General features: G+C 43.7%; 1 long non-coding RNA gene across 1 annotated transcript; it reads right to left on the reverse strand.

Moving 5' to 3' along the window:
* Nucleotides 1-17,794: 17,794 nt before the first annotated feature.
* On the reverse strand, nt 17,795-45,324 carry LOC146768090 (uncharacterized). The gene is made up of 4 exons (XR_014950232.1): nt 38,441-45,324; nt 29,779-29,891; nt 29,633-29,693; nt 17,795-27,056 (listed from the first exon to the last, which is right to left on the reverse strand). It is a non-coding gene; the product is annotated as an uncharacterized LOC146768090 (long non-coding RNA).
* Between the last annotated feature and the right edge of the window lie 26,765 nt (nt 45,325-72,089).

Genomic DNA, 72,089 nt, shown 5'->3' on the forward strand with positions numbered 1-72,089 from the left:
GGAAGTGGCTGCCAGAAAACACAGAAAATTCCTTGGGAAGCCAAACTTTCTACTCCAAAGTGCTTCCAAACATGGAATGTGTGTGAGGGTGTCTATTTACGCACTGAGAGAGACATGCACACATAAATACACCTCTTTTAAAAGGAGACACACCTCCCCTCCCAAAATCCATTCCCAATGGGAATTTCATTGGCATCAAGGTGCTGATATCTGGGACAAATTCAGGCTTCTGTCTTAACCGACAGATAAAATACCTCATGCTGCATTTGAAGTTAAAAAATCGGGGTTTTTTTACACGAGCATTTTATGTCGGATAAAAGAGGAACCAAAATTTGGAAGAAGTGGATCATCATCCCAACAAAACTTTGGTTCCTCTCTCAGCGGCTCAGCTGCTGAGATTCCCTGTTGTCAGCAAATTAATTGGGATGCTGCAGGTTAGGAGCTCTGCGGGGCGCTGGGAATGTCGCTCCTCCCGCTCCCTCTCCTTCCCTTCCTTCCCATGGATGGTGGTGGAAGCCCAGGCAGGGAAAAGCTCCTCGGGGAGTATCCAAAGCATGGAAGGTGTCTGATCCCATCCCAAACGGGCAACCAGAGCCAGTGAAAAATGGCCAAGCTGATGTCGTGAGCAATTTCAGTATTGGCACCTAATTACCACCTCTGAGTGCTGAAAGTCAATTCCCTTTCTCCAATGAACTATTTCCTAATATCTTTCCTATTAAAATTCTCATTCCCATATTTTTCTTAAAACTGGTGTAGTTTTTTTCTCTTTGCTACTGAAACTCATTTTTTATACTACTTAGAATGTAGATTTTAAATAAGCCAAAAATTTTGATAACTTCCAAAGTGATTTTGAACAGAAAATTCTTTATGAGGTATTTTTTCATTAAAAACCATAATATTTTTATGTGAGTGTAAGAACAGAAAGCTCCATAGTGATTACATTTTTGGGTATTTTTTGAGTTAATCTTTTGTTGAAAAAATAAAAATATTGATTCAAAATGACATTAAAAAATTTAAATATATTATAAAGCAGTAACTTTCCACATTAAAGAGCACAGACCACCAGTAATTCATAAAGACCATTGTGGTGGTCCACAAAACAAACATTTGGGAAAGAAAGCAGTGGGAGATCCTAGGAATTTTATGGAAAATGGTCCAACAGAAGTTTTTTTTCCTGCTATTCAACTCTTCATCAAAAGGAAAAGTGCAGTGGACCACGGCTTTGGGGGAAATGTTCCAGAGTGTTGGGAAATTTTTGCTTCTGAAAGAATCCCAAAATCTCTGCAGCTGCCTCAGAGCAATAGGATGACTCTCAGGGAATTTCCTGAGGTTGCCACAGGGGTTTTTCAGTCTCTTCTAAGCTGGAAATTTCAACAATTGCCTCAGAATTAATTAATTTTCAATTGTACCATGAAGTGGTCAAGAACTTGAAAGGAAATCAGATTTTGGGCTTAAAGTCTTGGCATCTCCCGAGTTCACCAAACATTCCCCGTTCCGTTCTGGGCTCTATTTAATGGCTTTAAACTATCAGAGGCAGGATGGACGGGATATTGGGAAGGAATTCCTGGCTGGGAGGGTGAGGAGGCCCTGGAATGGAATTCCCAAGGAAGCTGAGGCTGCCCCTGGATGTCTGGAAGTGTCCAAGGTGAGGCTGGACAGTGCCTGGAGCAGCCTGGGACAGTGGGAGGTGTCCCTGCCATGGCAGGGGGTGGAATGAGATGAACTTGAAGGTCCCTGGCCACCCAAACACGGGTGGAATTCCATGATTCTATAAAGACATGTAGATTCTACAAAGCATGTATGTGGCCTGCATGCTCATCAATACATCGATCAGAATGAAATCAGAGTTGATATTTGTCTGCCAGATTATTCAAGAACACCAAAAACCCTAAAATGTGTAACGCAGACTGACAGCAAAGAAATGGAGGGAACTAAAGCCTGAAATTACAGGAAGAGTGTGGAGCAGCAGGGAGAGGGCGAGAAATTATTTAGTGTTATTGTAGGGGGATAATTCCAATGGATGGGATGAGACATGGAAAATTTGGATGGAGAATTGGGAACCTGAGGAGAAGTTTCCAACAAGAGCAATGGAACTCCTGGGATCCCAAAAGGAGAATGGATGTTACAGCCGGATCCTTGGTGGTAAAATGGGAAATCTCCTGGGATCCCAAAAGGAGACTGGATGTTACAGCGGGATCCTTGGTGGTAAAATGGGAAATCTCCTGGGATCCCAAAAGGAGACTAGATGTTACAGCCGGATCCTTGGTGGAAAAATGGGAAATCTCTTGGGATCCCAAAAGGAGAATGGATGTTACAGGGGGATCCTTGGTGGTAAAATGGGAAATCTCCTGGGATCCCAAAAGGAGACTGGATATTACAGCTGAATTCTTACTGGTGAGCTGGGAAATCTGGAATCCTGGAAGGAGCTTGGAAGTTACAGCTGGATCCTTGGTGGTGAACTGGACAATCTCCTGGGATCCCAAAAGGAGCCTGGATGTTACAGCTGGATCCTTGGTGGTGAATTGAACACAATCAGGGGCTAAGACGAGTCAGAGTTCGCATCCATAGGGTGGGATTGTCTTCCTCCCTGGATCAGCCTGACAGAATCCATCCTGGTGGCTGAGAAAGCCAAAACTGATTCCTGCATCCCGCAGGAGGTGATGCCAAAGCCGGGGCTCGAAGCCAGGAGTGGATTAACCCTTTCCATTGGGGAGCTATTTCAGCTGTGCCCAAAAATAGCTGCTGGAGGCCACCTCAATCCCTGTCCTGGCTGTATCCCAGCTCTTGGATCAGGGAGCTCCCTTGGATTTAAGCCGGGGCCTTATCAAGAAGTCAGTGCGGGGCCATTTATCTCGGCGCTGTCACTCAGGGCAGAGCTCCTTATCTCGGGACGGGCTGATAAGGCTTCTTCTCGCCCCAGGGGAGGTGATAGCGGGGCTATCTCGGAGCTTTACACCCAGCTCTGGCCTCGGGTGACATCCCCGCCTTGACTGGGGACACGGGAAGGGCCATGCTGGAGCACGGCCTCTGGAGCTGGATTTAGATGGGCAGGGATGAAGGGGAAGATCCAAGGTGGCGTTGTGGTTCTCACGGGAAGGGCTGTTTGTGGGAAAAATTGGGCAAGAATGGGGAAGAATGGGGATAAATGGGGGGAAAATGGGGAAGAAATGGGAAAAATGAGGGTAAAAAAGAAATGGGGAAAATGGGTGAAAATGTGAAAAATGGGGGGACGTGGCAAAAATGGGGGGAAATGTGAAAAATGGGAGAAGGCATGAAAAATGGGGAAAAGGGGGGAAAATATTGTATCTGTGATGTGTCTCACTCCCAGAAAGAGATATCCACAGCCAGGTTGCTCCAAGCCCCATCCAGCCTGGCCTTGGACAATTCCAGGGATCCAGGGGCAGTCGCAGCTGCTCTGGGCACCCTCCCAGCCAGGAATTCCTTCCCAAAATCCATCTAACCCTGACCTCTGGCAGTGGGAAACCGTTAAGCAGAGCCCAGAACTGACCTGGGAATGTTAATCTGCTCCTGGAAAAACACAAGGGGCTGGGAGAGGGAATAAGGTTCATGGGACAAAGGGTGATGTTAAGGAAGGACAAAGTGTGGACTACCTGATACTGATCAATCTGATAAATCTGATAAATCTGACACCTTTTATGGCCCAGCTGTGCTGTTCACATCTGGTTTGCACCTGCAGACCCCAGACCGGGCTATTGGTTTGTGTGTGACTGATTTAACTCGTGCCAGAATTCCCAGGAAAAGTTTGGAAAACATCATCTCCTTCAGTGCGAGCCAAACCCATCCCATCTCAGCTCTCCCAGTGAGAGCCAAGGCCTTTCTTCCTGGCTGGATCCCAAATGTTCCCAATGCAGACACTTGCAGACATTCCAAATGTTGGGAATGCTGGAGCACAATCCACTGGCTCCACTCCTGCCTCCCTTCTCCTCCCCTTGTTTCCTGCATTAAATCCAGAGGACAGAAAGATTTCAATTGTAGGATCCTCCTAACACCCAGTGGAAACCAGGATTTTCTCCCAAACCACATTTATCATGTAAGGAAGAGTTGGAAAATACACATTTTCATTAAAATACACATTTTAATTTTAATTTTCCCAAGGCCCACTTTAAGATTAAAAGAACAATTATTTGCCTGATCTTCTGAAAATTCAACAACTTAAAAATGTCTGAATTTTGTTGAAATGACTGTTTAAATTTTAGAAGTAATTTCATGTTTGTGTTTTCCAAGGAAATTTTCAAAATGTTTATGAGCAAGCAGGATATGAGACAGAAGAAAGAGGAATTTTAAAAAGTAAGGAAATTTTATTGTCCTTAGTTAAAACCAGTTTCAGAAATGAAATGGAAAATAAATTAATGAGAATTTTTAAAATAATGAAATGGGATTAGCTTTAGGATGAGTAGAGGTTCTGAAGCAAAAATGAGAAGCAAAAATGAGGAGAATAAAGAGAGGAAGAGTCAGAACCCAAAAAAGAAGAGGCAATTTTTGTGTCTGTGTGTGCGTGCAAAACTCTTCCACTAGAGGAGAGCTGGAATCCCAGCCCCAAGGAACACTCCCATAAATTAACTCGGTTTTGTTTTCTCAACCATCCCTCAGCCCCACCACAAGGTCTCGGGGCTGTGCCATTTCCAAACCACGTTGGGACTGCCAGCCATAAATCCTGGGCTGTGGAAGCTGTGGAGCACAGAGTTATGAGCTGGGCACAAGGTGCAAATTGCTCGGAGTTAGCACCAGAATCCTTTTTTTCCCCTCCTTTTTTTGTCCTCCCCCCGTTTTTACCACATGGATCTTTTATTGTTGTTCCCTTTTCTTGTTCTTTTGATTCCTCTATGTCTTGCAGTCTCTTCCCCAATGTCTGTTTCTTAAAAATTAATATTTTTCTTTCTTTTTTTAAAATGTCTTTTTTTAAAATTATTTTTTCTTCTCCCTTTTAATTGTTAACAGGAAGAATAAACAAGAATAAATTAGGGAATAATTTCCTTGATAAAACCTGTATTGGGGTGCTGCTCCCAGGGCATTCACAGAAAGCTTCCAACTTGTCAAGGGAGTTTTTTCCTTTCTTTTCCTTCTTTCTTCCCTCCCTTTCCCAGCTTTATGTCCTCTCTAACAATGAAGGTAGTCTCAGATGCACAAAACTCACAGCAATTTCAAGAATAATTGAAATTTCTATTTTAATAACAATTATTCCTTGCTGGAACATAAAACTCAGAGAATCTGTGTCACATTGATGCTCCCAGTGGATATTTTTGGTGGGAAAAAACCCTGGATTATCAGAAGAGTTCTCTGTATGAGCAGAAATTTGGGTGTTGGACAGCTCAAAACGAAAGACAACAAAACAAGAGAAGCAACGGGTGAAAAGAAAGCCTATGACTGAATTTGTGCTTCTTTGTCTCTCCAGGGATGATGCTGGATAATTATGAGGAGTTTTAAACAGATATTTTTGGATACTAAAGATATATTGTGGAAATTAAAGCTCATAAAACTTCCTGCAATCATCAGTTCCTGACTTCATCTCTGCTGGATCTCTCTTCCTGTGGAAAATGGCGACTGTGGGGAAGGAGAAATGAGGATCCTGCTTCTCCTCTGTCCACCATCGCCTTCACTCACTGGCAGCACCCACTGCTGTGATCCAGTCAGAAGATTTTGGATGCTTGAGAACCAACCCTGAGGTTGTTATTTTTAAGGAGTTGGAGTTGGCCGTGTTGTGGGCAGCAAACACATTGTGTGAGAACCTTCACAGGACCTGTGTGAGAACATTCCCTGGATCCGTGTGAGAACATTCCCTAGATGTGTGTGAGAACCTTCCCTGGATCTGTGTGAGGACCTTCCCTGGATCCATGTGAAAACCTTCCCTGGATCCATGTGAGGACCTTCCCTGGATCTGTGTGAGAACATTCCCTGGATCCATGTGAGAACCTTCCCTGGATCCATGTGAGGACCTTCCCTGGATGTATGTGAGAACCTTCCCTGGATCCATGTGAGAACCTTCCCTGGATCTGTGTGAGAACATTCCCTGGATCCATGTGAGAACATTCCCTGGATCCATGTGAGAACCTTCCCTGGATCTGTGTGAGAACATTCCCTGGATCCATGTGAGAACCTTCCCTGGATCCATGTGAGGACCTTCCCTGGATGTATGTGAGAACCTTCCCTGGATCCATGTGAGAACCTTCCCTGGATCCATGTGAGGACCTTCCCTGGATGTATGTGAGAACATTCCCTGGATCCATGTGAGGACCTTCCCTGGATGTATGTGAGAACATTCCCTGGATCCATGTGAGGACCTTCCCTGGATGTATGTGAGAACATTCCCTGGATCCATGTGAGGACCTTCCCTGGATGTATGTGAGAACCTTCCCTGGATGTGTGTGAGAACCTTCCCTGGGTCTGTGTGAGAACATTCCCTGGATGTGTGTGAGAACCTTCCCTGAATCCATCTGAGGACCTTCCCTGGATCCCTGTGAGAACATTCCCTGGATGTATGTGAGAACCTTCCCTGGGTCTGTGTGAGAACCTTCCCTGGATCCATGTGAGAACCTTCCCTGGATCCATGTGAGGACCTTCCCTGGATCCATGTGAGGACCTTCCCTGGATCCATGTGAGAACCTTCCCTGGATGTGTGTGAGAACCTTCCCTGGATCCATATGAGGACCTTCGCTGGATCCATGTGGGAACCTTCCCAGCCCCGGAGCTGCTTCAAGGGCTGCAGTCCCTCTGCTCTGGAGCCAAGCTGGGAGAGCTGGGAATGTTCACCTGGAGAAGCTCCAGGGAGAGCTCAGAGCCCTTCCAGGGCCTGAAGGGGCTCCAGGAGAGCTGGAGAGGGACTGGGGACAAGGGATGGAGGGACAGGACACAGGGAATGGCTCCCACTGCCAGAGGGCAGGGATGGATGGGAGATTGGGAATTAGGAATTCCTGGCTGGGATGGAATTCCCAGAGCAGCCGTGGCTGCCCCTGGATTATCCCTGGCAGTGCCCAAGGCCAGGTTGGATGGGGCTTGGATCACCCTGGGATAGTGGGAGGTGTCCTGGCCCATGGCAGGGGTGGAAAGAGATTATCTTTAAGGTCCCTTCCAACCAAAATCATTCCATGATTCCATGATCCAGGTGGCCACATGAGCTGCAGTGGATAAACCTCATCACAGTGGGAGAGAGAAAATATAAAATCTTGATGTCGGAGCAAATTTTGGCCGTCAAGGACACACAGAGTGTGAGGGGGGCTGTTGCAAAAGGAACCATTGTCGATGGTGTGTGGGGATTTCTCCTCCTAATAAAAGGTGATCCAATAAAACCTGCCAGCCTGTTTGCATTCCCACTCCAGCGGCCCACGTGGAGAAATGGATCAAGCTGGAACTGCATGGAGCAAAGCATAAACAGCATTCTTCAGGAAGAGGCTCGGCTGCTTTAAGAGCATTTGGAGGTCTCCAAAGGAAAATATAAGGAGGGATTTGAACATAGCAGATGGAATGTTGGATTTTTCATGGCAGCTCTAAAAGTCCCACTTCGAGGAGGGCTGAGCCGTGGAATTCAGATCCAGACTATCCATATCTACACATTCAGGAGCTTGGAGCTGGGTGTTTGCCTTGGTCCCTTGCAGAGACATTGGATCCCGCTTAAAAATAAAGCCTGGTGTTTTCCTTTGGATCTCCTGTCCTGCTGGGAAAGCTCTGAGGTTTGGCATCAAACTGGGGGAGGTGCTGCCGTGAAAATTCATCCTTTGTGCCCCAAGTCAACAGGATGAGGGAATCTCTGGAAATGCTGTCACGGAAGGTGAAGATGATCAGAGGGAACGGCGCATCCATGAGGAAAGGCTGGGAGAGCTGGGAATGTTCAGCCTGGAGAAAAGAAGACTCAGGGTGAACTTAGGGTGACCAAAGGAGCTCCAGGAGAGGGACTGGGACAAGGGATGGAGGGACAGGACCCAGGGAATGGCTCCCACTGCCAGAGGGCTGGATGGATGGGATATTGGGAATTGGGAATTGCTGGCTGGGAGGGTGGGGAGGGGCTGGGCTGGAATTCCCAGAACAGCTGTGGCTGCCCCTGGATCCCTGAGGTGTCCAAGGCCAGGCTGGGGCTTGGAGCTGGGACAGTGGGAGGTGTCCCCATGCCTGGATGATCCTTAAATTCCCTTCCAAACGAAACCATTCTGGGAGTCTCCAAGGGAAAAAGGACAGGAGCTGCTGTTCCTAAGTCGTTCCTAAGAGATATTGGTCCACACATTCCCAGATGTTCTTTTCCTTTGGCCACAGGCAGAGGAAGTTGGTTTTCACTCCGTTCCAACCCACCAGAATGCCCAAAATCTTCCCTGCAGGAGTTCAGGGGAGCTGATTTCTGAGCATCTCATATTTTGTAGAGATTTGTATCCTCACTTCCCCACACCCTCTTCTATTGGTCCTTCCTGACTATTATCCTATTTTTTTTTCTGGACAAACAATCAGATCATGGAAATTTTGTGTTGATCCATGCTTTTTTTTTACTACTACCAAAAATCGGAACTCTTTTCCTTTCTCCTACACTCTGAATCCTCAACAATGATGATGATGATGATGATGACAATGAAGACGATGATGATGATGGTTCCTCACCTCCCCTTATTCATTGTCAGACATTTCCCTCGCAGAGCTCACTCACTATAAATTTCCGTGTGTACCTATTTTCCCACCAGGCTTTCCAGCATTTTTTTTGCCTCCAACCCATGGTATTTAATCCATTCTATGTTTATTTCTGGGAATGTCATGTGAGACAGTGTTAAAAGCTCCAATAAAATCGATGTGTGCATTGGCAGCTCCTGCTGTAGCTACAAACTTGCTACTGTCTGTAGTGAGACATTTAATTGGTTTTATGTCAGTTTTGGTTATTTTATCTTTTTTTTTTTCCTTGGTCTTTCTGGGTATCTGGGCTTTTTTTGGTCTGAATTCCCCTTATTTCTTTTTGAAACAAATAAATAGTCCATGATTTACCCACTTTTCTCCCTCTTTAAACATCTTAACTTTTTTCTTCCATAGCATAATTTGTTTTTTAGTCTTGTCTCATTAAGGAATGGTTTTCTTTTATTCCCTTTGCTCATAGACCACCTCAAAGATGATTTTATTTCCAAACTCTCCGAGTGTCTTCACAGGTATTTATAAAAATCATCTGACACCACTCTGGAAGAACTCAGGGATAGCTGAAAAAATGGAGGAAAACTCCAGGAATGTTGTTCCCATCTGATCTTTGGGAAACCTGGCCATTTATTAATAATCTGAAAAGGCATTGGCAGGTTGGGAATTCTTTCTCCTGTCATCTGGTAAGGAAAATGAGAGACTTCAAGAAATTAAAATAGAACAAAAATCATGAGCAGAGAGAGGGAAAAAGAGAAAAGAGAAAATAAGGGATACTAAAGAGCCAGGGGATTTTGACACTCATAGGAATTGGAGCTCAGGCTCAAATCCTTGGTTTTCCTGAAGAAGATTCAGGATTTTTTTTTCAAGGAATTAACATCTTCTCAAATAAATGAACAAAATATATTTGAGAATACCTTTAATCCCTTGACCTTTTAATTCAAGATCTGTTTAAGAGTGATAAAGTTTTATTTCTTGCATCATTCTTCTCTCTGGTCCTGAAAACTCTCCTGGGTAAAAAAAATCTTTCCTATGTCTTTCCTGAATTTCCAGCCTCTGTAATTCTTCTCAGAGCTTGATTTTTTAGTAATGAAAAGCTTCTAAGGAAATCATGCAGGGTACAACCAAGTCATATTTTGATTATTCTTTTCAAAAATTAAAAAAAATTCAATAATCAAAATAAAAGCTTGTAATGAAATTATGCAGGGTACAACCAAGTCATATTTTGATTATTAATTTCAAAGATTGAAATAATTTCAAAAATTAAAATAGTTTCTTTTATTCCTCAGTTCATTCTGACAAATCCCTTCCCCTCCTGTAAATGGTCTGAATGTCAGATCAGTTCAGTCATTGGGTTTTGTCATTATTCCACTTTTTAAATTCAGTTTTTAATGTTGAAGGCCCGGTATATAAATTTAACACCAGAATGACTCCTGGAGCCCAAGTTTACTTTCCTCTCTGAAGCGTTCCAATAAATAATCTGATTTTTATCCCACTGATACCTTTTTATTTCTCCCAACACTACAGATGGAATTCTCCCATGAAGTCCACACGCCTCGAGTTCTCTTCAAATCCTGTTTTCCAAGAACTCACAGTCCCGGGTCTTTCTGGAACTTAAAGAAACCGCATTATCCTGAAAAATTTGCTTTCTTTTCCACGCCAATGATTTATAAGTGGTTGATTGACAGGAGACTATAAATATATATAAATTATGTAGCCATGGATAGCACCTGGGGGTTTTGAAGGAAATGGAATAACGGGTTGACATTGGATATAGGTGGGGTTTAGGCTCATGCTTTTCTAGGATTAATGGAAAATCTCTCCATAATTCTGCAGGTCCAGTGGGTGGGATTTTCACAAGAACCTGTGGAAGTCACAAAGCCAAAGAGAGGAGCTGAAGTCTTCTCACATCTATTAAAAACATTTCAGAGACATTTCTTCAGGGCTCCTTGCAAAAATAATTTTCCTTCCTTGTGCCTCCTTTATTTTGGAATTGTAGAATTGGTTGGAAGGTACCAGTGGAGTTCTCCAGTCTGAACTTCAATTCCTTGGAGCATCCAAGTGATGAGCAGTGCTGGAGCAGGTCAGGCTTTATGATTTGGGTAAAAATAATAATTAAGATAATAATAAAAGAAAAAACACACAAACACAACATTTTTCACTGAAATATGATATTGAACTAAGAAAAAATAAATTAAATTCAGGGTTGAGCATCAATTTTTCACCAGAAAATGTTTTCAGAAAGGGAAAGAAACACTGAGTTCTTTATTTTTATGTTTTCCTTAAGAAATCTGTTCTCCTTTTTCCAGCAGCTCTTCCCAGCTGGTTTAATGACAACAAATGTCAGGGGTTTCCAGTTAGGTCACCACCAGGATTATCCACGAGAAAGAGATATAAAGGGAGAAGCATGGAATAAATCCCAGAGGAGTGATTGTATCAGCTAAACCACCTTAAACACTGTATTTTTCCTCATCCTGGCAAGATTCCACTCCGAGGCCAGAAGGGAATATTTGGATAATTGGCTTTTGTCTCCTGGAGCAAGTCCTTCCTTTCAGCTCCTCTTCTCGCCGCTCCCGTTCCCAGCCCGTCTCTCCTTCTGTGACATTCCCTGGAAAGACACGCCCCAGATTAGTTAATCTCCATCAAAACTCCATTATTCAGGAAAAATCCCACACACATCCCGTGTCAGGATCCATGGAAAGTCTGACCGAGGCGGCCGTGACCACCCACGAGCCTCCAGGGCTCGCTCAAAAACACCTCCAGGCGTATTTTTGTTGTTATCTTGGAAACCAATCCCAAACTTCTTTCTGGGACACCTTTCGTTGTCTTTTCCCACTCAGGGGAGCCCGGGATTGACGCTGGGGAGGGATTTATCCCACCTGGCTGGTCCTCATGGCATCTTCCCAGGAAAAACCCAACGGCATCGTTCCATCACTCCTCCTCTGGGCTGCAATGGGACCTGAGGGTTTAAGCAGGAGAAGGGGCTCCTTTTGGATAGGTGTTAAACAAAACAAAACAAAACAAAATTATTCCTGTTGGGAATAATTTACAGTTTAAAAAATAAATGCTGGGAATGGGGTTTAACATCACAAACCTTTCCAAGTCTTTTTCATCGAAACTATTTATTGCAGAACTGATTAAAGTTTGGGAACTGCTTCCCTCATTTTTAGCTGGTTTGTGGCAGCAAATCACAATTTTTATCCCTTTCCTAAAATAATGAGTTTGTGTTGTGCGTCTTTTGCATATGTTTGAGTATGAAAATATTAAATATGTAACCACTGTGTCAAATGTGCCTTGTGGAGTTTTTTATTTCATGGAATTGTCCAGGATAACCTGGACAAAATTCTGGGAAAAATATTTCAGGTGATACTTTAAATTACTCTCAGGAATATTGATTATTTTTTAAATTTAAATGAATCATTTTAGGGATAAATGAGGCATCAGACAGATTAAGATAAGCTCAAGTGCCTGATTCAAGCCCACACTATATGTGGCAACGGGTAAAATGATAATTTTTCAAATATCCAGTCAGAAATTTGGGATAATGATAGATTTTTTTTAATCTGTTTTGCCTATTTGCAATGATGGTTTTCTGAAAAAAATTCAGTGACTGAGTTAAATCATTTGGCCTTATTTTTATCAAGGTGATAAATTTGAAAATATTCCACTGGCCTCTGAAAAGAAGAAATTTATAATTTTTTTTTCCGTGTAATTTGAGAATATATAAATAAAAATATTCCGAGAAACTTTGGGACGAATCCCATGAATATTTTGTCTACTGGTATTTCTTCGGTGCCATTCCATGAACCTGTTGGGATGAAAACCACAGGAAAGGCAGCCAAAGGAACAGGGATTATTTATGATGGATTATAAATCCTGCTGCTTTCTGCCCTTCAGGCAGGGAGAGTTCTGTGGATGGAGCAGCTCCATGAATTTCATGGAAAAGCGGAATGCTTGGGCAGAGGAACTTCTTGATTTTCAATGTGGCGAGGAAGAAAAAGAAATCCCAGAATCCCAGAATGGTTTGGGACCCTCAAGATGATGATGTTCCAACCATTGACAGGGACAGGGATGTCATTCTCTGGATCAGTTGTTCCATGTCCTGTCCAGCCTGGTCCTGAGAACTTCCAGGGACGGGGCTTCCACAGCCTCTTTGGAACCTCCCCGCTGCCTTCCAGCAGCTCTGGGAGAAGACCTTCCCAAAATTTTGCTACAGAGGTGGAATATTCATGGGATAATCACTATAATTCCACCTCCATAAATCCCTAATTTTCCCTAGCAATCCCCGCTGTCCAAGCACAAGATGCCTGGCTCAGCTCTGGATTCCAGGAATTTTCCAGTGGAATCCGAGCTGAGCCATCCATTTCCTTGGATAAGCAGGGACAGAAGGAGGCAACCAGGAGGGCTGGAATGACCAAATTCCGAAGGGTTCCTGCTGTGTGGTCCGGGTCAGCTAAAAGGGTGAAGCTGCAGGGTTGTGTCCTTAAAATCCATGGAATTGCTGGATCCTGATGGAGCAGTGACATAACGTAATGCCATCCCACCAAAAAGTCATGGGAATAAGGCTCCAGTCTTTGGCTCCTCAGCTGAAAAAGCAACGGCTCCTCACCAAATATTTATGGTGGGAAATCTGAAAATTTCCCTCTCCAGGCAACATCTTGAAACTGAACAGAAGTTTTTACTCTAATTACAAATATTTGCCTCTTTTAGAAGTTCCTTTATAAAAGGAAATCAAGGAAAATATTCCTTAAAAATAAAACGTTGCTATGAAATATTATTTCCCACCCAACTTCTTAAGTCAAAGTGAAAGAAAGTCCATTCTTCAGCTTCAAAATCCAATTTTTTTAGGGATAATTTTAGCTTGGATTAAGGAAAACGGACTCTAACACTCTTCCAGGCCATGGTGAATGGCCAGATGTTGTCACTCATTTTTCCTTCCTCAGTGACATTTTTCCCAACTAAATGTTGGTTAAAAAGATGTCTGGGAATCAAATAGGAATTCTGAACACTGCCAGCTGCAGGAAAAGCTTGGGATTTGTTGGACAGATGGTGATGTAACATTTGGTGTGTGGATAAATTAATTTTATGGATAAAAATATACAACTAAATAAAAAAAACTTCAATTCTGTCAATGAGTTTTATTTTGAAAAAGCCCAGTGCTACCCTGACTTGGAAAAAAGGATTGCTTTGCCTTATTCCCATTCTGGAAGTTATTCCCATAATTTATTCACTAACTTTCCAAAATGTGTAATGAATATTATACAATGGTAGAGCCATCCCAGGTCCCATTTTTAAGCTTAAAAAACATTTTAAAAACATTTTCAAAGCACTTTATTTTTAATCAGAAAATGTTGCTGTCAGTCTGTTTTAAAAAGCTTTCAATGGCCACTAAGGAACATGAAATTCTTGGGAACAGGGGGAATGCATGGAATGGCAAATATTTCATATACAGAGATATATATTTTAAAAATTGTGAAATTTTTTGATTTAAATACTCCTTAAAATCTGTAGAATGGATACAAGAAGCCTTGGGAAAGAAAAATCGAGGTGAGCTCATCCTAAACTTGTTCCACCTTTATCAATATTAAATATTTTGTGTTCCTGACTTGGAAAAAAGCATTGCCTTGCCTTATTCCCATTCTGAGAATCATTCCCATAATTCCTTGTGGGAATTATGCAGAGTGGATGCAACAAGCCTTGGGAATGACAGAAAAAAATGGATGATTTCAATGGTCAAAAAAAGGTTTCAACGGTCAGTAAAGAACATGAAATCTTTGGGAACAGGAGCAGTGCATGGAACGGCAAATATTTCATGCATAGAGCTTTATTTTTATAAAATTGTGAGCACTTAAATTAAAAATTCTAGCTGCAAGTTGCAGATCCCTTCCTTGAAATCTGCAGAGTGGATTTGACAAACTTGGGAATGACAAAAAAATCGAGGTGAGCTCAACCTCAACTGGTTCCGACTTCATCCATCTGGAATGAAAACAAACACGGACACAATTCCAGCTCTTCCCTGACTGGGCTGTGGGGCTGAGCTCCACCAAGAGTGGTGTCAAGGTTGTCAAGGCTCTTCTGCACTGCGTGTCACAGCCACGGAGAACTTTCCCTTCCGAAATTTATTCCCATCCCATGTGTGAGAGCCAAACTCCCGGGATCCGATGGGATACACGGAATCCGCGATCCAACAGGAATGAGCCTTCCTGCTCTGCTCTGGGCTGCACCCATCACACACAAAGCATCAGGAAAAGAGGTCAAAAAAAAAAAAAATAAAGGAAGAACAAGAGAGGATTTTTCAGGCAACAGAGAACTCGCACCAAATAATTATGGATGATATTTAAGGAAAACGCAGCTCCTATTTAATGCCGTGGGTGGAATATTCCAGCATGGGTGGGATACTGGAAAACCCCTGCCTAGGATTAGATACTTTAAACCAGAGTGAATCAATCAAGCAATTAGTCTGAAAGAGGCTTAAAATGCCCTGCCGTGACTGGGACCGTCTGGATTGAGGCATCAAGGAGCAAAGTGGAGAAACTGCAAGTTAAAAATGCAGAAAGCGACTCCTAAATTCTGCAAAACACAGGGGAACAAGCAGTGTAGAAGGGTTTGGGTTGGAAGGGAGCTCGAAAATCATCTAATTCCAAACCCCTGCATGAGAAGGGACACCTCTCCGGTGGAGGTGTAAAAAATACCCCAGAAATCACAGCTCCATTAAAAAAAAAAAAACAAAAAAAACACCAAATCCAGGTGCTCATGGAGATTTAAGTCTGGGAATCTGTTCTTTGTGGGACCAGCTCCAAGGCTTTAGTCATTAGGAATGACTAAATTAAAATGTGGTCTTAGTTTGAGAGGCTTCAGAGGAGCTGGAGACAAGGATTTATCGTTGCTAATTGTTTAAAATTAAGACTTTTGAGCCTAATTTGGGCACAGATTCATTCTCTCTAGTGATCACCTCAGTTAAAATGGTTAAAACATGGCTGGTTAGGATAAAAATTACCCCACCTGGAGAACCCTAAACTTGGAATTTTGGCCCAGATCTAAGCCTTATTCTTGGAATAATCCACATTGAAGCTTTGATTTCTTTGAGGCTCATTGCAGGGAAATATTGTTTGCACTTTGTGTTGGGGTTGAGAATTTCTTATCAGCAATTTGGAGTTCTGTAATCTCTGCCCCAGAGAAAGCTCACACCCAGCAAGACATTTAAACCCCTGGCTGAATTGAAACACTTGAGAAGTCAAAAAAATCCCACTGGAAAATTGAAACATTTCATCATTCATGATATTTTCTTTGTCAGTTTAGATAAAAGTCACACTTCCTCTAAGGGAAAGGTTTCATCCGTGACAGCTTTTGACCAGCTCTGTGAAAAGGGGTCCTCAAAGGGAGCAGAAGCTCAAAAGATAAAACCAAATTATTGCAGCCCGATTTTATCAGTTATTCAATGAAATTGTAAATTTTTTTCTCAGTAGGTCAAAACTGATCAGTTTAACTGATCTGGAGCTTTAAAACAGCAAATTTTGAGGGGATTTTTATGGTCTTTTTTTGTTTAATTTTGACTTTTAATCTCCACTGCTCTAATTAGCACTTCAAGACATGATGTGATCATGACTTGCATCTCCTGACATGATCCTAAATCCTTGTGGCTGCATGAAAACGACAGGGAATGGTCCCTGGATCTTGATCCTTCTTGAGCCATAACCAGGAATTGATTTGTAAAGTGAAAGCTGGGCTAAAATCACACCAAGATCTTTTTTCTAGAAGTTCAAATTGTTGTGTTTGAGGGTACAAAAACTTCTCTTTCAACAGCTGTGACTTCATCAGGCTTCGCATAAAGCCCTGATTAACCTTGACCTGATTTCACTGATGATGTCCCTGCTCATTTCATTGTGTTTGGACTAAAAGACCTTTACACGTCCTTTCCCACTCAAACCATTCCATGAATCTGTTTCCAAAGGATTTCACAATTCAATGATTCCCTGCACCAGCACTGATTGCCAGGCTGAGATAATTAAACTAGGGTAATTAAATGAGGGAAAGCAACTTTGCCTCAGCACAGAGGTGGCAAAGCAGAGCCATTGGAACATCCCCAAAAGTCCCACCTTGTCCCTCTGAAACAAGGTTTGTTTTTCCCTGGATTTTCACCCTGCCATTATCTCTTGGCTGTTTCTGTGAAGAAAATGTCTCTGTTAAAGGCACTTTGTTTCTGTGGAGCTGAAAGAAGGTGGTGGTTCTCAACCTGAAAAATATTCCATGAAGCCAATGATTCTGTTCCCAAAATAGCCCCCAGGAGCTGCCGTGCAATGGATTACTCAGCATTTTAAACAGAATCCTTTTCACAGGAAAGGAAGCTCCAGTAAATCCAGCAGCCCCTCTTCCCTGAAAGCTTATGCTAAACCAAACTCCCTGCTGCACACACCAGAATTCCTGGGATTGCCTCTTGCAGGGGATCAGACACTTTGGGAGATAAAATTCCCGGAGCTGCAGTCTCTGATACAATCAAGCCTTTTTCCACGAGTTTCTTGGTACAGAAGAGCTGAGTCTTGGCTGTACTGACCCATCCAAGAATAGCTTCCAGAGGATGGGAGGAGTGAAAACCTGGCAAAAATGGCTTTTATGTCACTCATCCCCCATGGCTGTGGCAGCAAGGGACATGTCAGGACAAACGCCAAGCACCACAAACCTGCTCACGGCTCTGTCTGGGTGAAAATCTATTTTTTGCTGCAGATGAGAGATGTTAGGGCAGGCCTGGGATCCAGGGATGTGTTAGCACAGAGTCAGAAATAGGATCCACCTTTTTTTTTTTTTTTTGACATATCCTCATTATAGGCTGTTGGAAAGGGGCTGGAATGTGCCCAGTGGGAAGGGAGTTGAGGGTTTTGGTCAACAGAGACTGAACACAAGCCCAGGTGGCCAAAAATGCCAAAGACATCCTGGTTTGTATGGGAAGCAGCAGGAGAAGGGATTTTCCCCCTGTGCTGGGCAGTGCTGAGGCCACACCTCAAATCCTGGGGTCAGTTTGGTCCCCTCATGAGCAGAAGGACATTGAGGGGCTGGAGCATGTCCAGAGAAGGGAACAGAGCTGGGGAAGGGTCTGGAGAACTCCTGAGGGAGCTGGGAAGGGGCTGAGCCTGGAGAAAAGGGGGATCAGGGGGACCTTGTGTTCCTGACTTGGAAAAAAGCACAGCTCCTGACAGGAGGGGACAGCCGGGGGAACAGGGACAGGAGGAGAGGGAACGGCCTCAATTAGCACCAGGTGATGTTTAGGTTGGATATTAAGGAAAATTACTCCATGGAAAGGGTTGTCCAGCCCTGGCACAGCTGCCCAGTGAAATGGTGGAGTCCCCAGTCCTGGAAGTGCTCAAAACCACGTTGATGTGGCACTTGAGGAAATGGGTTAGTGGTGACCATGGTGGTGGTGGCTGATGGTTGGATTTGATAATCCTAAAGGTCTTTTCCAACATAAAAGATTCCATGATTCCAGGGTATGGATGAGATGAACACTCAGCTGCTTCCAGAGTGTTTTTGAGGATAAACGCCAACCTTATAAACATGAGACCAAACAATATCCATGATTTTCTTCACATGCAACCCATTTCCCATGTTTCTTTCACTGTGAGCTATTGCAAATCTACTCTGTTCACATTTGCAGACATTTTAATATTATATACCATTTATCCAAGCATTTTAAGAGAGGATTTTTATAGTTCTTGTGGCAAAAAAGGACATGGAATTACATAATGGGGAACAGAGGCAAAAGGAAATGGGACACTTAAGTTTCCACCAAGTTTGGAGTTTGGATTGAGGCCCCAGAACCCAAATTAACCTATCTTGAATGATTTTGCCTAAATTAGGAATTTGGTGGCTTCTCCATAGATGGTTTGGGGGAAACATGATTAATCCAGAGATCTGCGTGTCTTTACTTTGACTCAGGAGAAATTCTGACACAACTCGAGGAGTTTAATTCAGGTGAGACTGGTCTGGTTCTTGTGGGGCGATTTTTCATAAGTTTTGTCATTTTTCAGCACTATTTCAAAAAAATCTCTAGTCAACTTCAAAATCTCTAAGAGTTCTTGGAGTAAAGCCAAAGTCCTCTGTAAGAATTCACCTTTGAGGAAAAAAATAAAGGTTTGAAGTCATACATCAATGTAGAATTCTGGGCATAAATGGGAGTAAAATCCAACTTCTCCATAGCTGCAATATTAAATTATTTTCTCTTTTCTTTCCATGTTTTTAACTCTAATTTTTACTTTTGCCTACAAAAGACACCCCAAATATTGGTTTTAATAACAGAAATCTTCACTAACCAACTCCATATGTGATTGAGTCCTGCTGCCTGAATAAGTCAAAAATCCTGTGAGCAAGGAGGGAATGATCAAATAATAAATGAATTAATGACACTACATAAACATAACCCCCAAATCCACCCCAATAAACATATTTGTTAACCTTTGAAATGTAAACAACCAAACTTCCTCTGGATTTTACTGAGCTGCTCATCCTGGTGAGTCCAAAAATGTGAGACTGGCCCAGCCCAAGGTGTGCGCTGAAGCCCTGGTGCATAGATCACGCTCCATGAGCTGGGTGTTCCCATTTCCCTTGGACAAAAATGAGGGAAGGAATCGTCCAGATCTCCACTCCACCCCAGCAAGCAGCAGGGATGTGTTTTTGGGATGGAATCAGGCACAGACCCAGTGCTGGTGAGTTCTGTGGACCATTGCAGAGCCCTCTGTCAGGAGATTGTTATAAATGAATTTGTTTTAGTAGGCGGGATTAATGATAGTTAATTGTTTTAAATGAATTGTTAGTGTAATGGATTGCGGTACTGTAATGATTTGTTATAATTAATATGATAAGCTACAAAGTTATATTAATTGTTAGTTGTGTGTCTAGCTGTCAGTCCAGGAAAAGGGGAAGGGCCGTGTCCAGGGGTGAAGGCACCAGCTCAACTTGTGACTGGGAGAGCCGACCAGCCAATGGTGCCTCAAGCTTCTGGAATGATCAGTCAGGAATGCACCACCACACGGACCAACCAGTGACCAAAACAAGGACCAACCCTCGACCGGATCAAGAACTCACCAATCCTGCCCCCTTCAAGAGACAATAAAGATCCCTGGGTGTTGGAACTCAAAATGTCCCTCAGACATTTTTGGAGGTTCCAGGCCTTGGTCAGAAGAATTTTAGATCCCGGCAGGCAGCTGCAAACAGCTGTGATTTTGGGTTTGAACCATGGAATGAGTTACCAACTTTGGAGGTGGAACAAGCAGTCACAAAAGGTTAGATGGGATAGTAAAAGTAGTTACAAAACAGAGGGGAAAATTTTTAGTATTGTACAGGGGGGTTTTAACACCTGTACAGGGGGGTTTTTACTTTGTACATGGGGGTCAGGAGTTCTAAGATGGAGGAAAGTGGGCTGATCCCATTCTTCCTCCTTCTTCTTCCTCACATCCATGTTCTTGGTGATGTTGGCACTCACAGATTGGTTTAGAGTAGAAAAACACTTTGTAATATAGGTAGTAGGTATTGGGGGAAAACTGTAAACATATAATACGTAATATATCATATAAAAGAGAGCAGCAGCCCTGGGCTGGGGGAGAGAAGACACAGTCAGAGAGGATGTCAGGGTGTGTGTGTGCCTCTGCGTGGGCTGCTGAGCAAACACAGCAGCCAGAGAAGAAATTCTTTTAGATAACTCACAATAAACTGCCTTGAGACAGAACAACAAGAGGCTGCACAGTTTTTCTTTGGAGACACGGCTTGGAGGAGAGACTTTACCACCACTCGAGACCCCAGAGCAAGCCCGGGGTTCTCACACCTGGGTGTCGAGCATCCAGGTCTTTTTCCTGTGGACTCTGTTTCCCTGGGAAAAACAGCCTGTGTTTGTTACACGGTTACTCTGGCTTGCTGCTGAGGTCCTGGGTTTATCCTGGGGCCTCGTCTTCAGTTGTCTGTACCTTAATAAACAGGCCCAGACCTTTCAGCTCCAATTTGCCTGTTTCTTCTTTTGTAACAAGACGGAATCGAGGGCTTTGCCTTTTCAGGCCTGACTGGCTCATTGCATCTGGAAAATGCAGTTCTTGATCCCCTAGCCGTCTTTGCAGCCTTTATTTTGGAGCTCCAGGCTCAGTTCTCCTGCTTTTTCATGGTCCTGTCCCAGCAACTCAAGCTGGAATTCACGCTGGTGGAGCGGCCAGGGAGAGAGAAATGTCAGCCCTCACTTTTTGGGTGGGCTTAGGCCGGCACATTTTGGGGTTTTCTTGCATAATTCTGCCCCTGAGAGACTCAGCCAGTCTGATGAGTGTCACTGGAGAACGGGGAAAATGAAAACATTCCATAGATCCCTAAAAACCTTCATTTTCAGGGGAATACTGGCCTGCACGGGCAGTGTAACGTGAGGTGGGTGTGACACGGAGGGAGGGAGAGGAATGAAATCGAGCTCGGATGGGTGTGTTGGTCCCAAACCTTAAACAAACACCAGGAGCTGGTGGAATGCAGTCACCTTCCATGTTCCTACGGCGCAGGATCTTTGGGATCCCCGAGCCAAGAAGACACACAGCAAGCTTTGCTCTGCGTGAAGAAACTCCGGGGAAACTTTCCAGAAATTTGCTTCACGTCTCTCAACAGGTTTGGGAGGAATATCCAGGAATAACAAGCCCTACAAAATACGAAGCACTTAAAACTTTAATGCTTACATAAAACCCTCTGAGCCCATTAATTGCTGTTCTTCATCTCCTCCTCACAGAGAAAACGCTTGTGCTCCTCCACTTTAATCCCTGGGACGTGGCAAAAGCAAACGTCGCTGCCTTTCCCCATTTTCCCTTCTGGGATCCCGCTGGAAGTTGTGTCCTACACCTCTTCCTTGTGATGCTCAGGAGCTCGTGCTCCTTCCAGCCTGAGGCAATTCCTGGTTTGATTCCCGAGGCGGCTTCTCCAGCTCCCGGAGTGCCGGCAGGAATGGTGGCTGCTGCTGCTATGCCAAGCTGGAAAATAATTCCAGGAAGGCAGCAAAGGAGCAGCTCCTTGGTTCAGATGTCCTCAAAATGAACAAATTGTCATTTGTTCAAAAAATGAACCTCCCATTGTCATGTACAAGTTAATTAAACTGCAGAAGACAAATAATTTTTGCCTGGAGTCTTGAGAAGTTGTTAAGCAAAATGTGAAACTCACAAAGAATTGGGGTACGACGTCGTGCAGAATATGGGAATTCAAAAGTTTGGCTAGAACTTTTTTCTTTTTTTGGGAAAGGGAACTTCAGGGAAATTTTAAGTCTCATTTGCCTCTTTAGGTCATATGATCATGAGGCAGGACAGAAAAAAAATTAATATAAAATAAAGTGAAATGAAATGAAATGAAATGAAATGAAATGAAATGAAATGAAATGAAATAGAATAAAATAAAATAAAATAAAATAAAGTGAAATGAAATGAAATGAAATGAAATGAAATGAAATGAAATGAAATGAAATAAAATAAAATAAAATGAAATAAAATAAAATAAAATAAATAATTATATACAGGATTTAGAGAAGGGGTCCTTAGGCTTTAGTGAGCATCAGGTTTTTTGGAACATCCTTGTGAATTCCTAAGAATATTAACTAAAAAGAATAAATAGAATCATGGAATGGTTCGTGTTGGAAGGGACCTTGAAGCCCCCCAGTTCCACCGCTGCAGTGGACAGGGACACCTCCCCCATGGCAGCTCCCGTGTGGATTTTCCCCCCGGCTGACCCACGGCCACGCTCATCCTGCTTCATCCCTGGCACTGGGAGCAGAGCCAGGAAACCGGGATGGACGGAAGGAGCCTGGAAAAAGCTCTGGAATCACAAAGATCTGATATCCCATGGTGTCAAACCACCCTTCTGCCGGGCAAGAACAGAGCTTGGCTTGTCTGCGCTTCTTCACGGGCAACTTCCAGAGCCTGACATCACTTGACTCTCCACGAAATCCACGGAGCATGGGATCACGCTCCTGTCTTGCAGGTGACAACAGACATATTCCTGGTGGGCAATGTGTCTAATTAATATATCTGTCATTACAGCCAGACATCCTGTTGGGTTTGGCTCTTGGGAAGATCAAGATTGGGGAGGTTTTAAAAATACCTGGGAACTCCTGACCCCTGGAGATGCTGCTCCCAGGGAGTTGGGGAGTGTGTTTTTTTCTGGAACCATTTAACAGCATCTCCCACTGATTTTCCTCTGGCACAAATAATCAGGGAGAAAAAAAGGCAGAACGCTTTCTCAAAATACATTAAATAAAGGGTTTCATTTCTTTTGACTTTTAATCCAGACCCACTCGATTTATACTAAAAGAAAATAAAAGTGAAAGATGAAAGAAGAAAAAAATGTGGGTGTTTAATTGGGGAAAAGCAGAAACCTGCTGCTGTTTGGTAGAGAAGGACACGGGGAAGATTTGAAACTTAAATTATTTTTTGCTTTCACAGATCTCTGCTCATTCCCTACCTATCCTAATAAGCCAAAATCTTAGACTCTGTAAAATGGGAATTTTCTCCTTCTCACACGGTAGCAAAAGGGAGATGATTTTGGGAAGATGGGTTTGCAGCATCGAGATTTGAACAACTCCCACTCTTTCACTGCCTGGATATCAGAATATCCTGAGATATAGAACAAAAGGGGAAAATCTAGGAAAGCTTTGGCCCTTCCCCTTAATGCCCCCGGGCACTATGGAAGGTCTGCTCGTGGAAATCCAGCCTCAAAGCTGTTCCTTCTCGTGGTGAGGTCATGGAGTGCTCCACATCCTCAGGGAGGAAATGACACAGCCAGTGCCAACCAGGGAATTTCATCCAGGACTCGTGCTCTGGCCAAGGGAAAAAAGGGATGACGTGGGGACAGCCTGAAGCCACCATCGTCTTAAGAGCAGAAGAAAAGGAGCATCAGGGGATAAAAGGCCAAGGAAAGATGTGATAAAAATAGAAAATGTGGGAACTGGACAGAAATAAGCTCAAGATCTATCTCCAGGGTAAGACCAGTCTTATTCCATGTTTCCCTGGCTCTGATCCTTCTCTTCTTTGCTTTTTGGATTAATCACCGAGACACAGATATGAAAATCCATCATCCCCTTGGTCCTTGTCGTCTGCGTGTGTAAAGAGTCCCAGAATGTTTTTGGGTTGGAAGTGACCTTCAAGATCATCCAGTGCCACCCTGCCATGGCAGGGACACCTCCCACTGTCCCAGGCTGCTCCAAGCCCTGTCCAGCCTGGCCTGGGGATTCCACAACCTGTCTGGACAACCAGGAACGTTCAAATGCTCAAATCATCTCTAAATTGGGAGGATACTTAAAGTCTGAAGTTCCTGTTACAGACTGTTCCAGCCACTTAATAGATTCCAGCACAGATGTGGTCCCACAGATTAATTATTTTACAAATATATTCAGGTCACATATTTGGACAAGAAAACCATTTTTGAGGACACGCTACAAACCACCAAGACTTTAATTCCAGCCTACAGCAGTCTTGGATTTCTTTATCCTTCCATGAAATATCCCTCATTAATGACTGCTCAGATCAGCAGCCTGGTGTGACTCAGTTCTAAAGAAACACGGATTAAATTCCAGGCTGGCTCAAGAAATACACAAAGCAAGGTGTTGTTTCAAGCAGCAAAATTGTCCTGGTGAAGTTGTCCGTGGGCTGTGCCAAGTTTGGATCTCCCCAGGCTATGGAAAGGAAAGTTGGTTGTGATTGTTGCCACCAACAAAATCTGTTTTTCCCAGCAACACTTGGCACTCCCAGGAGTAATAATAATAATAATAATAATAATAATAATGGTGATGACAATAATAATATTAATAATAATAATATTTTTTTTTCTTTCTTTCCTCATAAATTGCCCAGAAAGACCAGCACAATGCAGGAGAAGTTCTGGAACTTGGCTATGCATGTTGTGTGTGAAATCTGGGCTTTGAGAGGAGCTGGGGAATGAAATGCCCTAAAAAAGTTGGGAATCTTAATTCTCCCATAAATGGCCATCCTCCTGGAACTCGTGTGAATTACATAATTATTACAGTTATTGCATTGAGCAGAAAGACTAATTAGCAATAAATTACACTCCATGGATCCTTTGGTGGGGTGTGGACCCACCCAGGATCTTTTGGGAGCTGCAAAACTGGTAGAAAGCCCCAGTGAAGCCACAAACATTGAACTCCTCATTTTTCAGAACCAAATGCTCTTCCCTGAGGATCTCCCATGGATTCAGATGACTCCAAAGACACCACTTGGGAAGACATGGAAAAAGCCACTCAAACTGTCCCCACCTCCTGGCTTTTCCCTCTTTCCTGCTGGTGGGTTGGAATGTCTGACTCCATAATTACTGTATAATTTATAATTACAGTCAGCAGCTGTTCCCGAGGGGGCTTTAGGATAAATTTGGGATGTGGGTGAGGATATCAGGGAAGCTGGACTAGAACCTTGGACAGGGCCTGATGAGCTCTTCCTGCTGGAGGGATCCTTCCCTTTCCCACAGCTTGAAGACAAGCTGGGAAGCAATTAAAATGGAAAATGACATTGTTCAGATTAATCATCACTGTGTTGGCATTGGATTTTCATGGAAATTATTTTTCCTTTATTTTCAATATTGCAGGGGGAGAAAAAACGGAAGAAAGAAAAATATTAATATACTGGAAAATAAAAAAGTGTCAGATATATTGCTTTTCTTTTTCCTTTTCCTTCTCTCTCCTGTCTATTCTTTTCTCCTCCTTCCCCTCCTTCCTTCTCCCTAAAAATTTCAGACACAATTCTCCCAGCAGGAAAATTTATGGCTCAACAACGGCACAGCTCAGCAAGGCAAAATAATGCAGGTTCAGCACCAGCTCAAGTGCAGCTACACAACTTCCAGATCCAAACCAGCTGCTCCATAGGGAAAGCAGCACAAAAATCCAGCGGGCTGCAATATTCCCACTTCCAGCAGGAAAAAGGGAGAAGTGATGAAAGGTTGTTACCACTTGCAGGTTGTCTGGAGGTCTGGGTGACCTGAAATATGTGCTCGGATTTGTTCTGCTGCTCCAGGTCACGACATAATTCTCATTTGAGGGCACTTTAAGTGAGGAAAAAAAAGGCATAAACCCCCCCAAGCTTAAAAAATTAAAGCTGTGTGACTTAAAAATAATTGGAAATTTAAGCCTTGAGGCCAATCCAAGCTTTGATGTCTCTGACTTTAGGTTTTGGGGTAGCAGATCACTAAATTTCCTCAAGCCATTCCTAATTCTGAGCAGTTTGATATTTTTGTCTGCCTAGAGGAAGCATTTGGAAGCTGCTTTTTCATAGATCACTGGAAGACAGTAGTAGTTTGGGAATCTCCATGCATTTGGCAGGCGTTTCCAGCTCAGGCAGTCATGGGAAGGGATTATTCCAGCTTTTGGCAGCAGAGATAAAAAGGGAGCCTTTGTCCAAATTACATAAAAACACTAAAGTTTTATCCCTCTCAATTCTGTAATAAATCAATATTTTAATCCTGTTTTAATAATAGGGACTGTGAGGAAAAAAACAAAGAAAATGCTCTACGTTCTTCTTGAAATATTCGCAGCAGAACCAAAAGCAAGATAACTCAATTTTGGGAGTGGGAATCTACATGAGCTGGATTTTTAAAACTTGTCTGTTCAAATTAATCTGGTTTTCCAAATGCACTTCAACTGAGCTGTCAAAAGTCCTTTAGGACATTATTTTATGGCACTTAAATATAGATGTATTAAAATAATTATCTATTTTTATTTATATTTATTTAAATCTGAGGGTAGCAGATCCTTCTGGCCACTTCTAGGTCACAGAACAAGAGAAGAGGAAAAGGCCTCAAGTTGCACCAGGGGAGGTTTCGATTGGATATTAGGGAAAAATAATTTCTTCTGAAAGCATTGTCAAGCATTGGAACGGGATGCCAGGGAAGTGGTGGAATCATTATCCCTGCCAGGGGAGGGTTAGGCTGGATTTAGGGAAAGGTTCTCCCCCCAGAGGGGGCTGGGCACTGCCCAGGCTCCCCAGGGAATGGGCACATTCCCAACGCCAGGAGCATTCGGACAGCTCTCAGGGATGCCCAGGGTGGGATTGTTGGGGTGTCTGTGCATCAGTCCAGGGGTTGGATTGATGGTCCTCATGGATCCCTTCCAACTCAGGATATTCCATGTTTCTAGGATGGTTAACCTGGAAACACCCCAAGGGCCGTCAGCAACTCTCCAGCATTTTCCCATCAGCATCTCCCAGTTTTTTCTCATTAAAATTTGGGACAGATGTGCTGAAATTTTAGTGAGAAGGGCAGAAAAGTAAAAAAATGGGGATAGTGGAATTTCCTCGCCTTCTTCACCCACACAACATCCCATGGCTCTCACATCCTCCTGTCCCTCTGTGTCCTGGTCTGAGAGCATGAATCCGTCTCCGAGCCATTCCCAAACCCAGCCGTGAGTGTCGGATCCTGGCACTGCTGCCTTGTCCTGTTCTTCCTTCTTTCCCCTGAGACAGAGTGAAAAATTAACAAAGTAAAAACCCGTTTAGATTTAAGTAAAATGCACCACTTTAAGCTTTATAAATATGCTATTTAGTCTAGTAACTGCAGCGCTAGCAAAACTACCCCAGCTAAAGAAAAAGAATACAAATTTCCACACTAAACAATAAAAAATAAAAAAGACTCCTCCTTAAACCTTAAAACAGACAGGGCAGAGTAACCCAAGAGTTCTTTCTGTACTTTCTAACAAAAACTAAGTACAAGTATAACTAGTTATAGGTGTAATGCAAAATCAACAAAATAAATATGCATTAACCTATTGTAAAATTCTATGCATATAAAAATTAATAAAAGTAATAAAAAAAAGAATCAAAAGTTCTCAAAAGTGCGCATGTCCATTAAAAAACAATAAGTCCCCACATGCATCCAGAGCTATAAATAAACATACCCATTCCCTCCAAATCTTTATTAAAATTATAGAGTTTAATTTTTCATCCACATTTCACACCCCTTTTTATTCCTTTTCCCTCCCATGTTTTGAAAGCCCTCCGGTGCCTGTTTTGCTGGTTGGGGGAGAAGAGCTCCAAAATCACGGTGGTGATCCCAAACTTCCAGGCACGGGATCCGGCCTTATCCCTGGATACCAACAAACACTGTCTGATGGCGTGCACTTCTGCCATTCCAGAGCCTCTCCTGGGGGTTTGGGAATCTGTGGGATTTTCTGGGTTTTTGGGAAGTTGAGGCTAATTCTAAATCGGTCCATGAGAGATCTCTGTAGGGTTACTGAATCCCATGGATTTCAGCTAAAACAAAACAGCAGCTTTGCTCTTCAGACCTTTTATGCCACTGTTTCCTCCTGCTTCTTCTTTTCCTCTCACTCCTAACCCCCAAAAAAGATCTCCCACTCCACAATTATCCATCCCATTTCTCCAGAGCCATTTTCCCAGCACATTTAAGTCCATAATTTGGAGTTCTCTGACTGTCTGTTCTCAGGGCAGAAACCTGAGCTCAGCCAAAGTCAACGGGAGTTTCCTCAAGCAAAAACAAACAAATTATTTGTTAAAACAAATAAAAAATTACCTGGTCCCTGTGGATGCCCACTTTCAAAGAACTCAAATTAATTTTACTGGGGCCTGAAATGACCTTCTATGGCATCTGGTCACATGGAATATTTTTCCATTGGAAAACACTTCCTCAGCTCAATGAGAGTGAAGTGCTCTGGGGAAATGTTGGTTTTGGTGGAGCACTGGCAGGATATGAAACTTGTTGGGATATTTCCAGCTCTCCTGCCACCTCACCCATCTGATGCTTCTCTTGGAGCTGCCTTATCCTAAACTCCAGGGTGTAAGGACTGGGAGTTCCTGGATGACTGAAATCACCAGCAGCTCCCTCAGGAAGAGCTCCTTGATGCCAGTCAGTCAAAAAGCAGTAAAAACATTAAATTAAACACCCACTTCTTTATCCCTTCTCTACTGACAGCACCATTTTTTTGAAATCCACTGATTTTTACACATGTAAAGCTTTAGGATATTGTATTGTGGAATATCCTGAGTTACAAGGGAGCCACAAGGGTCACTGAATCCAATTCTGGCCCTCCACAGGACAACCCCAACATTCCCATATTCCCACCATGCACTTCACTGATGGTCACTGGAGCAGGATATCAAATCTGCAGACCAATGATATCAAATCTTTGCCCAAATTCCTGCGACAAGTTCCTCTTTTGAACTAATTTCTAGTATTTTGTAAGTGTTATAAGCAAAAAGGATCATTATGCCCACTTTTAATAAAAAAAAAAAAATCAAGTAAAAGAGGGGAATTTCTTTCATGCCAGTTTTTCCAACAAGGCTTGGAGACGATGAACAGGATATGAAAAATTCTGAAGCACTTTCATCTCCAAATTTTTCCAATCCCCTAACTTGAAAAGCTTTTTGGATGCTTTTCCAACTTGACTTAAGCATCTAAACTTAAGCCTCACTTGCTGAAGATGCAAAAATGAAGGACACGATATGGAATGGTGCTCTAGTCCTAGATCCATAAATCCAAAGGAACTGGGAACAGCAGGTTCATCCAGGGCTCATCCACTCTGAATCCTGACCCTCAGCAGAACCAGGAGAGAGGTTCAATTTTCCTTAGGACTTCTCATGTTTATCTTCTGCAAAAGCAGGAATTTCAGTGTATTTTCTATCCACCAGAAGAGACAGAATTCCTGTCTTGCAACATAATTCCTGTGAAACTCCAGTTATTGGGATTACACCCAGTAAAGGCTGGAGCTGCACTGTTCCTCCACATATTCTGTCTTCATTTTGGCTGCTAATCCATCACAGAGCCAGGGACTGCTCTCCCGACCTCCCATGCAGAAGAGAAGCCACATTCCCATCTCCCTGCTATTGCCAGGAGATGACATGTCCCTACCCTCCTGCATCTGCACAAGCCCGTGGTTGTATGGAATATGTGCGAGCATCTGATACTCTGCTAAGAGCCTCAAGTGTTTTACACCACATTTTAGGTGATTTATTGCACTTTAGCACATTCATAAAACACATCGTGTTAAGCATATGCATAAAAATAATATATAGGTTACCACAAAATTTTTATGGCCTTAACCAGATCCGTCTTGGAATGTCGGCTCGAATGTTTCACTCCTGCAGGTGAAAAAACAGATTATTTCAACGGAGCTTAGGGAAAGTTGTTTAGTCAAGACAACAATATTGTGGAGAGAGCCGTTACCTTGGCAGCGCTTTGCTAATTTAAGGACTAACGAGTGTGGCTGGTTCCTGTCCTCCATCCAACGCGAGGTGTCCATGACTCCCGCCTCTCCAGGCTGCATTCCCACTCTCCTACTGTTTGCAGACAATACAGAGAGAGGGATTAGAGGACTGTGATGATATAAATACCCTCCTCAATCCCTGGGGTCCGTGGAGGTTTCTTCCAAGGGACGTGACGTCAGTGAGTGCTGGGGAAAGCCAGCAGGCTACAGATGTGACAGGAATCCCAAAATCCCGGGAGGACTTGGGTTGGAAGGGACCTTCAAGATCATCCAGTGCCACCCTTGGATGGGCAGGGACACCTCCCACTATCCCAGGTTGCTCCAAGCCCTGTCCAGCCTGGTCTTGGACACTTCCAGGGATCCAGGGGCAACCACAGCTGCTCTGGGAATTGCATCCCAGCCCCTCCCCACCCTCCCAGCCAGGAATTCCTTCCCAATCTCCCATCCAAACATTCTCTCTTTGACCTTGAAGCCATTCCCTGTGTCCTGTCCCTCCATTCCTTGTCCCCAGTCCCTCTCCAGCTCTCCTGGAGCCCCTCCAGGCCCTGGCAGGGCTCTGAGCTCTCCCTGGAGCTGCTCCTGTCCAGGGGAACATCCCCAGCTTTTCCAGTCAGGCTCTAGTTCTGGGATCATCTTCCTGGCTGGGATCATTCCAACATTTTAAGGGTGGGAATTTCTCTCTGGTGATGGCAGGAATGTCACCCCTGCCGTGCTGGGAACTCCACCCAAGACCATCAATTTAGGGCCTACTTATCCTGAACGTAGTCATGCCTCAGGTTTCAGATTTTATATTTTCAGATTCTGTGCTGCTTTGGTGTGTGGGTCTGAGCTCCATACCAGGGGATGCTGAGCTCTGTGCACAGAGCAGGGAGACAAAACAATTCCTGCTCCAGCTGGGCACCAAGGACAAATGATCCAAACCTCAGCCCAGGAGCACAAACAGCGTGGGCTGGAGAGAGAAAAACAAGCAGGGTGGGACTGATGGGCTGGAGCTGGAATGGGACAATGAACTCCAAGGTGCCAATGGAGCAGAACTGATCCCAGGGAGAGCCCCGGGAGCGCTCGTGCATTTTGGGACCATTTTGGGTCATTTGGGTGCAGCCCTGGCTGGGCTCTGGTGCTGCCCAAGGTGGATCCATGGAGGAGATCCTTTAATAAATCCCTAATTTATTCCTTAGCTCTGCCCAGCCTCTGCTCCCGGTCAGCCTGCACAAGGCATCAGTAGGAAATGCACGTTCTGTAAAGGGAAACCATCCTACTTTCATTCAATCATCCTAAAATAAAGTACGTGGCATCCTCAATTCCATTTTCTGTCTTGGAATTTAGTAAATTTTTAATTTCTGTGTCTCCAAAGAGTTTGGGTTCTACACAGAGTCTGTACTTGAAAAAGGCAGGAAAATGAAATGAAATGAATTCTTGATCGTTTTATTTTTAATGCCTTTGTTGTAAATGTCTGACATCCTGTTTTAATGATAGTTTTCCAAACAAATTTAATTTTGTCTTCATTAGTATGTATTAAAATAGAATAAATCTGTCTAAATTGGTGTGAATGAATCATAACATTTTACTTGATTAATCCTCTCAGGAAGCGCAGAAAATCTGGGAGAAATAAGAGATATAAAAGAAGAAGGAAGCCTTTAAATTCTGATTTAAAAACTCATTGAACAGGATGATATTTATTTTTCTTTTAAAGCTGACTTCCTCAGGATTTGTTTGAACACTAAGAAAGCTAAAAAAAAAAAGTTGAAAATTGGTTTGTTTTTTGTTTTGTTTTAAAAGAACTCATTTCCCCATATAATGACTAATTCCTCCAAGCTGAAACTGCAAGAAAAATATCAAATATTGTGAAAATTGGCAAAAGTGTTTTATCAACTTATTCCATCATCCCTTCCTCCATAAATAAGGACGGAAGTCTCTGATTTCACTATTCCTTTTTATAATCAAACCTGTACCAGTTTAATTATTAATATTACTAATATTATATTGTAAGTTAATTATTAATATATTGTTTGGTTTATTTAATATTTCTTTTGAATTGTGGATTTGTTTTTTTAGGGGGAATAACTTTTTTTTTCCTTTTTTTTGAGAATTTGGGGAAGTCAATTAAAAACCTATTTTTCTTTTCTTCTTAATGGATGTTTTTCCCCAAAGGAAAAGGAAAATCATCAGTTCGGGTAACGAGGCTTTAACTAATTAATGTTTGAGATTAGCAGCAACTTGATGAAGCTGAATTATAATATGGCCCTGAATATTTCCTCCACAATCACAGAGTGGGTTTGGTTGGAAGGAACCTTGAAAATTATCTTTTCCAATCCCCTGCCAGGAGCAGGGACAACTTCGACCATCCCAGGGTGCTCCAAGCCCTTCCAAGCTGGCCTTGGACACTTCCAGGGATCCAGGGGAATATTTCCCCTGATCCCTTTTCCACCCTCACCTTCCTCCTTCTCCGCGCGGCCGCTCTGGTTACGGCTGACCACAGTCCGTTCCCCAGGAGACTCCGGACAGGAGCAGGAACCCAAGGCTGTGGTTTCTCCACCCATCTGGGACCAGAAGGAGTCTCTCAGTTGCTTTTGGCTGCTCCATGTGCAGCTTGGCTGCGGCCACGTTTCCGTGGCTTGTTCTCACCCGCCTCTCTCAGCTCTGACGCCTTTTTTTTGCCTCTTCCCAGCCCACCTGACTTTGTTTTTGCCTTGTGGGATCCTTGCCCTGTTTGGACATGGAGAGGAGACGCTGTGGCTTCCCACTCTCTTGTCTTGCACTTGTTCTGAATCATTCCTTGGCTTCTCTGGTTCCTCATTTTGGCTTTTCTCAAGTGTCTGACTTGGCGGCCGTGTCCTAAAAATCCAACAGCCTGAATGCCTCGCTCACCCTCAGCAGTGGCCAGAGACACAAACCCTGAGGTTTGTGCTCCCCAAATGGAGGTGAGGTGAATTAGATAAGGAATTTCAGATGATCCTCATGCCTCAGATTTTAACTTTTATATTTTCAGTTTCTGAGCTGCTTTAGTGTGTGGGTCTGAGCTTCATACCAGAGGATGCTGAGCTCTGTGCACAGAGCAGGGAGACAAAACAATTCCTGCTCCAGCTGGGCACCAAGGACAAATGATCCAAACCTCAGCCCAGGAGCACAAACAGCGTGGGCTGGAGAGAGAAAAACAAGCAGGGTGGGACTGATGGGCTGGAGCTGGAATGGGACAATGAACTCCAAGGTGCCAATGGAGCAGAACTGATCCCAGGGAGAGCCCCGGGAGCGCTCGTGCATTTTGGGACCATTTTGGGTCATCTTGGGTTCATTTTGGGACCATTTTGGGTCATCTTGGGTGCAGCCCTGGCTGGGCTCTGGTGCTGCCCAAGGTGGATGCATGCAGGAGATCCTTGGATAAATCCCTGCTTTATTCTTTAGCTCTGCCAGCCTCTGCTCCAGGTCAGCCTGCACAAGGCATCAATCCAGCCTTCCACAGGTGATCCCAGGATATCACGAGGTCATTGCATGGATGAGGTTCTGTACAAACCTTTTCCATGCAGTGACACACACAAGAGGAGACTGAAAGAGAGAGAAGTATTTTCAGCGACCTCAGGCTCAGGTCAGCCCCTCCTCAAAATTACTGGAAAATTTTATACGAGAGAAAATATCCTTGGATTTCTTCTGACCCCTGAAGGTGGAACCCTGTGGTGAAAAGGATTCTTGACCTCCTTAGGCAATAAATCAGGGACTTAGACAGGTAATCCCACATTTCTCATTGTTTTAGTCATAGAATCGTGGAATATCTGGAGATGGAAGGTACCCACAATGATGGAAGTCCAACTCCTGGCCCATTTGGACTTTATTTGATTCCATTATAATTTAGCACGTGGATGCTCCCACATTCCTTCATCCATAACCTTCCAAAGAGCTCTGAGTGCTGCCTGGATCCCAGAGAGGCCAGGAGTGCCTCTGGAGCTGGGGACACCCCACACCTCTCCTTTCCCCATCCCAGTCCATGAGCTTTCCATTACATCGTAGAATCCTTTCCTCCCCACACGACCTACTGTGGGCCAGAGGTGGAGAATCCCATTTTCTAGCCCCTCATCCAGAGTGGATGTGATGATATCCATGAACCAGGAAGAAGTGTGATCAGAGCTTTATATCATTCCTGGTTTTCCAATCTGCACCAAACCCGTCCCGCAGGGCTCATGAGCCGCAGGTGTAGGTGTGAACACGAACTCTGGCTGCAGTTCCTGCAATTCCCAGAGTTCCCGATTCAGTTTCCTTCGCGTTGATTTTGATGAAGAGGCTGAAAAATCTGGAATTCCTTGGCTTTGCTCACACTCCACGTCAGAAGAAAGCAGGTGTTCCCTGAAATTCCAGCTTTGCCTCAGAAATGGGAATCCTGGTTCTTATCCTGTACTGCAACCCCCAATTTCCACAGCATCCAACTGCTCCTTTTTTTGCTATTTTGCACCTTCTGGGTGTGGGACACCAGTTCTGATTTCATGGAAGGCTCCATGGCATGGAGGAGAAGAAAATGAAGAGGAAGAAAAACAATCCTTGGGTTCCTCTTATCCCACCTGGACAGGTGTGAGCAAGACACAAGAACTTTTTGTTTTGGGGACTGGGTTTGGTCAAGAGAGGAAGAAGAAAGACAGGAGAAAGATGGGGAAGGTAAAAGAATGGAAAACTAAGAGCTACATTTTACATCTACTAAGAGCTTCTTTGTGATGAAGAAAATCCTAAAAAAGATATGAAATTACAGGGCTACCTAATTATACCTGTAAATTGGAGTGTTTATTCCATTTACATATTTCATAGATTTGCAGGTTTTCCTGCTCATAACAACACGATTCCTCCCTCTGTCAGCCAGATCATCAATTACTGATTGTAAGATTTTAAGACATTTCTTTGTTTATTTGTTTCTTGTAGAATTTTTTGCTTGTTTTTTGTTTTCTTTTTCTCAATTTTCCTTTATGACCTAATCTAAAACTCTCTCCTAATAACTGATGTTTCTTTCAAATCTCAAAGGAGGGGGTGTGTGCCAAAAACCTGCTGGAGGAAAGTTTGGATTCCTCAGGTGTCAAGAAGAAAGTCTTGAAAATGTGAGTCTAAGTGTTAAAGACCAAATAAACAATATTATTAACCAGATGCTGCTCATCTACAGCTAAATTCTTACTTTTATATGCAAATTACTTATGCTATTACACTTATTATTTTAGATAATGGACATATATTGGGAAGAAACTCCTGGGAATATTCCAACACCACTACGGAGGTTCCTGGTGTGAAGAGAGAATGTGTGGACTGAGAGAGAGGGGACACAAATTGGTGACCCCAAGAGAGCCCCACAGGGGATACTTGGAATAAAAGGGAACATCTCACGGTCTCCTCCAGGCATCATTTCCCTCTGGCAGGTGGATTCTGGCTCTGTTTTTATGGATGATGAGCACTCAGAGGGCTAAAACAGGCAGCAGGGCCCCTGATTTCTGCCTGGTGGCCCCAAGGGGGGACAGGGGTCTGCTCCTCTGCTGGTGCTGTTTGGTCCTTGCTGTGCTCCTCCAGCAGCAGCTCCAGCCCCATGGCAGGAGTTTGGCCAGTTTTCCTTAGCAGCAGCCACTCTTCTCCTGGATAGTGCCTCAGGTTTGAGCTTTTATATTTTCACGTTCTGTGCTGCTTTAGAGTGTGGGTCTGAGCTCCATACCAGGGGATGCTGAGCTCTGTGCACAGAGCAGGGAGACAAAACAATTCCTGCTCCAGCTGGGCACCAAGGACAAATGATCCAAACCTCAGCCCAGGAGCACAAACACCGTGGGCTGGAGAGAGAAAAACAAGCAGGATGGGACTGATGGGCTGGAGCTGGAATGGGACAATGAACTCCAAGGTGCCAATGGAGCAGAACTGATCCCAGGGAGAGCCCCGGGAGCGCTCGTGCATTTTGGGACCATTTTGGGTCATTTGGGTGCAGCCCTGGCTGGGCTCTGGTGCTGCCCAAGGTGGATCCATGGAGGAGATCCTTTGGATAAATCCCTGCTTTATTCTGTAGCTCTGTCCAGCTCTGAGGTTCTAGGTCAGCCTCTCAAGGCATCATGGAGATCTTTTTTGGGGGCTGTTGAATAGGTGCAGCTTCCTCCCACGCCTCTCACTTCTCTGTTTCCCTGTGGAGCTGCTGTGGTCCATGCGCAGCCTCCAGCTCTGGTCTACAGCATCCAACAGAGGTGAGGGATCCCATCCAGAGGCACAACTTTGGTTGTGCCACCACCTTTGGCATCACAACACTGCTCTGGGAACTCCCCAGCAAGGAGATCCCAGCTCCAAGGACTGCAGCCCAAGGAATCCAAATATAGACAAGGATCCCAGCTCTTCAAAGCTCATGGGAACAGCAATGAGGGGATTGGACACCATCGGATCCATTTCACCTCATGGAAACTCATGGGATCAGAGCAGTGAGGTGATGCCTTGAGAGGCTGACCCAGAAGAGAGACTGGACAGAGATAAAAAATAAAACAGGGATTTATTCAAGGATCTCCTCCATGGATCCACCTTGGGCAGCACCAGAGCCCAGCCAGGGCTGCACCCAAATGACCCAAAATGGTCCCAAAATGCACGAGCGCTCCCGGGGCTCTCCCTGGGATCAGTTCTGCTCCATTGGCACCTTGGAGTTCATTGTCCCATTCCAGCTCCAGCCCATCAGTCCCATCCTGCTTGTTTTTCTCTCTCCAGCCCACGGTGTTTGTGCTCCTGGGCTGAGGTTTGGATCATTTGTCCTTGGTGCCCAGCTGGAGCAGGAATTGTTTTGTCTCCCTGCTCTGTGCACAGAGCTCAGCATCCTCTGGTATGGAGCTCAGACCCACACTCTAAAGCAGCACAGAATGTGAAAATATAAAAGTTAAAACCAGAGGCATATCAGAGGGAATCGGACACCATTGGATCCACTTCTCTCCTGGCAATCCGAGCCCTCAGGTGACCCCTGCTGCCCTCAGCATCCCCTTTCTGGCTGTTTCTCCACAAATTTCCAGAGGCCCATCCCTCACTTTTCTCCCCGGCATCCTCCACATCCACATCGGTGCTTTGGCAGCAGAGGGCACTGCCCCCCTGGCCATGTGTTCCCCCTCCCCGCCGCTGCTCCAGGGCTGGGTTCAGCATGAGCGGAGCTGTCTGTCTGTCTGTCTGTCTGTCCGCGGGCTCGGGAGACTTGGATTTGTCTTGGCTGCCGGCTCTGGCATGCCTGGGAAGGGCAAGGAAAGGAAATGGGTGGGAGCTCCCATCTAACCACAAACTTGTCTTGCCCCCTCCTCCTTTTCTCTCTCTCCCCATCCCCTTCCCTCCGCCAGCCCAGAATTGCTCTGGAACTTGGGGTTGGGATTTCTTTTTTTTTTTTTTTTCCCTTTTCTCCTCTTTCAGACGTGACACGCTGGGAGTCTCTCCCGTTTCCATGTGCTCCCAGCCAAAGGGGTTTGTTGTTACAAGAGCGTGTAAGTGTGGTGCAATGTGTGTGGGGGTGTCGTGAGAGGTGCTTTGCACTTGGAGCAGGCAGGAATCACACAGCTTTTGGAAGTATTCCTGCGTTTTATTCCATGTTCCTGAAGATTTCATCTCAGTGTTGTTGTTTATGATTTAAAAACTAATTTTCTTTTGCTGTCCCTGAGCAATTTGGCCCAGTGGGAGGCTGCCCTGCCGCTCCAGATGAGGTGATTTGTCAGGTCTCTTCCAACCAAAGCTCTTTTATGATTCTGGAATTTATTTTCCACACTTTCCAAGTTTCAGGTCCATCTTGACAAGTGATGATCCCACTCTAAGTATTAACATAAACACCTTTTAAATCTGTTTTACCTTAATTCTGCCTGCCTCCAAAACTTTGAGAGAGAAAATCCTGTGGGGATGTGCCCCGTTGGCCTCTCTCTCTTTATCTGAATAAAGCTGCAGGACTCCTCTGTCTCCTCTATGGACACTGAGTTTTCCAGTGGGATTTTCTGTACAGGAGGGTGCAGCCTCCTTTTATCCCAGACTCAACTCCTGGCCCTCTTCCTTTCCCTGTGGAAAATCCAACCCATGGAATTGTGAAGATATCAACACACATCTTCCCTATCAGTCCCTTCCAACCCAACCCATTCTGGGGTTCTGTGAGAACAGGGATTTCTGTTTGAAGAAGAAAACCCTTGACAGCCCCATTTTGCTTTGAAATCTCTCCACAGCCAAGAGTTTTTATTTTTCACCTTGGCCATGTGGCAGCGTTTGACAGCCAGTGCTGCTCTGCTGTCCTGCTCCCTTTGAAGCCACCTCAGCACACAAGGAAATCTGGGAAGCAGCTGGGCTGTGGAGTTTGTTTTGCCAAAGGTGGCATCCTGATAAAGGATGGCAAATGATAGGATGGGAATTTGGTCCTGCACTCCCAAACCAAAATGAGACTCGGGGGGAAGGAAGAACCAAACACACAAAATAATTTCCCCTGGTTTGGGAAAGGAAACGTGGAAAACTCACAGCCCAGGCTGTGGCTTTGGGGAGAAGAATGCAAACAGTCACTTTCTCATCCTGTTGCTGTCCTTCCAAGGCTTGTGTGAAAAGGCTGATGCTGAGTCCCAGTCAGCCATAAAATAACAACAACAACTCTGCCCAGTGGCTGGGATTTGCCAATCCTGAGCTTTCCTCACCTACCCCGGGACTGGGAAGGACGGAAGTCTGCAAACCATCCCGGCTCCGAGTGCGGAATCCTCGCCGAATGTGATCTCACCCGCGGGGACAATCTGATGAACGGAGTGTTACTTGTTGTTCCAACACCATGGCAATGTCTCCAGGAGGAATACAAATCACTTGGAGCAGGGAGGCAGAGCCAGCTGAGCAGGTACCAGGAATGTGGGAGTTGCTTATTACTCACCCAGGGCGAAGAGCTGCTGCTTGTTTTTTTAATTATATTTTTACTCGCCTCTACTCATCACCCCCACACGGCACCAGCACTTTTTGTAATGAAAATAATAAGATAGAGCCTGATCCAGGGAGTACTGAGCACATCCTGATTTTCCATTGGATGTGTGAACCAGGTGGGACTTTTGTACTGGCAGATCTCCGGCCTCGTCAAATCTCAGCGGGTGCAAATCTGCTGAAGTCAGTGAGGGCTTCTCATCTATCACTTGTTTTATTAATATTGCTCTGTCTGCAAGTCCAGGCTCTCCAAGAACACATCTTTTATTTCATTGCCTCTCATCGAAGGCAACGTGTGAGTGCTGATTTTCCCGGGCTCAGGATCAGCTCCAGCTCTTTCATTGTTGCTTTTTTCCCCCTCTCTCTCCCTCTCTCATTTTTTATGGCAGCGTTGGAATTGCTGTCAGGTTTACAGTGCAGTAATAATCACCTCATTATTATTAATAACCATGGCAACAGAATGGAAATTAATCACTCCACTTCTGTTTATCCCCATGGAAACAGAGCCAAAACAAACAAGCCTTATCCACAATGCCCATTCCTAGAAATCAGACATCCTGCAAAATTCCCAACTAAACAAACCAGCAGCTCCAACCGCCTGGGTTAGCCAGTAGCACCTATGGAGAGGGCAAGGATACTCTGTCATGGGTGCTTCCACGGCTTCAAATTAGCAGGGGAGAAATACTTTTAGGAATTTTGCTTGGTTTGTTGGTTGGTTTTACTCTCCAGCTTTTGTCCTGGTGACTGAGTGCTGAGACACAGTGACAGCGATCCTTCTGCTTCCCACAAAAAAAACCTGGGCTTCCTAGAAGGCTGGGCAGAGAATTTGGATAAGGGTCTGGAGGGATAGGACAGGGGGAATGGCCTTAAGGTGAAGGAGAGCAGGGTTAGGTGGGATGCTGAGAAGGAATTCCTGGCTGGGAGGGTGGGGAGGCCCTGGGATGGAATTCCCAGAGAAGCTGTGGCTGCCCCTGCACCTGGAGGTGCCCAAGGCCAGGCTGGACAGGGCTTGGAGCAGCCTGGGACAGTGGGAGATCCCTGCCCATGGCAGTGGAGTTGAAACCAGATCATCTTTAAGGTCCTCTCCCAACCCAAACCATTCCATGAGTTCACCGCAAGTAGGATTAAAATTGTCAGGGATTGGAAGGGAGGCTTCAGGGAAATATTCATTGCTGAAGAAACTCTGGAGATAGAACCTCTTCCCAGGTGCCGAGCACTGAAATAAAGTTCCAGTCCAGCCGAGAGGAAAATATTTAGGCAGAAAGTGAACACAACCCCAATATTTTCTCTTTGTGCTGCCACCATCTTTGTTTGTAGGAGGAATGGAGGATGTCACACTCATTCCCTATGCACAGAAGTGATTTTTTTCCAAGGAAAATCCCTGTTTTTCCCCAGCCATTCCTCATTCAGATTCAACAGCACAGCAGTCGCTGCCTGTCCCCCCCTGCCCTGCCAATTACTGTGTTTTATTTAGGCTGTCACCAACAGATAATCTGAGCTTGCATCTGCTTTTTCCTGCGGTTTAATGACACACCCGGGGGACCACTTCCCAGGCTTTCAAAGGAAAGAATTCCTCCCTCAGACGATCCTTCAGTCCCAGTGATTCGGCTGACTCTTATCTGCAGATGCAGCAGCGCAGATTAGGGGTGGTGAGGAAAGATGAGAGAGGCAGGGAGAGTAATGATGATTAAACCCACAACCCTCCCGGGAGCCTCTTTTTGTGCAGCAGGATCTGCTCGGGTTGAAACCCTCGGAGTAGTTGAAATCAGCTGCGTGCTGGAAACGTTTATTTTCCATTATAAAAAAAAAAAAAAAAAAAAAAAAAAAAAAAAAAAAAAAAAAGTGGAACTCGACCACGTGGAGCAGGAAAACGAAGTTGCCACGTCTTCCAAAGCCTCGAGAGGTTTTGATGGATCTTCTCGCTGGGCTATGGCATCTCCTACAACTCTGGAAAATCATAAAATCAGCTTCTTACCTCTCTCTTTAACCAAAAAAATGGGGATAAAGCCCCTCTTGTTTTCCTAGATAGCCCTTTAAAAATTATCTACGCACTGTGTACATTTTTTGGACACATTACATTCATTTTGGGATCCTCTTGTTGTCTCACTGTGGATTTGTACAGAGATCCTGAATCCTGTTCAAATGGAGGAATTAAACCTGGAAATGACAGAGGGAACAGAATGCTTTGATATTTAACTGACCTTTTAAGCTTCCCAAAAAGGCAGGGAGAGTATAATTAACTGGGATGAATCCCATCTGAACTTCCTCCAGCCAGTCCTCCTGAATCCAATTAAACACAACTTTTCCATGTGGAGGTACAGTTGAGGAGAGATGGATGTTGCTGTTGGGTTTTCTGCCTGTTTTATATGATCCCCTCCCAGAATTAGGATTTTTTAAATCTGGGAGCCACCAGCACTGACAGATCCCTGAAATTCCTGGTCCTGCATCTCCCAAGCCACCAAACAAGCAGGAATATGCCAAAGGAATCTGTGCATTTGCAGTTTTGCATCATAAAATACTGACATGGTCTCTCCTGTCTATAGAAAAAATCCCAGATTTGAACAAATAGATACATGGGATGTGGTTTGACAGGTTATTTGACTAAAAATTAATACATTAATTGGTGTGGATTGGGAATGCATGAGCACTGTCTGACACGATCCAATGTTTGAACATGGATATTTGATTTCCATGAGGATGTCCTCCCAAGCCTTTCTCTGCCCCACCTGGGCTGCCTGAAGGTTCTCTTGGATTGCATCTGCTCATCCCAAATGTCTGCAGGAAATTTCAAATGGCAGGAGAAACCGAATTTGAGATGGCTGGTTGGCACCCTTAACCACACAGATATTATTATTATTATCATTATCATCATTATTATTATTATTATTACTACAGTCTAATGAGTCTCATCAACAGGACCATAAAATGAGGATTAATCATCTTTTAACATTCACATCAAGGTTTTCCAGAGAGGACATAGCGAAATTTCCCTACATTTGTAAGGGGAGCTCCAAGAGAGTTGGAAAGAGATTTTGGGAAAAGGGATGGAGGGACAGGACACAGGGAATGGCTTCAAGCTGAAAGAGGGAAGGTTTAGATGGAATATTGGGAATGAATTCCTGGCTGGGAGGCTGGGGAGGGGCTGGGATGGAATTCCCAGAGAAGCTGTGGCTGCCCCTGGATCCCTGGGAGTGTCCAGGGCCAGGTTGGACACTTGGAGCAGCCTGGGGTGGTGGGAGGTGTCCCTGCCATGGAATGGGGTGGGAATGGGTGGCTTTAAGGTCCCTTCCAGACCAAACAATCTCATGGTGTTAGGAAATAAATCTTTGAGAAGCTTGGATAAAGAATCCCTCTCTAAAATCCTCTTTTTTACCTCACAGGAAAAGAAAAGGAATTACCTGGCAATCCATTCTGGGAAACTCCACCAGTGTTGCCAGTGAAATATGATTTTGTGTACAGAAAGATTATTAAATTCCAAGGTTAGACAAGCAGGTGCCTGTTCCATTTAGGAATTCCCAAATCTATTGTCGACCCCACAGCAATGTTCTTACAGTGGGTGTAGCACGAGATCTGCAACAAATTCCTTGCTTTAGGGTCTGAATTCTTCCTGAAAATCTCACTAAGCTTTTCCTGGGATGAAACGGAACTGGCAGGCAGTGCCTGTGTTATCCCAGCTTCCAAGAGGGAAGATTCCAGTAACATCATGAGAATAGTAGGGACAGTACAGTGCTGGAGTTGCCTGGGAAGGCTGTGGGAATTCCTCCATTGGAGAGGCTGGAAAAATCAAAGGCAGATGTATGGCAGAGTGGTTGGTTTCCTCTCGGAACCCTGGCTGCTGAGAATTTTGGACTTTCTGTGCTGCCAGGCCCTGACCCCCAGGAGAACACTGCATTGACCTGAGGCCATGGAGAAGATTCCAAAATGGAATGACAGAACTGGGATTGTGGGGGTGGAGTTTGAATAGAAGTGTGTGATATCACAGGCTGGGAAACTCAGAGTTTGAGGGTTTCGAATACAGGAATAGATGTAAAGCAAGATGGAGGTTTTGGGCTGGAGGCTGCTCCTTCTCCTTCTCCTTCTTCTTCTTCTTCTCCTTCTCCTTCTCCTTCTCCTTCTCCTTCTCCTTCTCCTTCTCCTTCTCCTTCTCCTTCTCCTTCTCCTTCTCCTTCTCCTTCTCCTTCTCCTTCTCCATGGCTTTGGGTGGTTTTGTGTAATTGGATAAAAAAGTCCCCATTGTGAGCACGGGTGGTTGGTTATTGTGTTAAAAGTAAAAATAATTCAGGTGTAATTTCCTAATTGGACAGTTGATCCTCAAAAGGCCTTGCAGAGAGAGATGGGCTCCATGTTTAGTTTGTCAGAGTGAGGGGCTGCAGAACTCAGGGTTTGTGGGACTGTGACAGAGATGAGAACTGATAAACATCCCAGTCCCAACATGAAATTCCATCTCACGCATTTAATCCTGACCTTGGCAGAAAAGATGATGAAAACTCAACAGTTTCCCAGAGATGGAATTTGGTGTTGGTGACCTTATTCCATCTTCCTTATCCCATTTTCCTGTGTTTCTCTGGCAGCTCTCTTTGAAAAGTGATGCACACTGAGTCAATATTTTGTCCATTAATTCCAATTTACTTCCTTAAAATTAGTACTAGCTGTGGGAAGGACACATCTGGCTCCCCAGCCCAGGAGAAACATGGAAAAGCTGGAACAAGTCCAGAAAAAGGGCCACAGAAATTATTCAAGGGGCATCTGTAATCTGAAAAGAAGCTGGAAAAACTGGGAATTCAACTTGGGGAAGGGAAAGCTCAGGGGGTTCTTAGCAGTGGGAAAATTAATTTTAAACAAGGAATAAAGGATCTGGAGTAACATTTTATTCCATCATGAGCAGTGAGAGGACAAGAGGCATAAACTGAAGCACAGAATTCCATCTGAACTTGGAATATATTTTTTTTTCCTGGGAAACACAGAATTCCCTTAATCTTAACTTGGAATTTTTTTTTTTTTTTTTTTTTTCTGGGAAGGTGTTTGGACACTGGGCCAGACTGTCCAGAGTGGTTGTGGAGTGTCCATCCCTGGACATGTCAAAACCCAACTGGACACAGCCTTGAACAACCTGCTCTAAGCAGGGGTTTGGGGTTGATAACCCCTTCTAAAAATTCCACAATATTGGGGTTGTGTGGTGAGGAAGGGTGGCTTGGACTTGGAAATTAGAGGGACATCTAAGTAAATTCTCAGGTTTTTAGAAAACCGTAATTCTGTCTGTTAATTCCTGTTTATGTGTGTTCACTGCTCCTCCTAAAACTGGATTTGCTCACGGAAGTCCTGGATTTTACAGATCCCTGTCCCTGTTAACAGAACCACTTCTAATAGTTGATAATTTGAAATGTTTTCCATAAATTATTTGAATACAACTGATGTTTTTCCTGTTTAATATTTAGGATGGCTCAGCTTTGACTTTTTCCTCTTAGCAGAGCCTCTCCAGATTCTCGTCTGTCCTTTGTTCCAGGACATTGTTGTTCCTGTTGGGATTTCACTCTGGTTCATCAATTCCCATATTCAGGAACAAATATCTTTTATTATTCCCCCTTTTTAATCTCAAACTCTTCCCAGTAAAGTTCCATGGAAAATGCTTCAAAACCCATCACCAGACCTGGATGAATTCAGGAACAAGGAGTATAAAACCTCCAGGAAAACAAAATTCTTTGGCTCTGGAATAATCTGGGGTTCTTCAATTGCTGTGTTTGAACAGCAAAATTCTCCTCACGATGGGAAAGTCTTGACCTCCCTTTTTTTGAATAGAAAATAAATCATCAGGGTTTGTATCCTGGAAGAAAGTGAAATTGTAGAGCACTTAAAAAGGTGCATTTGTCAATCAGCTGAGTGAAACGAGTCACAAGTTTTGCAAAAAGTGGGATGGGGATTATTAGTTTTAAATCCAAAGCAGGATCCAGCCCTAATGTCCTTCCTGCTCCTTAGTGGAGTTACAGGAAAACTGTAACGTTTTTCAGGATGGAGCTGCCAACACAAAGTCATATTTTATACAAAAGGCGTCCACCGACAAACTGTGACCTTTAAAATGTTATATAAAATTTTACCAAGAGATGCAAACAGTTTTTAAATGTTAGCAGGGACAGTGAAGGAAGGAAAATTATTTTCTTCCCATTAATTGGAGGCAGAGGTTGTCCAAATGGGAATTCAGTTATCTGGGGAGGATTTAGGATGTCAGAGCCTGTAGAGGCTTCCAGGGAGTTTGACACACTTGATATGAAAGATTTAAACTTCAGAGTACTGAGAACAATGAGTTTATCCTGACTAGACATCCGTTCCTCAAAGTACCCAACCAGTTCTTGCTCTTGGAGTTTTGATAATTGATAATTTGATCATTCTCTGATGCAAAAATTATATAGTCATGAAGGTGGGAAAAGACCTCCAAGATCAAGTCCAGCCTCTGACCAAGTCCCACACTAAGCCAGAATGTTCCTAAAAATCCACTGCAGAGCCTCATCTTTGTCTTTGGTCTGGAAAATTTGTTGGACAATTGTCTCCAGAGCAGGTCCTGCAGCTTTCCCTGCCAAGTCAGGGTTTGGATTTATGGAAGTTGAAGTGGATAACTCAAAAAAAAAAAAAAACAAAAAAAAAAAAAACAAAAAAAAAAAACCAAACCACATGCCTTGTTTTCCATCTTACTTTCTTGAAGGTTTTCTTTGGGTTGGAATTCTTTAGGCTGTGTTGTAAAACAAACAAAAAAAAAAAAGACCAGGAACTGGATTAAATTCCTTTGTTTGAAGGGAAGGTTTTTTATCTCCTCTCTTCCCTGATTCCTTGTCCTGGACATTCCCACAAACACAATTCTCAGGCAGTGTCTCCAGCCTAACACTGACAGTTCCCAAATCCTTGTTTCCCAGAATGGGACTGAACTGGAGCATCTTCCCACTGCCAGAGAGGAGGTTTAGATGGGATTTTGGGAAGGAATTCCTGGCTCTCAGGGTGGGAAAACCCTGGCACAGGGTGCCCAGAGAAGCTCTGGCTGCCCCTGGATCCCTGGAAGTGTCCAAAGCCAGGTTGGACAGGGCTTGGAACATCCTTAAGAGGTCCCTTCCAGCTCAACCCATTCCATGATTCCATGATCCTTTGATGTCCTCATCCCCTCTTTGTATTTCCAAGGATTTTATTCTATTTTAATTCCAATCTGAAAGGACAAATAAATTCCTTCTCTCCTCATTCCGCACAACTTTGCCATTCCCAGCGTTCGGTTGCGCCCTGGATGTTTCCATGGATTCAGCAGCAAAGTTCAGTGCTCCCCCAAGGATGGAAGGGTCTCGTGAAGAGCTGGAGCAAAGAAAACCAAAAATGTGGCAGAGGAATTCCAGGTATGATTCCTAAATCGTTTCCCAATTAAGCCACATTTTCCACATAAAACTTGGGTTTATATCCCCGAAGCTGTGGAGCAAACGTGGATCTCCCTGATGGTGATCCCAGCTTATCTCAAGATCCTTGTGCTCAGTCCAAGGTCTAACACTGACCCAACAGAACATTCCCAAAGTCAGGGGTGAGGGAGATTTCCCAACTTATTTTCCACTCAACATTTTTATTTGCGGATAAATGTGAAGTCAAATCCTATAACCATGTTTTTTTCCTTGGATACTTTTGCACTGTGATAATAAGGCAGGTTCTGAGTGTGCTGGGTGCTGTTCAGACAAAGAATTGAGACAATTCTACTCCTTAGACTTTCCGTAGGAAATCTCAGCTTCCTGCCTGGAAAATATGGAAATATAATTATACCAGGCCAAAGTTTTTATACAATTAAAATAATGTAATTAAATCCCAGTGACTTTTGTTTCAATAAATAGAAGAGTTTAATTTTATAAATGTCTCATTCCAGTGTTGTTAACGGAAGGTTTTCTATTTCCAGATCCAAAAATATGTTTTAAAAATATATTTTCAGTTTAAAATAATCCTTTAGAATTAGAGCAACATCACCTTTGTCTCAAACCAAATAAGGATTTTCTGTTCATTAAGGATATTTTGGGATTTTTGAGATGCCTTCAGAGAAGGAAATATTTTCATGTCTCATTCTCATCAGACAGAAAAACATAATGTTCTTTTCCCCTCATTTATTCTAAATGGGAATATGCTGAATTTCTTCATTGAATTAACTCTGTTGATAATTGATTTAATGAAGGAATTACCTCTAATTAAAATTGATTTGTTGCTTAAAAATCTTTTATTTCGACATAATATAACCTCCTCCAGTGGAAGGTGTCCCTGTCCATGGCAGGGGGTTGGAATGAGATGACCCTTAAAAAGTGTCTCCCAGTCCAAAACATTTTAGGATTCTCTGTTGGTAGGATAAACAAAGGAATGGGGATTCTGTCTGGAAATTGTAACAGGAAAATAAATCAGACAACTGGACTTTTTAGCTCTTCCCAATAAAATATTGGGAATATTTGTTCTCTAGTGATACAGCTTGGGAGTGATCTCTGAAAATGGGGAGACTCCATGAAAACCTGGCTGCTTCTTGTAGGAGAAAAAAGGGCCCAGGCTTGGCATGGAGTGGTGGGCTGGAAATTGGGCAGCTGGGATTTTGCAGGAATAAAGCAGGATTAGGATGGGATGGGAGTGCCAGGGAAGGGCTGGCAGAGGAGCAGAGGATCAGGGCATGCACGGGAGGCCGAGCGAGGCTGGCTTTGGCTGCTCTGGAGGTACCAGTGAACTGGGGAGACTGGGATGTGGCTGGGAACGGGTGTGGGAATGGAGAGCATCCCAAACTCGGGAATTAGACTTTTGCTCTTACTTGACTGAGGGTGAAATGGGCCTGTCCATTTCCTTTCTCTGGGGGAACCTGCTTGCTTAGGTTGCACGGATCCCAGGATTCCAGAATGGTTTGGGTTGGAAGGACCATAAGGATCATCCAGTCCCTCTCCCTGCCACGGGTGGGGACACCTTCCACTATCCCAGGCTGCTCCAAGCCCCCTCCAACCCGACCCTGGACACTTCCAGGGATGGCACATCCTGAATTTCTCTGGGCAGAGCTGTGGGATGCCATCCAGATTGGAGGCCCGTGGACTTTCTCCGGGACACAGCGTTCATCCTACTGCTCCTTCAGGCATGGAAATGCTCCCAAACCCTCCGGGATAATCCTGATTTGTTACAGCATTCCAGGTTTTCCTCTTCAAGTTCGGTTCCCTCTGATGCTATTCCATGTCTTGTCTTCAGCTTTAGTCAGCTGCAAGAAATCAAAGCGTTGCTCCAGGATCAAGGAAAAGAGTTAAAATGTTCTGGGAGGAATTCCAGATGGAAATGAAAGGTTGGAGGGGAGGAAGAATTGTGGGACTGACGCTGTACCTGCAGACCACGGGCGGGTTTAGCTGGGCAGATACTACAAGAAGCTGAACTTTAATGTAGTGATTGAAATGACTTCTTAAACTCATTTTCCTTTTATTCCTCTTGCTGTTACTCCACAAAAAGTTCAGGGAATGTTTCAAAGAGTAACGTGTGTTGCAGCTTTGTTTATTTATCCATTTATTAATTTTTTTCAACATACAACTCTTTCCCCATTACAAATCAAAACAAAAATGTTCTTTCAGTTAATTTTATTTTATATATTTCTGGATATTCCTACATAAGTAAACCAATGTTGAATAAAGAAGAAAAGATCCATAAAAATAAACAACATAGACTCTTGTTGAGTGAAATCAAGATAATTATTTCCCAAAAGATATTTTGAAGATTCCAAAGTTTCCTCAGTGCTTCAGTATTTATTTATCAATGAAAAACTTGTGAGAATAAAAAGAAACTCTGTGTGACATGTTTGGGGAAAAATTTTAATGTCTTCTAAAAATGTGTACATCTGTAAATTCTGTAAAACTCATATGGCCCATATCTGATTCTTGATATTCGAATTCCTTTTGTTCAAGAGCTACAAACAAGAAAGCTGATGGAAAACCAGTGTATTTTAAAGAGATTCTGGAAAGAATTCCAGAATGGAGAATGTGCAATCAAATACGGACTTTTTTTTTCCATCAGGTATCGATCCTGCTCATTAAACAATAACAGACTTTTTTTGGGGGACTAAAACTCTTTACATTCCTACAGGAAATTTTTTCCTTCCTGGAGAGAAAAAAAAAAAAACAAACCAACTTTTGGGTGACCTAATTATGATATTCCAAGATCTGAAGGAGCCAGCAGGGAAGACGGAGAGAGGCTGTGGACAAGGGATGGAGAGACGGGATGTGAGGGAATGGCTTTAAACGAAAAGAGGGAATTTTAGATGGGATATTGGGAAGGAATTCCTGGCTGGGAGGGTGGGGAAAGACTGGGATGGATTTCCCAGAGAAGCTGTGGGTGCTCCTGGATCCCCAAGGCCGGGCTGGACGGGTCTTGGAGCACCCTGGGATAGTGGAAGGTGTCCCTGCCTGTGGAACAAGATGATCCTTAAATTCCCTTCCAACCCAGGGCATCCAGGGATGCTCTGAAATTGGTCCCGTGCTGCCACATCTCTGTCACCACAATGGAACGGGGACACCCAGCTCAGGAGACTGGGAAATCCGGGATGGAATAATGGAATAATGACCGCATTTAGGTTTTGGTGGAATTTTCTTCCTCCTCCAAGGTGCATGGTGAGAGAAACCACCCTCACAACTCCTTTTAGCAAAGCATCAGAGCAATTCCTTAATCTCGGGGAAGACTTGGGATGCTCTGGAAAAAATCACCCAAAATGATGGAGCGTGGACAAGAGCAACCAAGGAAATTGGATCTTACTTCTCCTGAGTCAGAATCGAAAAGGGACTTCTCGGACCACCTACGATGATGCCCAAGACAATCCCACAGTTCCAGGGTGTAGGAAGTGATTCCCATCTCATCCTGCCCTACGTCCAAGGCATTACAGGGTAATACAGCCCAGGAAGGGGAATAAATTCCTGACAAAAATCCCATTACAGGTCCCAGCGCCGGTGTCCATCCATGTAAAACATCCCATCTAAAATGTAGCTCTTGATTTTTATGGGGATCCTGTTGAGTCACCAGAGGATAAAAGCAATTCCTTGAGGTATTTATGAGAGGTTTTTTGGAACCAAAGTGATTTGCCATTCAAGTTTCGTTCCCTTTAATTGGATCAGATTAGAAATAAGCTGGAAATTCACTATATCCCAAAGAATAATACAATGGTCTGTTAAAAGGATCAATGGAATTCTCGTATTTATTTTGTCAACTAAAATTGAAGGCAAAGATATTTCATTTTTCTAATTGTTAACACTCTCGCAATGTTTGCCAGATGTGACCTTTCACTGAAGAAGTGGAAAATTTTCCTTTAAAAATTAAAGGCTGCAGTTATCCAATGTTCTGCAGAGCTGGCTCCTCTGCTCCGACTTCTGTTTAGTTTGGATCTTCCCATGTTTCTTCATCAGGTGCTTCCCAGTGTCCTCCCCGCTGATGGGATAATCACTGAACATGCACGGAAACATTTTCCAAAGGGGAGCGGGAGATTTGGGGAAGCAGAACTGAGAGTCTCTATATTCTCCTTCCTAAAGGAAACCAATTATCCCATCGTTTTCTGATGCTGCTGCCTTATGGAAAGAAAGTGCCTCTTTATTTTGACAATTTTTTTTTGCTGCTTTGAGTGTAGCAAAGGAGACCCGGCTGCCGCTGAACTCCCAGGTGGGGGTTTTTAGTCTCTTGCCTTAAATCTCTCTTCTCTCACAACGCAAAATAAATGTAATTAATAATTAAATCAAGGGGATAAGTGCAGTGATTTAAAGCGAGCTTTCACTTAGAGAGGGACAGCCCAAATGGAGATGGATTTGGCTCTTTGGAGACATTGAGATTCAGATTCTGACTGACCCATACAAACAGAAAAGAAGTCGATGCTCTGCTCAGTAAATCAGAGTAAATCCAACCTTAATTTGCACCAATTAAAGAGCTATCCCAGACCTTCATCAAGGGCCCCTGGGCTCACCCAGTTGCCCAGACAGAAACCCCACAGACACATCTGTTTCCTGCCCTCCCTCCTTCCACCACCACACCCGCTTTTATCTGCAGCGAGCTCTGACTCACTGCGAATCCAGAGGACAGATTTTCTGTTAGGCTTCAAATTAAGAAGCAAGAAGTAAATTGTTTTCAGGGCTCCCTGGTGGAATTTTGGGTGGAGAATCGAAGTTCCTTGTAATTTATTTTTCCCACAGTATATTGCAGGGATGATGGAAGAAAGTTGTTTATGAATTGTGTGTATTTCACGTCTCAAAACAGCGTCAAGGGCGCTCGTCAGAGGGGAAGGACGAGCTTTTGATGTGGCCCAAGGAATAATAAACCAGGATAAATAATCCCAGCTACGTTTGCTCTGGATCAGCCAAGGGGAGGAGATCATGGGATTTGCCTGAATTTCTATAGTACTTTTGCGTGGTCACAGAACAAACAAAGGAAACATCCATCAGACCCTTTGAGATGTCAAAGCCATCGGAAAACCTGTGGCTCTCTCGCTTAGACTTTTGAACCTGACCTTTTTTATTTTTCACTTGGCTGGATCCGTTGGATTTGGCAGCCTCTGGAGCACACGCTGCTCCTGCCCCAGTCCCCACACAATTAATGCTCAGGAACAAGCAGAGGAAAGAGGGAAGAATTGAATAAATTAGGCCACACCCCTGGCTTTGGGGCCCGACGTCACGGTCCTTGCCAGGGCAGAAAAATGGTGTTGGGAGGGCCAATCTTTTCCTGAGTGCCAAGAGGAAAAATCAAGGCACTCAGGAAAAAAAAAAATCATGATCCATAGAAGCAGCATCAGTTGTGCATCGAGGGAACTTCTCAGCCAATGGAAATTCGGAGATTCTCCCAGTTGGGAATGATCAATGCCACCCTATGGGCAAAGCTAAATCTGTAAACTGTCATACGAGGAAAAATAAATTCAAAATTTAAAAACCCGTTAAAAATCCTTCTCCAAATATGAACTAGTTGTTCTGGCAAGCTGAAATCTCTTGTTTTACAGTAACTCCTGCCTGAAGTTGTTTCCACAGTTCAGAGACCAGAAACATCCCTGCTTGATCCACCCCAGCACCCAGCCTTGGCATAAACCAGGACAACCAGTAACACTTTTCCAGCATCCCCTGCACATGCACCTAAGCATGCTCATTCCCAAACTCCCACTCAGTAAAGAAGATGATTTTCTGCTTTTTCCTTACTTCTGGCATCATTATCCTTCCCTCCTCTACAGATCCCATGTTACATCACCACCAGCCTTCCCTGCTCTAAGGAGCCACCCCCTGCAATTAGGATTTTTTCCAGTCTCCTTGAACTTTTGAGAAGGAATTTAACAACCTTTCCATACCATAACAAAATGGAGGAATAACATATGGATTTGAGGCCAGGGAAGAGCCATGAACCTTAACAAGGAGCTGGCATCTTGTCTGGACAAAGCAGAACAGAAGAAATTTTAATTCCAAGAAATTTAATTTTTCTGTTTTCCAGGCTGTAAGAGGCAGGATATTCCACAGGGTACAAAAGAAGTTTATGGTTTCAGGGGTTAGAAACTGATTAATTCAGAGATATCCCACTGGAGGAATGTTCTGCTCTACATGTATGGATACAGCTTCCATGAAAAACCCCAAACTCCTAAACACAAAGCCTAATCAATCCCTGAAATATTTTCTCCTTTACAGCTTTCATTACATACATCCTACAGATTTCTTCCAGGATGTTGGGGAATGGCTTCCCAGTGTCAGAGGGCAGGGTTAGCTGGGATATCGGGAAGGAATTCTTCCCTGTCAGGGTGGTGGGGGTTAGGAATGGATTTCCCAGGGAATCTGTGGCTGTCCCACCCCTGGAAGTGTCCAAGGCCAGGTTGGATGGGGATTGGAGCAACCTGGGATAGTGAAAGGGGAAGAAGTTGGAAAAGAGGCCCCTTAAGGTCCCTTCCAACCAAAATCATTCTGGGATTCTGTGATTACCTTGAACACTTTTATCTCTTGAAAGTGGATAAGATCATATGTCAAGGATTTGGGATGGAATCCATCTTATAGACCCCATAGGAATTTTCTCCCCAACTTGGATAAATAATTTAATGTTCCTATTTCCCTTCTGAGTATGGCAGTGAGCTTCTGCCATTCTTATTTGTTTTTTTCAACATACAAATCTTCCCACATTACAAAGCAAAATTGTTTTTTCAGTTAATTTTATTTTGTGTATTTCTGGATATTCCTACATAAGTAAACCAATGCCAAATAAAGGAAAAAAATTCCATTAAAAATGGGTCTTATGTCCATCACACCAAGGCTGAGAGCAGCTGCAGGATGCTGAAGATGTCTGATCAAAATTCTAATTATAGTTATAATTATAATTATAGTTCTGGTGTCACAGAAATTTTATCTGGGTTTGGATGACACATTCATGGGAGTTTTCCTGCTCTCTGCCTCTCCTTTTCCTCTCTGCTATCTCAAGCCTGGAAAAGTCTATTTTGGCCAAAAATCCATGTATAAGCTCTATACCAACGTTAAGGGAAGGAAGCAGAATGTGGAATTTTTACACATGTGCTTCCAGCTCCTTGGAGAGATCCATGGATTGCTGCTGTGTACCTGCCCAGTCATTAAAGTTTGAATTAATTGCATTACCACAGCCTTCCTTCCTGACGGGACCTTCCCTGGCAGTGTCCTGGTCTCCCAACCTTTAGTCCCTTAGGGAACGCTTCTAAAACTGCCTAAATCAGGATTAGGCTGGGAATTGCTGGGCAAGGAGAGTCCTGGAGTTTGTCTTTGGACAAATGGGACATTTAAGGAGGAGTTTTTCATGGGAATGAGGCAAAAACCTGCAGAGATTTAGGTTATTTCCCTTACTAATTGAGCTAATTAATTTTTCATGCACAGATGTTATAACTGCAGTAACACTTGGTAATTATTGATTGCTTATTCATCATTCAAAAGTTATTTAATTTACACTTTCCATACAGTAAAAAAAGTTGAAAGAACTCCTCATCTTGCCTTTAATCACAGCTTGGTTCGCATTCTTTATAACTACTAATTTTGTTTTTAATTTTTCTTTTTTCCCCTACATATTTTCTGTCCTGTGAGGTGTTAATTTTCACCCCAACTTTTTCCACTGCTCTCCTCAGATTCCTCTCCCACCTGGAATGTCGTTATTTTGGGATGGACAACCCAATATCTGGTTCCAGGGGAAAATGCAAAGTGTCTTGATGACTTCAGTGATTCGTCATCAAGATCTTCCAAAGGATTTAATTCAGAGTGAAAAAGAATTCCCTAATTTATTCCCTTCTTTCCCAGTATAGACAGATATTCCAGGAGAGGGTGTCTGACATGTAACATTGCTTCCATAATAATCTCCTATATCATAATCTCTCCTGGCCCATAGTTCAGTTGGATATTGGGAATAATAATTTTATGGAAAGGGTTGTCCAGCCCTAAAAATCATCCCATCCCTAAAAATCGTGTGGATGTGGCACTTGTGGACAGGGGTCAGTGATGGCCTTGGGTTAATGGTTGATCCTTGATTTTAGATGCCTTTCCCAACCTAAACAATTCCCTGTTCCTACAGTTGGTCACCTCAGACAACTCCTGGTCAGGGAGAAGCTTTTCGAGGCCTTTTGGATTTGGTGTCAATCCCAGTTTAAACATCCCTCCCCTCCTGCTTCCCTCTCTCCTGCCCTCACGTCAATCCCAGAGCTCTTCCTGAGCAGGGAAAGCCGTTCCTGACCAGCTCCACCAAGGAGCTGCTCAGGAGGCAAAAACAAATCCTGATTTTCTTTTCTCCCAGATTCTTCTTCAGCTGGATCAGTTCCTTGGTCAGGTTCAAGGAGCAGCCACACAAACTTTTGTGTCAGAGCGGGACCAGAGGAGGTTAGGGATGAAAGGAGCAGAAATGCAAAGATTTGGCTTTGCAGGAACACTGAAATTATAACCACAGCTTCCCTCACTTATCCGGGTGGCTTTTCCATGAATGACTGGAGAACAGGAAGGCTCCAAAGCCACTCTAAAATCCTGGACTCAGGATGACAGCGCCTACAATCAAGGCACAATATACACAAATATGCACAGCGTGAGCCTTTGTTTCCATTGAAATAATGCAGTGCAGAAATGATGAATATTTCCTTATCTTGGCTGCCTTCCTGAAACTAAGGAAAAATTGGCTGGTACAGAAGGGAACACCCAGGAAAACATTTCATGGATAGACTGGTTATTCACTCGTATTCATTACATGGTTGTTGAGATCACAAAGGGTGTTTTTCAAAGGTAAAAAATAAAAGGATGAAGTCAAAATTAAAAAATAAAAGGCTAAAAAGTGTCATTTATTTTCCCCCACATTACTGGGGTGGAAAAAGCCCCAACAAATGAAAGGGAACGCGTCATATCTACCAACAGAAAAGCAAATAATTGAACAATGAATTATTTCACTTTCCATATATGTTTTGTGAGCCAGTGCTGAGGATGAGGGAGCAGCTACTTTAAATTGAGTGGGAAAGGAGGGAAAAATAAATAAATCTGTTTAATAAAAGACAGTGGGGTTGGAAAAATTACTGAGCAAAGGGAGAGGCAATTTTTGTCTGTTTTAACACCCACGTGCAACAGGGAATAAGTGAAAATCAGCCCTAGGGATAATTTATGGATCCTTTCTGAATCTCCACTCAGGCCCAGAATCCATATATTAGAAAGTTAAACAATAACAAACCAACTCCCAGAGGAATATTGCAGAAGAGATGGAAAGAACCAACTTGGGAAGGAAAAAAGATGTGGGACAGCTGCTGTTCCCTGCTGGCATTGCAGGGAAGCTGGAGGTCCCATTGCAAAGATATTCCAATGGACACAATTCCAACCCAAGCCCAAGCCATTCCTGCTTATCAACACAAGGTGGCCAAGGATTCCCTTGGCAGGGAAGACTGGCACACTCCTCATGGAATTACTGGTGGGTCCATATAAACATTCCTTACGCTCCAGGAAGCCACCTCCAGGTCTTCCATGAAAAAAGGCTCCGAACAAATTCAATGCCGTAATCCAAACTCTCATATTTTGGGTTTATTTGAACAAAATCCCCAGTGACCAAGTGCAGGACGAAATCAAGATCTGGCTGTTCCTAAGGGTAGTGTGAATTCTGGATCCTAGAAAAGTCCCTCCTAAATGAGGAATTCAGCTCCGCTTGGCCATCTGCAAGGAAGTGTTGAGTCACCAACGTCGGGTCTCCAACATCTCCACTGAGGGTTAACTCCGCTGCCTAAATGGAGATGTGGAAGCCACCTGAGATGCAGAAGTCTCACCTTTCCCAAAAATCCAGAAGCTGAGAAGAAATTCTGGAGCTCTAACATCCAGTCATGGACCACAGCCGTGGGATTCGCCTCTTTTAAGGCCATGGCTCATCCTTATTTTCTGAAATCTGACTGATTCTGTCATCCTCAGTGGACATCCCCATCTGCTCATGGGATGTGCTAACGCAGTCACTGATAGAACCTTCTGGTCCATGTGTGAGCCTCTCCACTTTTCCAGATCTGAGTTTTCCACAGGTCTTGATGTTGATTCTGGCTCCGTATCAACAAATCCAGGCTTTAATTTTGATTTATTTAAAAGCCCTCATATAGGTGAGGATCTTCACCATGTTCCTTGATGACTTCTTTGCTTGGGTTAGTCTAGAGGATTTGCTCTTCCAAATTTGTCATTCTGGTGGTTTTACCAGCACTAAATCCCTAAAATTTTGGGAACAGCCATATTCTGTAGGAGTGAAGAGACTTCATTATCCATTAGGTCCATAAATGGGCCTTTCCAAGGACCACGGTGAGGGAGGATTTTGTAACACAGGGACAACTTGAAAACAGCACAGCTAAAAAACCAGAAACGTAGGAGAGACAGGGATTAGGATTTCCTCAGATCGGATACTGGTTTTGTTCCGAGTTCTTGATTTTCCAGGCAGCTGTTCATGTAAAGGCATGTCTTTGAAATTCCCCTACTTTCCCAAAAATATCCCTAATACTCATAATTTATCAGTGCAAGATTTCAAACAATCTCTGGTCCAGACACAGGATGCAGGGCTTGGCGCATGGACAAAATGGAAAATGTGAGGGTTTCCCAAAATTTTATTGTTTTAAGCTTTGGTAGTGGGGTTAGATCACAGTGGGAGAGCAAGGGAGGAAATGGAATCTTCCAGGGGAAAGGAAGGGGCAGCTCTTTTAGGAGATTTGGGATTGAAGAGTGGGATAAAAGGGGTGGGATTTAGTTTTCCCCTCCAAAAGGGAGCCCCAGGAGCTCTTTCCAGTGAAGAGTGGTTGAATCAGCTCTCTGCAGCAATGCTCAGATTTCTCTTGAGAGCCAAGGAAAAAAACTAAAGAATTCCAGCCTGTTTTCCGGAAATGTTGTGTCTGTTCTTTCATCCCCATTGCCTTCAGCCAAGGATTAGCCAACCCAGCCCTGGCCCAAACAGGAGCAGGAGGGCAGGAGTGTGTTTCCTTCCCTGGAAGTGCTGGCATTGGGATGGACAAGTTGCATTTCTCCACCAGAGCAGAGAAGCCATAAATGCCTCCATGGGGTGATTATTGAAAAATCCAGGTAATAACACTCATCCACACATTGAGCTGGATATTTCTCTGCCTCTGAAAACCTCTGACCAGTGGAAATTAATCCACCAGAATCTCATCAGCAGACTTGCTTCCTTTAGATCTGGATCCAGGTTGGAAAAGCTCTTGGAGAGCATCGAGTCCAACCCAGCAGTACCAAATCCACCATTAAATCACATCCCTAAGTGCCACCTTTCCACATCCTTTAAGTCTCTCCAGGGATGATGGATCCACCTTTTATATATTCTACAGTAGGTACCATAAATTAACTCCAATGTTGTCACTCTGGATGTGACAGCTCTTAAATTCTCTTAAAATTCGCTTTAAGTTTTCCAAGGAAGGTGAATGGTTTGGAGTGAAGTGCTCGTGGCTTTTGGAAAATTAGAGACCTTCCAAATTTATGTTGATTTTAGGATTCTAAATTGCTGAGGTGACCATGTCATCTGGCCTTCCTGGAATGATGAAGAGTTCATGCAATGATTTAAAAAGCAAAAAAGAAATAATTTAAAATGTTCCTTATTTTGCTTTTATAACTCGAGAAAGGATTTCTTTGACTAATTTCAAATCCATAATTCCTGTTTGGGTCATAACAGCTTTCCAGGACCTTGATATTATAACCAAAAAACACGAGGATTCTCTATGTTTTCACACAAAATTTTCCCTTTTCTCTTCTATCTGCAGACACTTATTGATGACATTAAACTTTTCATGGTCAGATGTTCAGTTTTCTTTATCAACAGCTTTGCCAGACTGGGATTTTTCTTGGAATCTTTGACTGAGTTTTTTTCATGCCCATGTTTCAAATTATTTTTCATGGCTTACAATGAAATCACCATGACCTTCCCATGACTTTCCTTTACAAAATTACCTGTCCTGTCCCTCCATCCACTGTACGTCTTGATTTTAAAATTCCTTCCTTCCTTCCTTCCTTCCTTCCTTCCTTCCTTCCTTCCTTCCTTCCTTCCTTCCTTCCTTCCTTCCTTCCTTCCTTCCTTCCTTCCTTCCTTCCTTCCTTCCTTCCTTCCTTCCTTCCTTCCTTCCTTCCTTCCTTCCTCTCCCATGTAAAAATGAATTTTGTTCTGATGATTGAATGAAAAAAAAATCTTTCTCTCAAAATTTCTCATTCCTGAACATCACAAATTTAAAAATATAAAACTTGTTTTTCATACAATTGTCAGTGAGTTCTGCAGAGCCACAAGGTCCCCCTGATCCCCTTTTCTCCGGGCTCAGCCCCTTCCCAGCTCCCTCAGGAGTTTTCCAGCCCTGGACGTGTTCCAGCTCTTTTGTGGCACACGAATTCCATGGGCTAAATGTAAATCGAGTATAAAACGAATTCATTTTTAGCAAGATTTTAATTTGCTGTTCTGTATTTTCCCAAAATAGCCGTGACTCCCCACAATTAATACCTGGCTCAGTTTGTGCTCTGCGTGTTTCTACCCTTTGGGACAAGATCAAACAATTTTTTCAACACAATAAATCTCTTGAATAAATACATCCTTTTTCCACCTGATTTCTTTGGGAAAAAAAAAAAAATTCCTGATCTATGGAATAAATATTTTGGCCCATAAGGTTTTGCCATGGAAACTTGAAGTGCTCCCTGCAAGGTTTTGGCACTGCAAGGACTGATGAGGCCACAGCAACTCATTTTCTCTTTTTTTTTAGGGAATAACTGAAGCATTTCAGCAGGAAAACAGGGAAGGATTAAGGTTAATAACACCCTTTGATTGAATTTTGGAATCACAAATATCCCACCGAATGGTTGGTGCAGCTCATCCGGTTTTAAATATGGAATATGACAACATAATGAAGAGCAGCGAAGTATTTGCAGAAATAGGACCCCAAATCAGCTCTGGGTTGTGGTTTTGGGGTGGGATTTTAAAAAATTTGTTTGATTTTATACATTATTTATATATTTAGATATTATTTATTTATATATTTGTGTATATATATTTAGATAAAAATATTATTTAAATCTAAATCTAAATTTCAATATAAATATGTAAGTATTATTATTTATATATTTAGATATTATTTATTTCTTAGATTACTTATATATTTATATATTTATATTCTATGTGTCCACTTGTGTATTTACCACCTTTTATACATCTTTGAGCAGGGAGGTTGGACCAGGTGACCCCGCTCTGATTTCTGTGATCTGTGCTGGTTTATTTTCTCTAATAATCTCTGTCTTCAATTAATGAAAACCAGATTAATTATTTCTGTTATTAATTGTAATTTTAGTGGTATAACTGCAACAGAAGTGGTATAATGACCTCACCCATTATGAAGTCATTGTGTAATTGTCTGGAAATTGTGTGGGGGAAAAGAGTGAGAATTTTATGGAGCAAAGAAATGTGATTTTATGGAAAGAAAAAATCAGATTGAAAATCTGAATTTCTACACATCTATATTGAAAGATATTTATCTGTCTGTCTACCTAAATATTCTTTAAATAATAAGCAAAATCCTTCTTCAAGCTTACAAAGAGAGTAAAAAAAATACCTAACACCCCAAAAATGGTCCCTGTACCCCCCTCTGACCCTCCCCTTTTAACCTCTATGTTATGAGCACAATACAACCTCTCTAAGAATAACAAAAAGCAGAAAAATCCCATTTTTCCTGGAGTTTTATTGCTTCAATTCCTATTTTGGTCTGTCTGCAGGGCTCTGTCAACACATGGTGAACAAATCCTACATTAGAAGCAGCAGGGAGGGGCAAATTCCCTCATTTTATTATTCCTGATATTATTTTTGAGCACGGCCGTCAGAGGGAAATCATTAAAGGAAATCAATCCAGGATGTGACCAAAGCAAACCTTTTTAATTCCAGCCTTTTTCTGACTCATTGTTCTCGCTGGTTGCTCTGGCTGCAGGGGCTGCTTGTCCAAGGAAAGTTCACCTGGAAATGTAAAAAATTCCGGAGTTTTCCCAGCAAAGGTCCGAGAAGATGAAGCAGTGAGCGCTGGTGTTCTGGAACATCCTTTGGCTCGCAGAGCTCTCACCTCGGCTTATCCAGCCCCACCATCCCAAGGCAGATCCCGAGCTGGGGAATCCTGGGGGCAAGGAAATCCCTGGGAGTGATTTCCCGGGGAATTTCCCAGGGAATCCCTGGGAAGGCCTCACTGGGCTATTCAAGGCAGAGAGGAACAAGACACAGAACCAGGACCTGCCTGGTTTGGAGCCGAACTGGAAAATGATCCCACCTCCTTCAGTGACATCACCATTTTTACCTTTTTTATCTCTTTCCCTTTTATTCTCTACCATCCGTCAGCTTCCATTATCTCCTCAGCATTCCCTATTCTCTGCTGAGTGTCCGTGCTGCCGTGGATTTGATTTTCCACGGACTCATCCTTGACCCCAAAACAGGAGTGGGAATAAACCAAACATCGGATTTGGCTCCGTGCTGGGATCTTTCTGCTCAGGGATGCTGGCCTGCCCATTCTTCATCCCTTGGGAATGATCAAAGTGATAAAGTTTATCAGGGAAGCCAGGATTCCTCGAGAGTCCTCTGAGAACGATAATGAGGAAGCCAGAAGGAAATCCAGAAATTCTGGAGGAGCCTTCCTGAGCACACAGAGAAAGATCCAAGGCTGAGTTTTTAGGATTTATGAACAACAAACGAAGTGAGGCTGCCAGGGATGGTTTTGCCTGGAGATCTTCCCTGGATATCCTTTGGATCCGATACAGGATTGGAAGGGAGCCGCTGCTGCTCCCTTGGGTGCTGGGCAGGCAGGAAATATCCCTGGAAATCTGTGGTTTATTCCAAGCAGCTGAAGGCTGAGGGAGACGTTATGGAGCACAGCGTGGAAAGAGCAGATTGATGGGGCCTGGAATGCAAAACTTGCCTAATTAATGTGGGAAGGAATTCCTGAGGAAACACCTCTGCTGGTGCTCTTCCTAAATCCACTTTGGATAGAACAAAGTGCTTGTATTTGCCTGAATCTTCCCAGAATTCCTGAGTGCAGGGAATACTGAGGGGGAGTAAAATTTCCCTGGATCTGGCACAGGCAGAAATGTGGAAAGGGAAAGGGAAAGGGAAAGGGAAAGGAAAAGGAAAAGGAAAAGGAAAAGGAAAAGGAAAAGGAAAAGGACATGTAGTCCCTTTCTTTTCCCCTTCTCTTTCCCTTTTTACTTTTCTTTTGTTTCTTCTGCTTTTTTATTTAATTTCATTTTCTTTTTTTCTTCCTTACTCTCCTTTTCCCTTCCTCATTTCTATCTTTCTTTCTTTATTATCATATGGAGCAATTTTTTTCCCTCTTTAAGCTTTATTGAATATCCAGATGCCTGAAAACAATTTTTAAACTTTAAATTCCAAATATGTATGATATTTTTATTTCATATTAAGTTTCACTGGTAGAACAGGGGGAGAAACTCAAATGATATTTTTTTGGGAAGGGACATGTTCCACTATTCCAGGTTGCTCCAAGCCCTGTCCAACCGAGCCTTGGACACTTCCAGGGATGGGGAATCTGTAACATCTCTGGAGTCATTAACTCCCTTTTTGTTGTTAACAAACCATGGCTCATTACCAGAGTGCTGACAGCTAAATAATCCCACATAATGCCATAAATATTTATTTTAAGGCTAATTTTCATATTCCAAACATCGTGTAAATGGGAAACTGGGCAATCTTCAGCTGAAAGAGCAAAAAATCCCCTACAGTGACACCAGTCCAAGGCACTGTGATACAAATTAATTAATATTATTGTTATTTTTATTACTCCATCACCAGCTCAGTAACTCTGTATCCCAAGCAGGCTCTGGCACATGTGGAATACAGTAGCACTTCGTAGCTTGACAGGTTCCTCCTTTTTTTCCACAGCAATTCCATGATGGAGCACAACTGGACTCTGATCAACAGGACAGATTTAATTGGAGCTTAATTTGTTCTCCTGACAAGCTCTTAGATACAGTGCTGGAAACAGAAAAGAAAATGGAATTTCTCTGGTTCTGACCTCCACCCTCCAAGGGGATAGAAGGGGAAAAAAATCCTGGCTTTTCTGTCTGCTGGAGATCCAAATCTTCAGGGAACAATTGGGTGGAAAATAACACGAATAAATGAGAGCAAAGGAGGAGGTGCCAAAGCCCAGCCAAGCACTTCTCCCTCATTTCCATGGGAGGGAATTCGAGTGGAGAACATTTCCCTGTCTCCCCACCCTCTTCATAAAGCAGCCAACAAGCCAAAAGGGACCAGTCAAGGGACTCAAATCCCAGTCCATCAAGTTTTCCAGGTTAATTCTTTGCCACTTAAGCCTCGGGGAGGGCTCAAAGCTGACCCAGTGAAACCCAAACCACAGCAAAGAAATGCGTGGAACAATCATTCCTTACACGGCACCTCCTGTCCCGAAGGATTTCAGGGCACTTTATGGAGTGGGGAAAGTGAAGTTCTGCCACCTGTTCTGCAGGACACAGGGGTCGTTAAATGTGCCGGAATTTTCTTCCCTGGATGGGGACATGAAATGAGGTCTGGCTGAACCTGATAATCTTGGGCTGTCAGCTCCTTTCCTGAGATTTATTTGCCTGGGAGAGGTTGCCTCCATTTGGAGAAACCCTAGGAATCAGTGTCTAACATGGAAATATCCAGGACAGAAATTCCTAACACTACCTGGATAAACCCCTCTTTCTCCATCCCTTTTTTGTCATGCCTGGTCCAAAACCTGCTCATGTGAAAGGCTCTGATTTTAGGAGTTATGGAAACAGGTAAGGATAAGATAAGGAATGGCTTAGGGTAGGAATCAGGATGCCTTTGGAGTCTCCCACCAAACCAATGGTTGGATCCAACCACGTTTGGCTGGAAAGGAGCAGAAGAACGACATCACTGAGCAGCAGAGCTCCAGTTTTCCTCGTCATTCCCAGGCTCCATCCAGACTTTTACAGGAAGAGCTCCTGTCCCGCCAGTGACCTTCACGCTGTTCCAGAAGATAAACCTTTCCTAGGGGTGAGGAATCCTGAGGTAGCCAATTTAGGTCAGCCCTGGAACTGCCAAATGTCTGCTCTGGAGTAATTAATGAGGCTGTGGGTCCTGCCAAAGCCAGGCATTGCTCTCCTGAGAGGGATAACTCAGAGCTGAGCACCAGCCACGGGCTGCAGAACCTACCGAGCAAAAAGATGGGCTTGGGAACAAGCAGAAATCCCCTTCCAGCCCCCATTCCAGAATGAGGTGAGCCTCACACGTTACCTTTCTGCCTGATTATTCCTTTGGAAAAGAAAACTGGATGGAAAAGCCCTTAAGATCATCAAGGAGTAACAGCGTTCCTGTAACGTGTTCTTTGGTCTCTGTCACACGAATTGAACCTTTGCACTCCAAACACAGGAAAATTACTTCATTTGGTCCACAAAAGTTTTGTCTGCTGAGAACTCTAAAATGGCACCGTGAAGCTCACTTTTCAATTCCCAGAAACAAAGAGAGAAAGAAGGGAAGAAAAAAAAAAAAAAAAAAAGGAAAAAAAAAATAAAGAAGGAAAGGGATGTGTCTTTGCCAGACAGGAAAGTATAAAAGTCAATATTTCCATGAAGAATAAGCAGGTGGGAAGTAATCGAGGGAGCAGGGGAAGGGAAGGGAAAGCTGAGGTTCGAGCTGATTCTGCTCAGGTTCAGGCTGTGCAGCTGCCTCAGCAGTGGGGTTTACGAGCGAGGTCAAGCTGCTCCTTCCGTCTGCCTTGGATCCCAAACAGCCCCGTAATGAAGGGCCGCGTGTGTGAGGAATAAAGTCACCATAAAATAAAAGTGAAACCTGACAGCTCTGAAGATTAATTCTGTTAATCGACTTGGCCTGCAGCTCTCCTTCTGTTCAGCCTCAAGTCCAGCCTAACTCCTGCTTTTCCCTGGCTTGCAGGGTGTGGGGAATCCTGTGCACATGGAATTCTCTCTCCTCATTCCCTCCTTCTCCTATTTGGATTGAAACCCAGCTGAAACGAATCTTGCAGCAAAGTGGCTGCCTCAAATCAAACTGGAACAGGCTGGGGGTTTAATTCCTGAATTAATTCGATGATGGGGATGTGTTAATAAATGAGGGGGTGGATTATTAGGGTTTAACTGGTATTGAAAGAAGGGATTAAGAGGTCACGAAACCTGAGAGATCTGAGGACAATTAATGAATAATTGATTTGATGGAGACCAAAGTTAGTAAGTAGAAAAATGCATCCTCAATGTCCAAGTGTGGCAGAAAAAGCTGTTCTTCACAAAAGAAGTAATTCAAATTAAATAAGCCAGGTATAATACATTAAAAGGGAAGGGAAGGGAAAGAGGAAGAGGAAGGGGAAGGGGAAAAGGAAAAGGAAAAGGAAAAGGAAAAGGAAAAGGAAAAGGAAAAGGAAAAGGAAAAGGAAAAGGAAAAGGAAAAGGAAAAGGAAAAGGAAAAGGAAAAGGAAAAGGAAAAGGAAAAGGAAAAGTGTGTGGCTTGTTTGAGTCTGCTTTTAGATAAAATCAGTCTCAGGGTATTAATCAGGGTAACAACAGGAGAATATTTGTAGCAGCATCTTAATTTTCCTGTGGTGGAGTGGAGATTGTGCCCATAAAACAAACCACACAATAAACCAAAAGAATAGAAAATCATGGAAGCCAAGAGGGAGAAAGCCTGGCAACCATGAGAAGAGGGATAAAGATTAAATTCTTTCAGCAAATTATTTTGGAGATGTCCCTAGAAAGATTAAATACCTTCTGTCAAACAGCAAAGCTGAAATGGGGGAACATTGTACAAATCTGGGAAGAAGGAAGAAATGGAATAGCTCTGTTTTTATTACAAGCCACGTGGTAAGAAGTTCACAATCCTGGCAAAGAAAAGAGAACCAGATTACAAAACTTTAAACTCCACGGGCTTGGAGCCTGAGTTTTGAGTGGCTCCTGAGAGACACTTGGGGGCTTTGACTCCAGGGTGACCTCGGAGTGGCTCCTCAAGCCAACGGAGCCAACTGGGCTGAGCTGAACCAGGTTTATCTTTGGCACCGTTTCCAGTCTCGGAGCAGTCGAGATTTAATCACTGATAGTGAATGTTGATAGCTGAAGTGGCAGGTTAAGGACTTCCAGACTGAAAGCTCTTGTAAAATAATCCATAACATGTTGGCAAAGGGACAAGTCCCTTTTATGTCCGGGCTCTCTGCTTAGTTTTACTGTGACTTTTCAGAAAGGAGCTGAAAACTCACCTTTATGAGCTGTTGGGTAACACTTTTGGTAGCTTGGTTGTCAATCTGATCTTAAAAAAATAGAATAAAAGAACATTTTCATGTATGCAATCCATTCTGTGCATTAAAAGCAACATAGGAATGTCCCCAAGAAGTCTTAGTTGCATTTCTTGGTGGGTAAGGATGAGTTCCTTAAAATAGAATTGGTGAGAGAAGAATCACAGAAAAAAAAAATGTTAAAAGGATTTAAAGTCCAGAGCTGTGAGTTTCAATAGCCAGAGTCTTCCAAATTTGCCCCATGGCCTTGTTTCTAGGCAAGTTTCTTGTTCTAACTCCCTAAATTCCATAGACTCACAGAATTATAACTGAGTTGGGTTGGAAGGACCTTAGGGATCATCCTGTCCACCCCTGCCATGGGCAGGGACACCTTCCCCCATCCCAGGTTGCTCCAAGCCCTGTCCAGGCTGGCCTTGGGCACTTCCTGGGATGGGAAATCCACAAGTTCTCCAGGCAACCGGAGAAATTTGCTGGGAGATGATTAAACCCAACACCAGTTTTGCCTAAACTTTACTCCCCTGCCTTTCTTGGCCTGTCCAAAAGTCCAAAATTACTTTTTTGGTGTTTCTCTGCCAGGTGCCTTTGCCAGTGCTCCAAATTCCATCCCTATATTTGGGAGAGCAGGAGCTTGTATCCCACCTGCTGCATCCTTTGTTTTGGGACTCTTTTACTGCCAGGAGGATTTCATCTGGTGAAATCCATAGAAAAGGAGGGAGAGGGACTTTTTCTACAGGTAATGGTTATAAACTGATAGATGGAGAGGGTGGATCAGATGTTGGGAAGGAATTCTTCATTCAGGGGGTGGGGAGGCTCTGGAATAGAATTCCCAGAGAAGCTGCGCCTGCCCTGGATCCCTGGAAGTGCCCAAGGCCAGGCTTGGACATTTGGAACCACCTGGGATAATGGACGGTGTCCTTGTCCATGGCTGGATGATTTTTAAATTTCCATTCCAACCCAACCCAGTCTATGCCAAAAAACAAAACAAAACAAAAAACAACCCAGAAGGACAGATGGGGTAAATAAACAGATATTTAGGTGATCTATTTTAGCTGCTCCACTGATTCCCTTTGCGTTCCTTATTCTCTCAGACAAAGTTTATTGAGGCAAAAATTAATATAATTTTTTTTTCTTTATTTCCTGCTCAGTGACTGCCCCAAGACAGGCACCAGCACGTTTGTCACCTTCTCTGTCACCTCCTGCCCCGCTCAGCCCAGCTGTATTTGACAAACTGCAGTGCTCAACCTCCCCTACCCGGTCCAAACCGCAACCTGAGAATTCCCAAACATCTCCCAAGCTCAAATCTCCATCCTCTCCACCATCAGGGTGACCTTACCCAAAACTTTCCAAGGAAAACCCTCTCCCAGATCACACCTGCCAATCAAATCCCTGATGCCCAGTGCTGTCATTTCAGGTTATTTATTGCTCTGCTGGACTGCCGGGAATCTCCGGCTCCGGGCAACTTTATCCCAGGGAGCTGCTGATCCAATTGGATCAATGGGCATGACAAATCCATCTGCAATTCCTTGTGGATGTTCCTTGTGCAATTCCTTCCTCCAGCATCAGCTGCCAGCCTGTCTGGCACAGGGACAGGCCAGAGGAACTCGTGTCACTCGGGGAACTTCCTGCTGGTGTGTGTGACACATGGAATACCCCGGGCATGGACGTTAATCACTCCCCACTGCAAGGATCCAAATGTTTTGGCAGTTCAGGAACAAGGCTCAGTGTTTGGGAGACGGGAGAGAAATCCGTGGCATCCACGGCCAAGGATTCCAGTGTGGGAGGCTGAAAAAACAAACAAGTCATGTGCTAGCATGGGATGTCTGTGGAAAACAAATGCTGAGAATGAGAAATTAGGGAGAAATGCTTCCCGTGAGGGTGGCGAGGCACGGGAAAAGCTTGTCCAGAGAATTTATGGATTTCCCACACCTTGGAAGTGTCCAAAGTCACGTGTGATGGCACTTGGAGCAACCTGGGACAGTGGAAGCTGTCCCTGCCCACAGCAGGGGGTGGAACTGGGTGGGATTTAAGGTCTTTTCCAACCCAAAATCATTTGGGAATTCCGTGATTCCGTGTCAGGTGGGATGCTTTCCTCAGCCAAGGGGCTCAGCCAGGAGACTACAGACCCAAACTTGCTCCTCCTTGAATTCTCTATTTATGGTTTCTGGCTGATTAAGACTGGAAAGAAAAAGTGGAGAAGAATACTCTTTTTAGTGCCTCAGGATTTTAATTTTAGGATTTAATTTTTAACTGTTCCACTAAAACCAGACACTCTCACTCACCACTGTGGCTTCCAGGAGGTTCTGTTCCCATTGGGAATGATGAAATCAGGCTCAGAGCTCAATCACTGCACCCTAATACTGCTCTGGGTGGATTTAGGGACTGATCAGATTCCAGATGGGATGGGATGTATCTCATATAAAAAAAATCTTCTCAGATTGAGACATTTCAGGCCACTCCAGCCAGCCCAAGATCCCTTTACAGCATCGGAAGAGAAACAGAAGATCCAGAAAGACCAAACTAAGATGTCAGATCTGCTGCTGGAATTACATGCCTTTAAGGGAAAACTCAGATCTGGAAATCAGTATTTCACATTCCTTGGGTTATCTGTGACGATTCCTGTCCAAAGTGCTCACCTGCTCTGGCCAAAAATCTCTGGGTGTGTGCAGAAGTGAAATTTTAAGGAATTTAGTGTCTAAACAGAAGGTGCCCAGCAGTTGTTTAGTTAGAACAAGGAGGGACACTTGGATTAATTGGAAATTACTTGGAATTATTTTAGTCATTCATACCTGAAACCATTGTAAATCTTTCTTCCAGCTCCTAAGCCTGTCTTATTTTTCAGTCAGATGTCAAGAGTAATTCCAGATTTATAATCCATCTTTTCCAAGGATTACATATTGCACCAGTCTAAAAATAAAGGCCAGGTTGTCCAAACTGCACCTGAGCTGAATCCACGGCCTTCTCCATGACTGGATGGGTTTAAATCAGCGCCACAATCAATCTGTGGGATTTGCTGCAGAAATTCCTGTCCTGAAGCAGGAATTCCTGCATGAAATTCCCTGGCATGTGTTGTGGAACAGGTCAGAGCACACGATCCTAATGGTTCCTCCTGGAGCTCGGGCTTCAGACTGAGGAACTGCTGCCAAGAGCACTGAAGGGATGGGAATTATTGGAGTTTTTATTTATCATCCTCACCAGCACCGGTGTCACTCAGAGCCACGGGAGATTTGTGGTGCAGGAAGAAGATTATTTCATTTTGATTGATCTATTGGTTTGTTTTAGGAGTAATAAATCCAGATTTAGAATCAATTCAGCTCATTTTTCACCTCAGTCCCACACACCCTCCCTGTCAAACTCAAGGTAAACTTTAACACCTCCCCCGCCCATTTTATATCTGGGCTTTGTGATTTATTTTCAGGAGCGAGACACTGAAGGCAGAGTCAGTTTTTCCAAAGAAATAAACCTCTGGAATCTTAGGAAATAGCGGTCATACAATACCCGTGGTGGACAGGACACAAAATTAATCACCCACAAATAAATCAGGAGTGTGAGGGAGGGCAAATGAGCGCTTTGCTCCTTTGGCTGTGTTTGGACAGGGAGGGATGTGCTCATTTTTCCCTAATTTGAGGCCCTTCCTAGACCTCTTTGGGTGTATCCATCCTGTTACAGGGGACCATAGTGCTCCCTCCTGACAAAAATCCATGGATTTTATTTATCAATTATGTCCCTTCCCTTCCCTTCCCTTCCCTTCCCTTCCCTTCCCTTCCCTTCCCTTCCCTTCCCTTCCCTTCCCTTCCCTTCCCTTCCCTTCCCTTCCCTTCCCTTCCCTTCCCTTCCCTTCCCTTCCCTTCCCTTCCCTTCCCTTCCCTTCCCTTCCCTTCCCTTCCCTTCCCTTCCCTTCCCTTCCCTTCCCTTCCCTTCCCTTCCCTTCCCTTCCCTTCCCTTCCCTTCCCTTCCCTTCCCTTCCCTTCCCTTCCCTTCCCTTCCCTTCCCTTCCCTTCCCTTCCCTTCCCTTCCCCTTCCCCTCCCCTCCCCTCCCCTCCCCTCCCCTCCCCTCCCCTCCCCTCCCCTCCCCTCCCCTCCCCTCCCCTCCCCTCCCCTCCCCTCCCCTCCCCTCCCCTGTCCAAATCTTGAAAATTTGTCATTTTTTTAAACATTAAAAAGTATTGAAGGAAAATTAAATTGCAATTTTAATGATTTCTGCAATTTTACTCCAATAATAATTTTTGTATATGCCACATGAAGACATTTTCCAGATCCACATGGAGTGTCCATCACCATGAGCATGACCTGGAAATTCTTGGCCTTAAAATTTGAACCTTCCTTTTTCTTTGTTCTCCTGGATTTTGGATTTTCTGCCCATTCTTGTCTTTTCTTTTTTATCTTTTTCTCTGACCTGTGAGATAAAAGTTTCAAAGCTGAAATAAAAGAGTTCCCTGGGCTGTGAAAGAGTTCTGTGCATTGAATTAAAAAAAATATCATGAAATGGAGGAAAAAAACGAAGGAATTCTTGAGGGTAAAAGCTGTCAACCCTCATGGTGTGAGAAATATTTGATGTGTAATCATTTAATATTAAAATAAAAAGAGGAATTGCAAATCCCAGTGTGATAATGGGAACCATATTGGTCAGGAGAAGGAGATGTGCAGGCAGAATTTACTCTGTGGTTAATTCCCCAGCAAGAGAAAAAAATCCAGATGATCCAATATCTCTAAATTCCATGGAATTTTTTTTTTCCTTATTCCTGAAAAGGATTGTCCTGCCCATGGACAGAGACCCCAAACATGGAGGGATTTAAAAGTGGATGTGACACTTGGGGACATTGATAAGGGGGGACCTTGGCAGTGCCAAGAGAACAGGAATTGAGAGTTTTCCTTGTTTGGAAATATCTGGAAAATTAGATGACAGAAGCTAAAATCAGACTTTAAGAGTTTTTAGCTGATTTATTATTAAAAAAACAACTGGAGCTCACTTTTATTTTCCACAGCCGTGCAAGAGGCACTGAAAACAAACACAAAAATCACCTTTTTAAAAATAGGTATGAAATAGAAGAAAACCCCATTTCTCTCTCAACGCATGGAAAAATGATCAGGGAGATCCAGTTTTGTCCATGTTGACTGAAAGGAAAGGGAAGGTGGCCACCACCTAAACAAATGCAAAGATTAAACCTTCTCCGATATTCCGTCGGAGCAAATCCTCAGGGCGTTTGCTCTTTCTCCTCCATGCTCACAGCAAGAAAGGCTTTTCCCAGACTTTCCATTTATTCGATGGATTGAATCCTGGTTCTTCCATTAGAACTGGGAAAATCAGGCAGGGTGGGACATCACATCTCATTTAATGGCACAATTTGAGGCTCAGCAGCCTGGGAAATTTGATTTAAAGCAAACCCACCCTGAACCACAGCAGGGTTTGAGCTCTGGGTTTGACAGCGTTCTTTATTAGTGCGATTATTTTAATATCCCTGTCCTTGACATTCCGACAGAGCGGAGATTTCCAGGGAAAATGAAGCTGGAGATGGTGGGAGGAGGGAGTTTCTCAAGGAGAGCCTTTTGATGGGCAAGGAAGGCTCTGAGTACTGAAAAGGAAAAAAAATTCAGGCAGAAGAATCAGGTGAAAAACAGGATCCTAAATAGTTTTGGGAATTAAAGGAATTCCTTGGGGAAAGGTCAGACTTCTGCTGATAACTGGGAAAGAAAACCATGGAATATTCAGAGGGAGGATCTGTCCCTCACCCATGGAAGTTCTTGCAGTCAAAACTGATTTATGTGGACACCTACAGACTCCAGCAGGCCTGGAAAAAAGTTGGAAGTTGTTCTCCAAAGGGGTTTAGTTGAATATTCCAGTGCTATCCATCAGGAATCCATTTGCTTTTTTAAATCCTTATTTTTTTCAAAAAAAAACCCCACTTTCCCTCTTCCAGATTAAATCTGTCACTGTGGTCTTTTGATCCACCTTTTCCATTTCCAAGATTTCTTCCCCCATTTCTTGTCAGGATTCCTTATTCTCCTGAAAAGTCAGGAATTATCCTGATTTCCTTTCCTGGCTATTTTTGCAGCGCCTTTTCTACAAGATCCTGACGTGACCATGTCCCAGGAGGTTCTACCTGACAAATGCAAACTGAATTAAAAATTAAAATCACATCTCCCGGTCAGCGTGAAAAACAGAATTCCTGGGGGTTTTCCCAGTCATCTGACAAGACTTGGGAATCCTCTGGATTTTCAGGGAGTGGAGGCAAGCAGGAGGAAGTGATCCTGCTGGAACAGATTCCAATTAGAAAATCCAACAGCAGGAAAATACCTCAGGAATCCAACGTTTCCTTCTGACAAAACCTGATGCTGAAAATCCATCAACTTCTCCTCCAGTACCTCCTGGACCTCCCAGATATTTTGACTTCCAGGTGACAAAACTCAAGGTTTTGGGTACAGCAGCTCTGAGTGTAACAGCTGACTGTTAGAAATTCTCCACTGGAATTTTAGACAGGATATTGGGAAGAAATTAATTACTGTGAGGGTGGGGAGGGCCCGGAATAGAATTCCCAGAGAAGATGTGGCTGCCCCTGGATCCTTGGAAGTGCCCAAGGCCAGGCTGGATGGGGCAGGGAGAAATCTGGGATGGTGAGGAGTGTCCAAAGGATTGAAGCAGGTGATATTTAAGGTTATTTCCAACTCAAACCATTCTGGAAT

This window comes from Lonchura striata, chromosome 2 (assembly GCF_050655825.1).
Source record: "Lonchura striata isolate lonStrDom1 chromosome 2, ASM5065582v1, whole genome shotgun sequence".
Lineage (NCBI taxonomy): Eukaryota > Metazoa > Chordata > Aves > Passeriformes > Estrildidae > Lonchura > Lonchura striata.